Source organism: Canis lupus, chromosome 15 (genome assembly GCF_003254725.2).
Source record: "Canis lupus dingo isolate Sandy chromosome 15, ASM325472v2, whole genome shotgun sequence".
NCBI lineage: Eukaryota > Metazoa > Chordata > Mammalia > Carnivora > Canidae > Canis > Canis lupus.
The window spans coordinates 43,210,113-43,282,201 of NC_064257.1; the positions used below are offsets into that span (position 1 = coordinate 43,210,113).

The following is a 72,089-nucleotide window of genomic DNA, read 5'->3' on the forward strand; positions in this document are numbered from 1 at the left end:
AAACTCTATTTCCATTCCTGAGCTCAGGCCTGGCTTTCTCCTTTAACGCTCTGGCTCCCTGAAGAGGTGAAGCCAAAGTGATTCCCACTAGACCCACTTGACTTCAGTTCCAAGGGACTGCTCTGGGACTCTGACATGAAGCCCTGATGCTTGTGCTTGCCCACAGGAAATGACTGACAGATTTTTCAGCTGATTGTGGATATACTTATTCAATCTCCCTGACCTGGGTCACCCATCCCCATCCACACATTTAGTATGGTTATTTCCCCACTTCAGATTCTGTCCTCATCTCCTTCCTAATTTTATCAGAAAATCTGTACCCTTCAGGCTCAGTTCTAATGGACATTTAATCTCTGCTCTACAGAGATTACATCACAATAATAATAACAACAGCAATAATGACTAGCATTAATTCAGCAACTACTATGTGTTAGACACTGTGGTGATGGAATATTATTATTTTAATTATTATTATTATTTCATTCATTCCTTACTACTTCTGAAGTAAACATGACTATTAGCTCCCTTTTGTAAATGAGGAAATATAAATTTCCACAGAGTCAGGGTAATTGTGTATTGTATTAGGGTTTTTTTTTTTAACGCCAGCTAGTAGCATCTAACAATTCAAACCACCAAGTGCTACATTTAATTACCCTTTCCCATCCACCACGAAATAATTTTCCCCTTCGTATATGTAATTTTATATTAAAAGCAGATATCATCCTTTTGGGGGGGAGTCTCATTTTTGTCTTTGTTATAAATTTAGTAGTTTTAAGTTCACACACGCTGTAAAATATTGACTTTCAATACATCTATGATCAGGAACATTTAGTATATGTTAAAGTTTGAAATTTAACAAGCAAAATAGAATATAGAAATCCCTTTTCTAACATTAATATTTCATTAGGACTCCAGCCTAAACCAATGTTACTGAAGTTATTTATCCAGGTTATTGTATTATGAGAATGTCAATTACCCATAAATCCTATAAAAATGAATTTCAGGGACAAAGTACTCTAAACTAGAAACCCCTCCCTTTACCTCACATTGGGTCACCCCACTGGAGTCTTTAGGGACTCAAATGGTCTGGTGTAGTAATGGATGAAGTTTTTCAGTGAGAAAAGAAAAGAGATTACACACTTCAAATTAAACTGGAAATCAGATCTCCTCTATCTGATTTTGGCCACTATTTCTCTGTATTTTCTGCCTTTCCTGATTATGAAACCATTGTGGCAAGCAAAAGCCTAAAGGTGACTTCTGCATGTGAGCTGCCCTTCTGAATGCCAAGTAGGAGCCAAAGGAGAGATCCAAATGGAAAAAAATTGTAAGCAAGTTCCTTGAGCTTGTCCCTAACCTAGAATTTGTGCAAAAGAATCAAGGAGCCCCAACATGGTTTTTCCCAGAATGTTGTGCTAGGAGATAATGCATCTGGCATCCTTACTAATGGTGAATGAATGGATGAATGAATGAACACCAATAATGAAGTGTTGCTTTTGCCTGGACTATCTTCATGCATAAATCATTAAGAAATTCAACATACAGATAGGTAACAGCTCAGAGATTTGATAATTGGGGTCCTGGCCTTCTCTTTCCATCTTTCAGGACAGACACTGAAGGCAGTAGAGAAATCACATTGTTGGAAATGACTGATGAATGCTGATACTTTGAATACTTTTTTTTTTCCTGGGCATTGAAAGGAGGTGATGCTGTCGCTGTGAATTTCCCTGATGCTGAGAGGTGGCACATTCAATTTGCTGTAATATTATTCCTTTGGTGAACTTCCTTTTAGATGATAGTTCAGAAATTAATTAAAACCACATACTCTCATTAATGAATTCTAAACATTTTATAACTGGTGCCACTGTCGTCCTCAGTCTCTTTTATTTAGAGTCGCTGAACAAGGTTATGTTCTCCTCTCTCTTGCCTTTTTCACACTTACGCTGAAAGCTTAACCAACTCCATTCAGAACTAAAGAAAGGAACAATGTGGTTTTGTACTTCATAACAGCAATGGCTCTATTTATAAGGAACAGCTTTCGAAGGACTCTGAGGAGAAACATCCATCTCCAGCCCCCATCTCTTCTAGTGCTCGCTTTCATAAGGTTCATCTCTACGTGTTTATTGCCCCATCACGAGGAAGAGAAGGGAGGGCTTTGGTCCTAGTTAAAAAAAAAAAAAAAAAAAAGTGTCCTTGTTTTTAGTGAAAGAAGTAAGTAGGAACTAAGTAGTGGTAAAATAATGTATTCAGGCACATTGCCCAGCTCTTTCTCCATGCTTTTCATAAAAGGAACCACGTCAAGGAAAAAAAGGAAAGTTCTGGTCCGAGATTCTCCGAGTTCTGGGTTACAAAGAGTCACAAAGGTGGTGATTTAATGCTGGTTTTCCACCCACATGGAGCAGAGCCCCACAGTTCCTATCACTCTGTTAGTGCCAAGCTAATTCCTAGCTTAAAAGAGCCCGCTTAAGTTCTGTAACTTTGTGTCAATTGTATGAGTTATTTAACGTCTCAGTTTATCACTCCCAGCCAGTCCTGAAATGGTCCTAGGCCTCCCTGGAAGTGTGCTACAGGAAACTGAGGCAGTGCAGCAGACGGTCCTCCAGCAAGACTCCTCATTCTGTACAGAATCAGGGGGGAAAAAATTGAATTATGCTGTAGTCAGTCAGTAGATTAAAACGTTCTGTTTCATTACTTAATTAATAATTCTCTACCTGTACTTGATAGCTCTTAATCATGTGAAGCATTGATTCTGATTCACAGTTCTCCAACTCTTTAACATAGGAAATTAATGCATTGTCAATGAACAACTAAAGTTCTGTAGAATAGAAACTTTCCATATGAGAGGCTCTTAACAGATGTAATAAAATGATAAGGAAAATGTTGGGATTCATGTGGAGTTATTTGCTTTAAAAGATGCACTTTGTTGGAAATTGAGCTTGCAGTGTGCCATTCTTTGAGGATGAGGTGATGTAATACAGGAAGTTACTACACATTTTACCAAAGAACAATGAACTGCATACATATAATTTATTCATACATGTAATTTCTTTAGAAAAGAAAGAATGGAATTAGTCACATGTAACTTCAAATAGAGAAGTTTTAAAATTTCAGTTCAGGTTCCTAATGTATAGTTTTCAAAGGGATGCTACCATAGAACACAACTGTCATCAATAACACTTTCCCCCAAAGAAACCACTCGTATCATAACTCAAGTGTGAAATCCCCAAGAGAGAGGAGGCAAGCCACTGGGGGAGCATTTATTATGGTGGTTCAGAGCATTAACAAGTGGAGTCAGACCTACCGGGCTTCAGATCCCGCTCTGCCACTTTTATGTTGAAGGACCCTGGGCAATGAAAGTGACTTATGGAAGCCTACATGATTTTCATCTGTAAAAATACTAACATAGCATATCTCTTAGGTCATTGTAATGTAAGGATCACAGTGTATAGCAGAGTGGCTGGCACACAGCAAGCATTTAATGCATCCCCACCCATTCTATTAGTAATAATATGCTCCTCAGTGTCCCAAGCAGTGATTCAGATTAGAAAACAAGGAAACATTTCCTAGAAAAAAAAAAATGAAAAGAAGCTGAACAGCTCTTCTGAGAGACTCCTACAACATACTGATGGTTTGAAAATAAAAATCATAGCTTGTCTGTGAAAAAGCAAAGAAAAAGCAAAAGAATGAAATCTTCAACCGTGACCAGGAAAACTTCTCTTGGGAGAGCTTAAGATACTAAAGAAAAGACAGGGCGGAGAGATGCGAAAGTCTGAACATCAGGTCTGAGAGAGACCTGTCACATGTCACAGTGACAAATATTGGCTAATGGAGAGAGGAGGAGTCCAAAGGAATAATAAACCTCCCAGCCATGGCTGATGACAATATTACACCAGAAAGCTTGTAAGGCAACAAATGAAGACATAACTGTAAATCACTCCACATCAACGCGATTCACAATAACTTGTGGAAGTATTTCAGAATTGTGCGTACTAGTTTAGTAACTTACTGCCAAGGATTGCTGAAAGACTCAAACTTCACATAATAGCAGGGACAGAGCAAAAGCTATGCAAGAATGCTTTAAAAAACAAAACAGACGAACACAGGGGAAGGGAAAATAAAAAAGAGGGAGGAGGGAGACAAGCCATAAGAGACTTTTAAGAACAGGGAACAAACTGAAGGTTGCTGGCGGGGAGGTGGGTGGGGAATGGGCTAAATGGGTGACAGGCGTTAGGGAGGGCACTTGTTGGGAGCCGAATGTTGTCTGTAAGTGATGAATCACTAAATTCTACTCCAGAAATCAATATTACCATATATGTTAACTAACTAGAAGTTAAATAAAAACTTAAAAAAAAAAAAGCTGTGCAAGAACGCTAATATACTCTTCCAAGAATTGAGAGAAATTATATATATAATTTTTCTGCCCTCAATTTTGTGTTGCCAGTCATTATATTTTAAATTAAAGATCACATTTAAATTGATATTCTGGGGGGTGGTGCCTGGGTGGCTCAGTGGTTAAGCATCTGCCCTTTGGCTCAAGTCATGATCTCAGGGTCCTGGGATCAAGTTTCACATCAGGTTCTCCACAGGGAGCCTGCTTCTCTCTCTGCCTCTCTCCCTCTGTGTCTTTCATGAATAAATAAAATAAAATATTTTAAAAATACAAATTAAATAAATGGATGTTCTGATTACTTAAGAGCACACAAAGTGGCACTGAATTCAAATATATAAATAAAAATTACCCAGGCCAGAACAAGCCCAGAGCATTACAAATATATTTTCCTTAATAAACTAATAATAAGAAAGCATTCAAGTTGGTTGCATACTCACTAATCCAATAAATGTATGAAGTCAACAAAATTGCCCAATTTCATACTTGCGTAGTTTGGTCAAGCCTTCTAACCATGCAATGAAAAAAATGCAGGCAGGTCATAGTAAGGGAAGGGTCACAGGTCCACGTGGGTGGAGCTGGGACCAGTTGGGTACCACGCTGAAATGGAGCAATAGGTTAGAATAGTGGAACCAAGCATCCTGAGTTCTAATGTCAGATATTGCACTAACTTTTATTCAGAAGAGGTACTGTGCCTCCCAGTGCCAAACCTTTCTGATGTGCAAAATCAGGAGGTCAGACTAGTAATTTCTCAGGTTCCTTCCAGCCCCATCGTTTTGTGATTTTAACTGTTCCTTTTTGTTGCTTGTGTTTTTCCTTCTGTGGTATCTTTTGTCACTCGTCACTATCCTCACATCTCCGTGGACACCAGGATAGAGACAAAGATTAGGTTGGGAATGGGACATAAGGTGTTATTCGAAGTATAGATAGAGAGTAATGACAGGCTATGTTGCAAAGTTAAAGCCATGTTGTTAATATTTACCCCCTTAGAAGTTGTACTTACTTTTTATCATATGTTCAGTTCTTTGATATTTGGTAATGTAATAAATAGTAGCCTGTGCAATTGCTTGAAATTTTATCAGGTACAGGTATAATTGTGTATCTGATGGTTTTAATGGTGTATATAACAAAGGGGGTCAAAAATCCCTAATTTTTACACTTACAACATTGCACAGGCTTATACATTCTCCTAAATTGCATTGCTGCTAAAAGTTCCGTGTTTTTTGTGCTGAGCCTCATTCCACAAATTAATTCCCTTTTTCACTGCCACTGAAGTTTTACGTTGCCCTTTCTGCTTTTGTCTTGGTTGGAACAGTTACTGAAGCAATTTTACCAATCACTTTTTTATTCTAAAACAGGGCATATGGTGGCTGTATTGCATCACGGCTCCACTTCGCAAGTGAATTGACTCTCTGCTATGATTCAGTTTACACTTCCACTTGCTAGCTGAAAACCATCACTTCCTTAAGCTTATCTGTGTTTTCTCAACATCCATCTTCAGTACAAGCTCTTGGTTCTCTCTCAGGCCATTTTCTCATTAAAAATTAAGTTCTTACTAATTTATGGAAGTTAATCCATATATGGGGTCGAAACCAATACAGTCATAAATCTATATTTGTGCTACCAGTACTAACGTGATCCGTGTTACCTGCTCACATACACACTTGCAGATGCCATGATCTCACAGGTGGTGCAATTCATCCATTCTAAATTCTCTACTCTTTGATGTTTTTCACTGTTCCACAAAAACCAAGCACTAGACTAAGCATTTTATCTTGCATTTCATTAAACTCAATTCTCATAATAACTTCATGAGGTAGCAGTTGTTACCACCTCGATTTACAGATGAAGTTTAGGAAGGTTCTGGCTCTAGTTCAAGGTCACTCATCCCTGGTAACAGAGCAAAGGTTTCACTGCAGCTCTCACTCCGGAGCCTCTCTTAAATACCCCACCGGCAAAACTGGAGATCACCACTTGTCATGGAACTTAGGAATCACTCTCAAATCATTGATATTGCAAAGTTATACCCACGAGTTCCTGAATGTGCAATTCACCACCGTTCACGTTGCAACCGATGTTACAGGTGGTGGCAAGCACACAGCTGTGCCCAAAACCGATAATACATGGAAAAGTACTCCATATACTATAAGCCCAAAGAATATGTGTCTAATAAGTGGATGCCAAAATTATATGTTTTCCCTTGCTGAATTGTAACTATAATAGACTGGACTTATCTATAAATTACAAATACTAAAAATGGCTTTTAAAATTTACCCCACAGTTTCTAATTGGTTTTTTTGACCAGCATAAAGATCATCTCATTGGAAAGCTATTTCCTCATCAGCCCCTACACGTTCGTACGACTGTTAATATCCTTCATTTGGATGGTGGCTCTGAATAAAGGATCAACCATAGCATCTTATCTTGGACTTGGATAAAGATGAAGAGACCATCAAATAATGCACTAACTTTAAAGCAGTTTTCTAATTTTGGTGCCCAGGGGTATAGTTCATTTTGCTTAGAAAAAAAGTTTTGGGCCACCTGGATGGTACAGTCAGTTGAGCATCCAACTCTTGGTTTCAGCTCAGATCGTGATCTCAGGGTTGTGAGACTGAACCCCTCTCAGGCTTTGTGCTCAGCGCAGAATCCGCTTAAGTTTCTCTCCCTCTCCTTTCCCCTGCTCCCATGCTCATGCACACACGTTCTTTCTCTCTCTGTCAAATAAATAAATAAATAAATAAATAAATAAATAAATAAATAAATATTGTTTTAAAAGTTTTTCCTTTGTAGACAAGTATTAAATGTGTTTAAAAGTTATTGTGTTAAAATTTCTTGAAGTACAAAAAAGCGGTTCCATTGTAATACGTTATCCTTCACCCCTTTACCACTGGGCTTGGAAAGCAAAGTGGGGCAAAAGTAGAGTCAGGTCTCACCTCCCAAGCATTTGAGTCCAATTAACAGGTGGATAAGAAATTTATTTTTCTTAATAGAGTTCTATGTCTGGAATTTATTTAGTGGTTTGGAGGGAGACTAGAAAACAGGATTGCAAACAGGGTCGGAAAATAAGCCAGAAAAACCAAGATAATTTCCAGTTGAATTATGACCTCAAATGGATTCCTGAGAATGGAATTTCCATAATTCACAATCCTATTATTGGTTATTTCTGGAGCCTTGGGGCTGAGGGCAATAGCCTCTGTAGAATCCCGAGCCTCTTTCCTGACCTGTCAGTCTTCCGTCTCCATTCCCCATTTCACTAATTAATTGTATTTTATATGCTAACAACTTCCTAAAAGGAACTGAGGTGGCCTGTTACAAATGCCAGAGAAATGGAATCATTAACTCAAGGGGAACACAAAGGAAAAGAGCCTTGTTCTTAAAAGAAGAGATAGCCGTGCTGTGATAGTAGCTTAAGAATAATTATGACAACGGAGCAGAAATGCTAAGTTTTCACCTTCCCAGCAGTCATTGAAAGCATGTTTGTCCCCACGTAGCGAGGATAAGTAAAACAAAAAAATTTAAACAAGCTCTGGAAGAGCAAATTGCTAAGGGAAAATGGAGTCGGGTCACCCAAAGTCTGATGGAGGCGAGGAGAATCAGTGACAATACATAGTTGTCACTCAGAACAAAAGGAGGAAAAGAATCCTGTTAAAAGGAAAACAGTTCGAAAGAGAGGAGTTAACACAACTGGAAATGTATGTTCCCCATGAATAAGCCCTCCCGTCAGAGGTTTCTGGATGCAATATTAATTCCAGACTGGGGAAGGAAATAACCAAATGTCACCCAAATGATCTGGAAGCCAATGTAACCTCCTAGCATATGATTTACTTTCAAGAAAACAATTTACTCTCAGTTAGATTCTGCCTGGAAAGCCGCTTCAAAAACTGGAGAGGGAGGCAAAATATATAGGCAAGGGCAGCTTCACCGCGCAGGCCCAGCAGAGGCCCAGCAGAGGCCCAGCGGAGGCCCAGCAGAGTGGAGGCCCATCACAGGTAGAAGGAGCTCAGAAACCCGTCTGCCGCTGCTCCCTATGAGCGTGGGGGAACAGGACTGCGGAGGGGCCTGGCGCGGGGCTGGCTGGTTCGAGCCTCCTGCCCTGGCCGCCCCGGGTGCTCTCCTGGGCACAGCTGGCACGCACCGTCTGGCACCCGGCTCCGTGGAGCCTCCAGCCTCCACAGGGGACAAGGTGGCTTTTCTTAACCGTCCATTCCCTTGGCTTCTAAGCTCTTACACTGCGTCTGCAACATTGTTCTCCACTAAGTGGAGACCTGCAGACAGAATGACACATCCCCGCACAGGTCTGGTGTCCCAGACCTGCTCTGATGGCATGTGATTTCTGCACAATGAGAACACATGGGCCTTTGTGCAATGTGCATCTGGAAAACTTCCCAGATCATGCATCTGCCCTCTGATTTACACCTTGCAGAATAAGGCTGACCCACAGGAAAGCAACGGAATCTATAGGCGGTGGGTGGGCTGTACACCCTCCCCCAACCCCTGCCTCCTTCTTATTCTGAGAAACAATCGTGGGTGTTCCCACCTCCCCAAAACTCCCTCCCCTGAAAAAGAAGGGGGAAAAGCTGCTTCCTGGCTGAATAAAGTTGAAACACCTGTGTGCCAGAAACATGCAGATGTAGACAGGCACAGTGCTGCTGCTGATCCATCTGCCTCCATCTGCCCAGTGTGCTCACTCGGGTGGTTTGGGGTGGCGACCAATTAGGGTGGGAAACCCACACCACAAGGAAAGATTCCTTTGGTCCTCATTATCCCCATTCCCTTGCAATTCTTCTTCTCACATTTCTCTCTCTCCCACCAGCTCTCTACCAAAAAATGAATACACAATGCCAAAAACAACCTTTTGCTTTCGAAAGGCCTGAGAGGCAGTTATATTTCAGGTGGTATCTTCCCTCCATCATTACTCATCCTGCCTTTTTGATCCAGGCTGGAAGGACGAATGGAAAGAAAAGCAATGTAATACTCAGTGTTAACAGAGCCTTTGTTATAACAAATCTGTCCTTTATGTCATGGTTGTGACTCTTTCGTTCATGTGGAATGTGAAGTGTGTGCTGAGCTTCCCTCACTCTGAAAATATCTATTGGGCGCAACTCTGCCTTATATTGTGAGCAGCCCTGGAGCTATGACACCTGGCAAAGGACCTCATCAGATCTTGTCCACGAACACGGTAAAAACAACTGCACTGTGGCGTAAAAAACAACCTCACATCTCCTACATTCACAGTGTCGTCACTGTCATTCCAGTACTTTTATCTACAACCTGATTTCTTCTTTCCTATGGGGTGGTGTCCTCAGAGAGCCTAGAACCGCACTACCTTGCTGAGTATGGCACGACGCGTGGCACAGCCAGTTTATAACAGCTCTGCGAGGATAGTAAGACATTAAAAGTTGGGACACAGGGATACCCAGGGGACTCAATGGTTGAATGTCTGCCTTCTGCTCAGGGCGTGATCCCGGAGACCTGGGATGGAGTCCCTCATCGGGCTCTCTGCAGGGAACCTGGCTCTCCCTCTGCCTGTGTCTCTGCCTCTCTCTGTATATCTTTCATGAATGAATAAATAAAACCTTAAAAAAAAAAAGTTGGGACACAGGAGTAGGCCTTTAAACACTGGGCATTATGCAAATGAACTTTCTAGACAGCTACAGAAAATGGACTGGGTCTAGAGAGTGGATGGGTGAAGAGAAGAGATGGAGGCTACCAATCAGAGCCTAAAACAAATCAGTCTTCGGACAAAAATTGTTGCTTTATTTTTGTATACTTTTCATTTTGAGACAATATTAGGTTTACAGAAGAGATGCAGAGATGGTGCAGAGTTCCTGCAGAGCGTCTCTGTAGCTTCCCTTAATGCACGGTGCATGTATCCAAACTAAGACATTAAGTACAGCACAATGCTGTTGACTCTATGACAGACTTTATTTGATCTGAACCAGTTTTTCCACTAATAACCTCCTTCTGTTCTAAGATCTAATCCAGCATATCACATTGCATTTAGCTTTTGTTTAATTTTAACTGAGGTATTTATCTCTTCTCAGTAGGAGTTATACTGTCACCATATCACCATTTTGGGGGAGGAAGTTCTGCCTCTTTGGATCTGTAAAATGCAGAAAAGGAGATCAGAAACAATACAAAGTAGAAAGATGGGGAAAAGCTTCTTTGATTTTTCTTCTTCTTATTATTTTTTTTTAAATAAAAATGCATGCGAGGAGAACAGAGTAATTTAAGGAAGTGGTTTTCCTGACCCTTCCTATCTGCTCAGCCCCGGGAAAATGAAAGGTCAAGTACTCTGTTTTGGTAAATTTGTTAATCTCTAGGGACCTGACGGCCAGCTAGTCCGGCCAGCTAGTCCGATGCAGCCCTGGATTTCTCTTTCCATGTCATAGATGGGGAAAATGCAGCCCTGCCTTGCTACGCGACCTGTGAAACATAGAGGAAGACTAAGCCTAAGGCTTACCGGGGAACTGAAGTGTCCTGAAGTCTCAGATATTAACTCTCATTACTGGAAATGGCATTGATTTGCAAGGATACAAGCAAAGTGCTTTTACAAGGAAAAACGTGGAGCAGAAACTGCAAATGGAGTCCCTTAGCACATTGAGGGGGGTGGAGGGAGATGGGGGGCACACTCCCCTGTAGTAATGAACTCCGGCTGGCACACAGCTAAGTCTAGTAATTTCAATTGGTTTAAGCTGCAATCACAAGCAGCGAAGTAACGTGGGGCTTTCATATGTGTTATGTTTGAAAGCCAGTGACTCGGACTGGCCTGGGTGTTCTTGTGGACTTTGAAGTACAAAGTGACATCAAGAAACATTCTGAGGAGGCTCGTTGCATACTGGACCCAGGAACCTGAGCTACAGACTTCAGGGGGATTCACTTCTCAGTTTGGCACATTTGTGAACCCAGCAGAAGCAAACATGCCGGAATTGCAGCAGCAGGTAGTACAGTGACTTGACCGTAAAGATCATCCATCTTAGTCAAAATTACAAACAGGTCCCCCTGTCTCCCTCCTCCTCACTCCATCCATCCGCTTTCCTCATCGTCAAAGAATCAACATAAAGCAGAATGTGTTCATTCCTTTGCACCAATAATACTGCTGTCAGGACCCTCGCTGGATCAAAGAGGCCTCTCTAGCAGGGCAGCGCGCAGCAAGAGAACTTTCCTCTCTTCTCTGTCTCTCTCTGTCTCTCTCTCTCTCTCTCTCCCTCCCTCCCTCCCTCATGCCTGTCCTTTTTTTTCAACATTAGGCATTCTTTTATAGTTTCAAAATCACATTAAAGAACAATAACACAGTGACTTGAGGCTCTGATAAACAAACAAACAAAAACCTAGGGATACCTCCACAATAAAACTCTATAAAATGCACAAACTGGCACATTTTAAATGACTCTTTAGTACCAGAGGGGAGAAAAAAAGCATATGAGGTAAATCCTTCACCGGGTAACTCACCAGGGAGACTGGTAAAAATAAATTGCACAGCTCTAATTTTCCTAGCAGCTTCCATGCTATTCTTTGAAACTGAGTACGAACCCCTTGGCCTAATCCCAAGAGCCGATCTATAGTAAATAGTGCACACTTAATGCCTAAATTCCTTTTTAGCACCATTCAGACAGTGACTTCAGCCACAGAGCTTAGTCATAGCAGACATTTTTGTGGTGAAAGCATTAAACCCACATGCAGCTCTCTTTCTGTGGCCACTGGGGGTCATGCTCCCTTCCCATTAGCTGAATAAATCATAAAGTCGGCTCAGACCACCCAAGGAGCAAGACCAGAGAGCCACAGGCGATGCCTACAGCCGCTTATTTCTTTTCAGAATCTACAGGGGGGAAAAAAGAGCAGAAAAAGAAAAACAAGAAAAAACACTGCAAAACAGACTGGCTGTAGGAAATTATTTGATTTTTTAAAAATGTGATCTCCTTGAGAGTAACCCAGAGACTTGTTTATTTGTTTATTTATTTTGTTAAAACCAGGGAGCCTGATTTAAGAAGAAAAGTAGTGGAAAAATAAAGCCACATGCATGCCTTTTGTCGTTTGCTGGAGTTTGTTGACAAAATGGTTTTGTGATTTTTTTTTTTTTTTCCCTCTGTGGATTTTAAATGAAGGGAGGCCACCCTGTGTGGCCGGGCTCTTCAGGTGGCTCCGATAAGGCACCAGGCGGACGCGATTCCCTGGTCCACGGGGTGTAACAAGGCAGCAGACGTTGTCGCCTGATGCTCCCTGTGTCAAGTGACTCACTCGGCGGGACCAGGATGGTCGGGGAGGAAGGGCTGCGAAGTCACGTTCCCATCAATCAGTAAATAAGATAAGAAACAGGAATTTTAAGCACAACTATTAGCAGGGGCAGGGCCCAGCTCGTTGGCCTGCAGCCCCTTCGCGGGGCGCGGGGCAGACACCGGGGCTTTGCCTGCAGGTCTTAGAAGGGCGCTGGGCTTAAAACAACTCTGCCACAGCCTAATGGGCACGGAAGCTGCGACCCTTCCTCTTCTCCCCAAACTATTAGCCCTCCCCCAACTACCGTTTGGCAGAAAGGGAAATACATTCTAGGTGGATTCTCGGGAGTCCCAAAGCCTCCCCGACAGGTAGTGCTCAGGATCCTGAAGGAGGCTGAAGCTAAGTGACGGTCCCTTGTGAACTGCCTCCCTGGCATCCGCCAAACTTCAGTTTGTGATCTTGAGACTTGCTTGTTAGCTTTCATTTGTTATTTAGGATAATGAAGTTCTTAAAGCAATAAACTGTATTTAACCTTGGCCTAAAGTCAAGGGAGCGCAGGTGACTTCTCCATGAGTGCTCACATAAAACTGCCTGAAAACTCCCAGAGTCCTGGTCTGCGGGAGCTTCTCTCCCTGCTGAAGGCAAGACAGCCAGTGGGTCCACCCTGGGACCCACTGCAAGGCGATTTTGTAACACATGCCCACTAGGGAGGAGGGCAAGATCGCTTCTATCATTTGTGACCTAATATGTGAGTTTCAGGGTCTCGGTGAAGCAATCCTGTCAACAGTGCATGTCCTGGAAATCACAGCCAGAAGATCAGTAAATCCATCTATCGATGACCTATGCCCATTCAAATTAGGTAAAGTCTGCATTTGTGAGCTTACACATCGATTTCACCATATAAAAAAATAAAGCAGGAACATGGCGACAGTCACCACAGAGACCTAAAAACATAATAAATAAAACCCTTTGCTCACAAACTTTTCACTCATCCTGTGGAGTGATTTTCATTTCTCTTTTTTTCACATGCGTATTTTCCACATCATTGAGAAATAAGCTAAGCTGGGGCAGATGCTCTGAAGCTTCCTTCCTAAGTAAGAGCACTTGGAAGAATCAGGCCAACTGTTGCACAGTGTCTAGCTGGTTATCTGTGACCCACCCAGCTCCTCCTGGGAGGGTATCCCCTAGCCACATCAGACACAGCGTGAACAAAGTGGTCTGCACTTGCATCTTTGGGGTCTCTGAATTGCAGGAGAAGGTAAACAATTCCAAGGAAAATAGTCCAGAAGAAATAGAAACCCCACTGAAAAATAGAAGAAATTTTTTTAAAAACTGTGGAAACAAACTCCTTTCATTATGAATAGACATCGGTCACTTGGAAGATTAGCTCTTATGCTGTATAATTTGCAACTTTCTCGCATTTAGTTAACCTCTGCCAGAACTGATTTGCTTTGGTGGCACTAAAATTGTGCGTTTGCGTACTAGAGGTCATGTGTATAGACTATATCACTTGGATGCACACCGATTGGAAGTTTTATAGGTGGTGAGGTAAAAAATTGAGAAACTGGAACTTTGAGTCATGGCAATTAAGATAGTAGCATTGGAGTGGATCACTTTACTTCACAAACAATACTGTTTTCAACACAGTTTACCCACCCCCAGCCTAACAGTGACCACACTTCCTCAGGTAGAATCTAGGGGTGGCCACCCCTCTCTCTCTCTGTTCTTCTCCTGGCCTCTGCTCTCTTAGGCATGGCCTGCCCACGCCGTCCTCTTCCATTTTACTTTTGCCTTCTCCCCAAAGTAGACTTGTCCCTCCTCAGTACAGTTGAACTCTGGTCATGAGAAAAGCAACTACTATAACACAAGCTATACACCACAAGAAAAATCCACTTGTTACAAAATCAGCATACATTTCTTCCCCAGTCTAAAGCCTAAAATTAATGAATAATAATATCTTTTTTAACTGGAACCACCACCACCAAGCACCTATCAAGTTGAGCCATACTGTATTGCCTACATTCAAGTTTTTGGTCCACATATGATTTATCCTTATAAGGAGAAACAAACAAACAAAAATAATGATGCTTCAATTCCCAGTTTATTTATTTTTAAAAATTTATTTATTTATTATTTATTTGAGAGACACAGAGAGAGAGAGAGAGAGATGGAGGGTTGGTGACAGGCAGAGGGAAAAGCAGACTTCCGCTGAGCAGGGAGCCTGATGTGGGACTCCATCCTGGAACTCTGGGATCATGACCTGAGCTAAGAGCTGACACACAACTGAGCCACCCCATTTTAATGCAACCTATGTAACCTTGGACAAGTTTCAATCTTTTGGTGACTCAGTTGTCTTATCTATAAATTGAGAATAATAATGGTACCTCAATAATCATTAGCTATTATTATGATGTACTGGAAGCAGAAAAGTTACAAGACATGGGATCCTGCCTGCCTTTTGGAGCTTCATAGTCTTATGAGGACCTATGATGTGGTGAATGCCACGGTTGTTGCTACTTTGCATGGTGACTTTGAATTAATTAGCAAGTGACACACGCTTTGAATGGATGAACTTGCCGTCAGAGCAGTGATCTTTGGTGCTATGCACAGCCTGCCACAATCACTTGCAGCGTCCTGGCAAAGGCTGATATAGAAGTACGCACAGGGTGCTTTGACAGCACATAGATGTGAGGGTTCTCTTTGAGTAATACTGGACACTTTGGCCCCACTTCAGATTCAGAATATAAGCAAATAAAAAAACCACTAAAGGCAGATCATTGAACTTAGAAAATTGTCACCTATTTGTGTCTGTTAATTACAAATGGCTCCCCCATGAATGGTGAATGTGCTTTCCCCCCCTTTCCTATTCCCTTCTCAGCACTTGAGACCTACTACACCTTAGTATCCTCACATCCTCTCATCAAGTTTCTGATTCTTCTGGGCCTTTATTTTGACCCTGGACACTCAGGTTTAGAAGGCAGGACCTTTGGGCTCAACTAGCTGGGTCCTACAAGCAGCCCCCTAGCACCCTTCCCCTTTGCTCACCATTTCCACCTTCCTCTGAGCCACTCCTCAGCCCAGCCTCCAGCCCGAAAGCCAATACCAGGGGACCCCCTACGTGTAGGCACTCTTCCAAAGTGCTCTACAACCATTGTAACCATCTGAACATACCTTTTCTCCTGGATCTGGGCAGTCTTTTGACCTTCTTTGTCTCTGGTACACATAAAACCTCAAAAACATACATGGAATGTGAAGAAGCTGTCACCTCGTGTTCTGTTTCAGAAAGGTCTGGGGAAGAAGGGAAGTCCTACCTTGAGAGGTGATGCCTGTGGACAGGGCACAAGATGAGACACATAACCCCACCCTTGAGTAGCATGTGGCCCATTAGATAAACAAACATGGGATGCCTGGGTGGCTCAGTGGTTTAGTGCCTGCCTTCAGCCCAGGGTGTGATCCTGGAGACCCGGGATCAAGTCCCACATCTGGCTCACTGCATGGAGCCTGCTTCTCCCTCTGCTTGTGTCTCTGCCTCTCTCTCTCTCTCTCTCTGTGTGTCTCTCATGAATAAATACATAAAATCTTTAAAAAAAACAAACACATTATTCCATGATAGTGTGATGTGGGGTATAGGGAAATAATGCATACCACATAGAAACAAAATCGAGGGTGGTAGGCAGGCTAAAGATTTAGACAAGTAAAGGGATAACGAAGGAGCAAGATGTGAGAAAAATGATCGAACTAAAAGTGGAGAAATGGGTTGTGAAGTAAAGAAAATGACCACCAACCCACAAATGGGGGCAAGGGAGTAAGTGTGGCAGCAAGATTATGGATCGTGTTTAGGTAGAGGCGTTCTACCTAGAGAGTAGTTCCTGCTCAATGGCCTGGCTTGTGTTGGAAATGAAACCTCTGTCTGGGGGCTAGGAGTGGGGGGCAGATAGGACGATACAAAGAATGGACACAGTTTGTGCTATCTACTGAGAGGAACGAGATAGTTGATCAAAGAGGAGTGAGTAAAGAGATAGAAAAGTGGCACAACAATTCCAAATGAGCTGAGAAGGCAAAAGATTGCAGTGATGCCAGCCATCCTGGCTGTGCAATGTTCCTCAATAGCACTGAGCTACTGAGAAAAAGGATTCGAGGAGGCAGATTTTAATTGGATCCAAGCTTGTGATTCGAAGATGTCATAGATACTAGTAAGAGTAAATATATGATTGACTAGGAGGTCTAGTTTGGGCATAGCTCCTTATTGCTGTTGGGATAAAGTCAAAATCCTTAAACACTAACCCAACAATCCACATGATTTGGCCCTGCTATAGCTCTCTCAGCTTTTATTCTTTGGCACAGCTTCATACCCCAGACTCACTGGGATATTTTCTGTTTCTTTGTACACCTTGAAAGTGTAAATATCTCATACCTCAGAGTTTTTAAACATGTTGATCTCTCTGTGGGAATGCCTTTCTTAACTCTCTGCATGGTTAGCTTCTCATTCTTCAGTTTCTACTTCAGAGAAAGCATGTCACAGAAACATTCTTAGGTCCCCTGGCTAGGTGAGCTTCCCTTACACTTACACTCTATTCCTTAATGTTCATCACATGCGTAATTACTTGCCCACCATCTTTCTTCCCCTATATTTTGCAAGCTCATTGAGTATGTTTCTCCTATTTACTACTCCCTCCTGCATTTTTCACAGTGCTCTGCTCATAACAGATGCTCAACGAACATTTGCTGAGAGAATGACCAGATGAGTTAATAATCCTAGAAGGCCCTCACGAGGCTACAAGGGAAGACATGAGAGAGTGAGCATGGGCAGATGGAGGATGGAGTTGGAGAGATTCTCTGCAATAGCATTGCTCAAGGTGCCCAGAGAGCATTATGCAGTGAGTGGTAGCATCTGCAGTTGTAAATTTCAAGGAACTGGAACACTGGTGTGTTAGAGTCTTTATTTCCTCAAGTGACTATGGAAAGCACTCGCCATATTGGTACAACTGTGGTTGGAAAACAGCATAAAATCCTAGGGTCCAAATCCTTAGTTAAGAATGAAGAATGATGAATAAATAAAGAAGCTGTGGTCTATGTATACAATGGAATATTACTCAGCCATTAGAAATGACAAATACCCATTTGCTTTGACGTGGATGGAACTGGAGGGTATTATGCTGAGTGAAATAAGTCAATGAGAGAAGGACAAACATTATATGGTCTCATTCATTTGGGGAATATAAAAAATAGTGAAAGGGAATAAAGGGGGAAGGAGAGAAAATGAGTGATAATATCAGTGAGGGTGACAAAACATGAGAGACACCTAACTCTGGGAAATGAACAAGGGGTAGTGGAAAGGGAGATGGGTGGGGGGTTGGGGTGACTGGGTGATGGGCACTGAGAGGAGCACTTTGCAGGAAGAGCACTGGGTGTTATGCTATATGTTGGCAAATTGAGCTCCAATTAAATATATACATAAAAAAATGGGTTCATAACATAAACAAGGAGAAATGGGAGGTAAAGCTATATGGCTTGAAATTCAAGGGAGAGGGAGATGAGTGACCATCATCAAGATTTCTGGGGGAACTAGCATCATAGCACTGTGATGGCTAAGTATTTGTTGAAAGTATAGTGCATATAATTTAGAAAGGTTTTAACAAATCTTGAACTAAGTGGCATTTTCTGATTAACAAATGGGTAATCAAATAATTAAATTAGATGGAAAACTGTATTTCCAAAACCTTCTTGCTGACTTTTTTTCTCCTTAGCACTTAATACTGGTCATCAAAATAAGTGTTTTACTTATTAGCATCTGTCTCCCACTGGTAGTGGTTTGATCTGTTTTATTCATTGCTATATCCTCACTGCCTAAATTAGGGCCTGAGGCATAGTGAATGCTCAAGAAGCATTTCTTAAATGAATGAACTCTATTTGATGAAGAGTTTGTTATTTGTTGGACTAGTTCAAATAGACTTGGTGAATAAGATGTATCTGAATTTTTAAGCCATCTCTAAAGCTATTTTGGAGATAGTACTATGTCTTTAAAAGATCTGGGATTTGTTTTGTTTTGTTTCAGTAAAAGAAATAAAGCAAACCTGAGAAGCCACTACTAGATCCCAAACCCTGTAATATCTCCATGTGATACCACAAACACATCTCTGTAATGTATCTTGGTTATAAGTGATAAGCATAATGAAGCAGTTCCTACCCTCCTCCTCAACACATCTATTTAATACACTTGCATGAATTTGAGAGCTGTTTGTGAATCACTTCTCAAAGGTGTTGACTTCTTCAATGGCACTTCCAGTAATTTCCTTAGGATTCAACCCACTTTCAAAAATAAAATTTCAAGTTATGTTGCTAAATACCATGTTCCTTAATTTCCTGTGAGTTTTTCATTTGTTTTTGTCACAGCTGTTGTTTTTGTTTTAGGGTGGCTAAAATAACTTTTGAGTTGGGGAGAATCTTCATTCATTTACAAAGTAATACATAGTACCAAGCCAATTATTGTCCTAAGCAGTGCTACAGAATCTAATTTCCTTTTAGAACCATTAAAATATTGCATAAGAAAGTCTACTTTTGCGGTACCACCTGGAAACATGGCCATTCTTCTCTGCTTTCAGCTTGGAGCAGCAGTTGAGGCAGCCCTCAGAAGGTAGAGAAGCTCCTACCACTGCTCCGCTGTGTTTTTTGGTGGAGCAGCTACAGCTAGGAGAGAGGGGAATGCCCCTGCAGTGGGACCTACTGAACAATGGGCTCACTGATCTAGGACCATTGTGAAAACACTGGCATTGTAGATCTCCAATGGTACACCTGTGGTCGCTAGATATAGCAAACATACCCAGGATGGCCGGCTAAATTAAAATTTCTGGTAAACAATGAATAATATTTTGTCTCAAATGTTGCATGGGACATGTTCATATGGAAACATTATTTGTTTTTTATCTGAATTCAAACTTCACTGGGTGTCCTTTATTTAATCTGGCAGTCCTAAGTGTGCACTCGTTTTCCTGCTATAGTTCAGAGCACTGGGACTCACTCCCCTAAGATGTGGACAATGAGCCACACAAGTGCCTTGTGTGGATCTCTTTGCTTATGTTGTAAGGGATGAAAGGGAGTGGCTCCCAAAAGAGAGAGTGGGCATGTGAGCATGGCAAATCTCATTGTGAGGCTTTTTTTTTTTTTTTTTGATTCCTTCATTTAAATGAAGGTAAAAATGAGGCTTTGACAGCACAAGTAAAAAAAAGATTTTCACAGATGTAATAGGTAATGATGCAGAACACCATTAAGGAGTCAGAAAGCTGATTCTGTGGCAGCCAGCTGCCCCAGCCTCTGCCCACTTACTTCTTGTGCCTATGTATTAAGGGAAGTGGGGCAAGATTTCAGAGACTCAACTTGTAAGCATATCTCTGACAGTTTACTTTTAATAACATTGTTTGTATTGTGGAAATGAATAGAAAAAGAAATCATCAGTGGCAGTTTCAATGCTATTAAATGCCACCAGATAGCTAAACTATGCAAGAAGCTTCACTTTAAAAGCTCACTGACTCTTAAGTTTCATTTGTAAAACTGGGGAAAGAAAACAAAAAGAGTATGAAATCGAACAATCGAATGATTGGTGAATAATGAAGGCCCAACTCCTTTACACAGCAATTCCTGTAAAATACTGGCTCTGATAGCATTCACTTGGCAGATTCATAGCAAAATCTGAGTACAGAAGATCCAGATAGATATTGTTGATTATAATATTTTTATACCAATTATTTTCTTAAGTAATGTAGAGGATGAGAAATACGGTCCATATATCTAGCCTTGCCACTAACCAGTTGGATATCCCTAGACAAGGCTAGGCTTCTTAGCCTTCATCTTTAAAATGCAAATAATAACCATTCTACAGTCATCATGAAACTAGTGACCTAAGTTGTAATAATAGTCCAGTATCCTGAAAAGCATCATGAAAAGCACCAAAATTCACTCCTGCTAGTTCATGTTAATGAATGACACAAATGACTTAGATAAATTACTAAAGAGGAATCTGAATTGACGTCGGTAGGAAGTCCAACTGTTGGAACATCGAAAGAGATCGGCAAAAACATCGCTTTAGAAAAGTGCTGGTTTTTAGAGTGATGCTGACTAGAATGTGCATTGCTCTGTCTTAGGTATACGCACAAAAGGAGGAGAAGACATGGTCCCTTACACAGGAAGGTGATAATCCATTTGCAGAAGAGACAAAAAAAAAAAAAAAAGGACATGCCCACTGCTAAGTAAGAATGCAAACTAGCTTATGATTTAGTGCCCAGCGATTGGTGATAATAATAGTTTCCCTTACAGGAGTCTGGATAGCTCAATCGGTTAAGACTCTACCTCTTGGTTTCAGCTCAGGTCATGATCTCAGGATCGTGGGATGGAGCCTAGTGTTAGGCTCCAGGCTCAGCAGGGAGTCTGCTTGTCCCTCTCCCTCTGCTCCTTCTCTCTTTCTCTCTCAAATAAATAAATCTTTTAAAAAATAATAGTTTCCCTTAGGGATCACAGCAGGATGTGGTCCCCATAAGGGAATGATTTTATATGGTTTTCAGGATGGCTAGAAAGGAGCTTGCAGAAATGAAGAGAAGAAGAAAAGGTATTCTAGCCAGAGGCATACATTAGAAAAGATGGTAGGGGACTTTGAAGACAGTAAGGAGGCTAGTTTGGTTGCATGAAAAATCTTTTTAAGATTTTTCTTAAAAAATCATTACATTACATTAAGATTAATGTGTACAAGATGAGCACCCAAAATAAAGTAATCATGCATAAAAGATAAAGCTGAATAGATAGATTGATCCAAGAGGACAACAGGTCTGGAACACCAGAATTGAGAGTTTGGACTTCTGAGCGACACATCTACTGACAAACAAATACAAATAAACTATATATGTGTACATTCTCCATATTTAACATAAAACAATTGATGTTTCCTCTGAATATGACTTAAGGATTGCTACTTGAAGAGTCCTCTCCATAGGCTGACTGGTATTTTGAAATCGTAGTTAACAACAGCAAAAGCTATCACAGCGAGTGGCTCTTTTATTTAATTTTACAGGGCTCATGGCTTTTGCGGTAATAATTTCCTGATTGCTGTGTTCCCTATTATTGGCTTATCTGCTGCTCCAAGTTGAAATTCTGTTGCAGAATATTTTAGTTTCTTCCACTTCTAAGCTGTTTTGGTGTGGTTTGCTGCACAGACAATGGCCACTGTGGTTTCTGCTGTCATCCCTTCTGTACATATGTCTCACCCAGGGAATAATCTCCATTTCAACGCTGTTAGATTGGCTGCATTACAGGCTTTTATTAATTCACTCCTGCTAGTTAATATTAACTAATAGCATAAGTGATTTTGATGAATTACTAAAAAGCCTTAATCAATTCCTGTAGCAGGTCCAAGTCTTGGAGCAGCAAAAGAGATTGGCCTGAATACTGCTTTGGAAAAAGCTTTGGGTTTTGAGAGTGATGCTTGATCGAGTTGTGTCTCATTCCGTCCACCAGACTCCTGAAAGACATCCTGGCCTTATGGATTTAATTTTATGCATCTTGGTCAATCAGCACACTGTTAGATACAGTTCTGCCAAGGAAAGAAAATTCAGTGATGATTTTTAGCCATGTTGCCAATGAAAATCTTACATTGACTAAGTCTAACTTCCTTTGTTGAGTCTTTGAACTATGGCTGTGGAATATGGATTTAATAAAAATTGACCTATTACACAACTCTGTTTTAGTCCATTGGTAATGAGGAATGGATTGGCTGTGATGATGTCAATGGTGACACAATTGAACAAACCTTCATTAAGTAGCTTGGAGATCTTCATGAGCACTAGTCAAGAAGCCAAGCTTTTTAGAGGTTGCCAAGGTCTATGGGAACAAAGCTTCATAAACTTTGAAACCAGTACTGGCATTCTCTGCACTTCTGTGTCAACCAAGATTACATCTATATTGCATTGAGGTCAAATCTGCCTTGTGCTTTTTGAAATTGTACAGCAGGTTTCAGATCAGGATGCCACCAGTAGTAATCAAGCAGCTGCCATCAGAAACCATGTGTCATTGTCTCGTTCTCATGGATTGTGGAAAAGCTTCTGCAGACATTTATGTAAATCCTCCATGTGTGCTTCTGAATTTCATGCCATGCTGCAGGTCTTTGGGATATTTATTTTGCCTTGATGGTGAGATACTTTAAGATTCTCAAATTTGTGTTTTCCTATTATTAATCAACTTTTTTCCTTTCACTTTGTATTACTTGAAACCATCTTAAGTTTCTGTGGCAGAAGCCTCAATAGTGGATATACCTAATATTCATTCTACTTCGATGAAAGCCATGTAACCAGATACAAGTGTTCATTTTTCAGCTTCCTTCACAGAGGGAAAGACAATGGCATATAAGAGGAAATTGATGAGCAGAGCTTCCAGAAAAGTTCTTCAGTCTTTGGGCTCCTTCTTTTCATTTCTTCCCTAGAACATCGATGTGATAGCTGGAGTGATGGGGACCACCTTCCGATTACGAGGTGACCTCAAAAATGGTCACAAAGGAAGATACAATAGAAACATAGAAGGACCCTAGAAGGCTGATGATATTGGAGAACCTCTAAACTATCCATGAGCTGCCTACTCCCAGACTTGATTTTATATGTGGGAGAAATAAGCCCTTGCATTTGTTTAGGCCCCCTTTCCCTGTATCTTAACAACTAAGGGCCTACAGTAATTCCTAACTGACACTGTGTCCAATCTTTTTGCCTACTGGCATGTTTCAGAGTGGTATTTCCCCCTAAAGGTTTTGGCTCTACCTGAGGCTATAAATTCTTCAAAAGGCAGGAACTGGTTTTATGCCATTTTTAAAATCTTTCTTTGGTACTTAACAAGCATCATATGCAACTAGAAGGCTGTTAATAAATTATCTTTTTGCTATTAAAACCATCTGAAACCTTAAAGATTGGCGTTTCCTGATCAGTGGCTGGATATATATGACACCTATCCATGTATATAGATATACAACCACATATGTACATTTATTTATTTGTTTCCTTGTTTATTTATTTATGTATTTATTTTATAAAGTTTTAATTTATTTATTCATGAGAGACACAGACAGAGGCAGAGACATAGAGGGAGAAAGCAGGCTCTCACAGAGAGCCCTATGCAGGATTCGATCCCCGGACCTGGAATCATGCCCTGACCTGAAGGCATGATCTATTCCCTTTGAACTTAAAGCTATATCTAAGCATGAAAAAGACTAGACATTTCCCACGTGCTCTGAACAAAGCCTTTATTCGATTCATATATCTAACAACAGTAGTCAGAGAGAGAAACATATAAAGATTTTGCCGAAGGGCCACTATACAGAAGACTCTTCCTTGACTTGCCAGTTCTCATTTCTTTCACAACTCATTCAAGAATGGTTTTCCCAGGGGCAGCTCTGGTGGCCCAGCGGTTTAGCGCTGCCTTCAGCCTGAGGTGTGATCCTGGAGACCCAGGATCGAGTCCCATGTCGGGCTCCTTGCATGGAGCCTGCTTCTCCCTCCGCCTGTGTCTCTGCCTCTCTCTCTCTCTTTCTCTCTCTCTCTCTGCTGTCATGAATAAATAAAATATTTAAAAAAGAATGGTTTTCCCAGTAAGATACAACCATACCTCACCTCCCGAAAGAATTGTAAATGCCAACATGGATTCTCATATATTCTAGACATTAATGGCTTTCAAATTTATTTCAAGTTCCCAATAAACACATTTGCCTCATAATATCTAAGTTCTCTTTGTTTGGTTTTGAGTAGGCCCAGAAACAAATAACCTTTTCTCCTAGAGCATCTTTTTCTTCACCAGGTTTCTCAAGGAAGAGAGAAAATAAGGACAAAATAAGGCAGATGCAGATTAAAATGCCACCTTTTTTTAAATTGATAAGGTCTAGGTTGAAGCTTAGTTTTTACATACTGAATCCCAAAATTAAACTGATCAATCTGCTAGGCACAGGCGCCACAGTACCCAACACCACTTCCCATGGAGGCCCAGTTCCTCTTACAGGGCAACCTGGTGGAGTATTCTTAGAACATGCTCTGAGTTCTGCAAGCAGTTAGCTCATAAGTAGAGAAGAGGAATGGATTCATCAAGAGGCTCCTCTGATTCAGAGGAAATCTAAGTGCTCTTAGAGCATCAACCACATCAGGAGACTAAAATTGATGTCATTGGTGTGTTTAACTACTAGTGGAAAATGGGCCCAAGTCATTTTGCTAAATCAGAGGGCTTCCCCTCAGCACTGCCTTAGAAAGATCAGGAAAACCAGGAGGGCAGAAATAGAATTCCAGCCCAAGCTGACCTCATTGGTTAGGAGATATTTCAATGTTGGATTAAAGTTTCATGTTCCCCCCAGCTGACCGAATTCAACACACAAATGTTTACTTTATGTCTCTAATCATTAGGTAGGTATACCTACACTTATATTTAAGCATATATTTAAACAAGGTGTTATAGACACCTTGACTTTGTCTTTCTGATGGTAGGTTTAACTTTGAGAACCAAGAAACTAATACATTTCTATTGATTAAAAAAAACAAAAAACAAAACACCTAAGAAACTATATCTTTTTATCTAAACAAGCTATCAAGAAGATCTCACTTTATAGTTTTTTGGGTTAAATCTACCTAACTCATTCTTTCAACACTTTTAACTCCATCACAGAGATTTCTTGGTAATATATGGTTTTTGATCTTATCTGAATTGCTGTTCCTCAACTACAACTCTCCATTTAAAATCACTTTCCTGAGAGTAATGTACATTTTGGGCATCTGAGTATATTTGTAGAACTAGTAGTTGTGGTAACAAGACTAAGTTTACATGTCTGTCCACATCAGCACCATGTACTCAAGATGGATTTCAGCTGCCAAAAAGGTCACTCCAAACTGCTTGCACAAACCTGTCTTTATGCCCCTGTTTATTATGCTCCCATGTAGTAGATGTCTTAGGCACTGAAACAGCACAGCCATATATCAACAGCTCTCGGGTGGTTCCGAATGTTCTAAACAAGAGCAAGGGTGCGCTGAACCTCCCATGTAAACTTTATACAACAGATTCAGCAGAACTGTAATTATTTACAAAATGATGGCATGAGAAATCTCTGGATTTATATCTTACGTTAAAGTAACTTAGATGGTGTCCACATAATTCTTGAATTCGTGGTAGGTTTGCAATTTATTTTGTTTTATTTTGGTTGCACTTGATACAGCTCTAAGGCTATTTTCATTGAAATTTCAAAAAGAAAACATCTAAGATTGGACAGGTTTCTGAAATGTATGTGACAAGTAAGCCTGGTGTATACATGGTACCATGGCAACTTAAACTTATTTTTGCATTGGCATAAAGTATTGTACATTGGATATAGAATGTAAAATCCATTTTGGTTTTTTACTTTTATAACAAAAACAAAATAATTAAGAAAAAATATAGCATTTTGGAGACATATCTGTAGACACTAGTCCAACTAAATCAGGTGGAATTTAGAACTTCATGTCCCTTTTAAATTTTTTTTTTCAAATTTGTTTCTTGTCCAAAGTAGTGAATCTAAGCACAAAGCTCCCTTTGAGGTCAAGGGGACTCCCTGTTTGTACTGCCATTACAGGGTGGAGATGAAAAAAAGGAATAAAGCCTCTAAGAACATGGAAAAATCCGGTTTCAATGAAGATCACAGTCCCAAAGTTAGAGGATACAATGACATTAAATATCATATCTACTTGGAGTTGGATCTACACCAATTTGTAAATTATATTGATAAGAGACATAAAATTGTTTTGTCACTTACTCAATACTTACACCTAAGTCTTAGCAGCACTGACAATCTGAATGAGGAAAAAGATCTACCCGTCTTATGCCATATTTACAAAAATCAATGAGTTTAATTATTCTTTCTCTTCTCTTTTGCAGCTAAGAAGTTAAAATTTCTTCAGGAGAAAAAAAAAGATAATATAATCGTCGGAATCCTTTGCTCACACACCAAAATGATTTTGAGTATGTCCTATTGAGATATTTCAGTGGGTATTTAGCCATAAGAGCATGAATAATCTGCTATGAAATGTTATCTTATTACTGTCAACATACTTTTCAAACTTTAACTAAATATTGCTCCTAACACCACTGTAGGAAAGAAAAAGATTATTATCATATCTTCTCACAGCAGGAAAACTGAAAAAAGAGCAGTTACTTAAGCGTTTTACTCAAGGCAAGAGAAAGTATTAGGGTTAGAAGTCAGATTAGACACTAGCCCAATGCCCTGATCTGCAGCCAGGACTAAGTTATGAACTACCTACTGATTTAGGAGGATGAGGAGAGGAGTCCAGGACATTGCCATTATTTTCCCCATATCATTAACTGGGAATGAATTAGGTCAGTTCTTCCAGAGAACATTCATTTTTTCAGAACTTGAAGAAGTCATTATTTATACTGTGTCAGGTCAAATGTACTATACTATACCATGTCAAATATTTCATCTAATACTGGAGAATATTTTACAAAGCTAGAAATTTGTCAAAACTCCTCATGAAGCATGGTAAAAAAATTAATCAATTCTGAAAATCACAGACTTAATATTTTCCAAATGAATTAGTTAATAAATAGTTTCCCTCTATGGAAATGACTTATTCCCCAGGAAAATATTATTTGATATGACGCCAAACCCAGAACCAGAAATTATGGGACAAATATGTAGAGGGTTGGGAGTTTTGAGGTTTGTCTTGCCTAAAGTGAATGCATTTTGAAAACATTGGAATTCACATTATAGTTCTGTATCTTATTTATTTATTTATTTATTTATTTATTTATTTATTTAGATTTTATTTATTTATTCATGAGAGACACAGAGAGAGAGAGAGAGAGGTAGAGACACAGGCAGAGGGAGAAGGAGGCTCCATGCAGGGAGCCCAATGTGGGACTCGATCCCGGGACTCCAGGATCATGCCTGAGCCAAAGGCAGATGCTCAACCACTGAAACACCCAGGCGTCCTATGTATCTCATTTTAAACATAAAATGGGAGTGATTACAATGGAGCTTAATTGGAAAAACTAGGAGAAAGGTAGTAAAATGGTATTTACATTCTTTAGACCAATTTTCTCCAGGATCTTGAAATTGTCATATTTTATCATTTTGCAGTTGATTTTACATAAATGAAATTTCACTTGGTATAAATTTATTTTGAAGATTAGAGTTATATATAGAGATAAGTATACTTTAATGTCTTTTTAAGTGGAGATTCTGTTTTTTAAAAGATAATGTTATGGCATATCCTGAAGTTATTAAAGATGCCTCAAATCTTCTCTAAACAAGTGTCAAAAATCCAGGCTGGTCTTCAATATTTTGCATAAACTTTATTTAATTGCTTTTTAAAAATGAAGTTCATAAATAATGGGAAATAGGAATAGCCTTTTTGCATAAAAAATAATACAAGGAAAATAGGACAATTAGAATTAAGCTCTTTAAAAAAAGTAAACCAGTGGCACATCCATTAGAAGCAATAATTGCCTTTCAAGTACAAGAAATCTGCTGAGATTCACTAAAGGTTTTTAAATCTGCTGAACCAATACAAACCTCAGTGAAAATAATCTCAGATTTGTTCAAAGCTAGACTCAAGGAAGGAAGTGAAGCTCTCATGTGTCCAAAGAGCTGTCAGTTATCCAGTCTAAGGGGCTGCACAAAATCATGACAATCCAAAGGATAAAGGGAAATAATTTTTACAAAAGCATCAATTCTTTTCTCCTCTCTGTACTCTATCCATCTTTTCCCACCTCTTCCAGCTCCTTTTAGCAAATTGTGGGGTGTAGTTCATTGCATCAGAGATGGTTAGGAGAGAGTAAAAAGCAGAAGGAGAATACTACTGATGTTCCTGGCTTTGGTTTCCCAAACTTACATCCATGAAGACTGTTGCCGCTGTCTCTTACACCTGGCAAATCTCAGGCCGGGGACAGTTCCTCAAAGCTAGGGTTTTGGTGTTGCTATTTCTCTGAAATTTCCCTTGAGCCTGGGAGAGAACCTTGGAGACACAGATGGATTTCAAAAACCCTCTTCCTGGGGCACCTGGGTGGCTCAGCAGTTGAGCATCTGCATTTGGCTCAGAGGGTAACCCCGGGGTCCTGGGACCGAGTCCCACATTGGGCTCCCCACGGGAGCCTGCTTCTCCCTCTGCCTATGTCTCTGCCTCTCTCTGAGTGTGTCTCTCATCAATCAATCAATAAAATCTTAAAAAAAATAAGCCACCTCTTCCTGCTTCCTGGCAGCCTATCAGAGGCACAGTGAGAGTGAAATTGAAAGGACAGGTGAATGGGAAGGCAGGACTGCTTCACAGAGCCCTGGCACAGGGCACTCTGTGGTGTTGGGTGATACACACTCCTACCACAATGATTTTTTTGGAGGATTTTAAAAGCATGGAATTCGACTTTCAAGTTTTTATGTAGGAGAACACTTGATGTTCAAGTCACTTCAAACTAAATAGCAGGCCAGATTCACAATGAAGAGAAACTTCAGCAAAGGCAGGGAGCTGCTGAGAGTCTTCACTTGCTTTCTCTGTACAACACCTTCCAGAAATCGACTGAATTCCACCGTAGATTGATGAAAATCACTTTCTCTCAGAACTTTCCCAAAAGCCAAGATACAATTAAGCATTCTGGTTTCACAGGACATCACTTCCAACCACTTGCCATGGAAATGGATGAAAACTGTCCAAACCCCAAAGCAAGATTTGCTGAATGTCATTCAAATACTAATCATCCAGAGACTACTTGACATTTAAGTTCAACTCTGGAACAGAAATGAATAAATGTTAAGAGGGAAATGACTGAATTTAAATGTAAAATCCTGTAATCCCCACACTTCTAAGTCTGCAGGTGAACCTGACTTGCTCACTCATCACAGACTTCTCTGCATGGTCTGTCACCCTGTACATGCCCTGGTTCATCAGACCTAAGAGCACAAACTGACTGTACTCTACCCATAAATATTTGTTATTTTTCTTTTGTGTGTTATTCTGATTAATTACAAATACTTTGACTTGAAATGAGCCTGAGGAAGAGTTGTTTGTTTGTTTTAAGATTTTTATATATTTATTTATTCAAGAGAGTAAGAGATAACATGGAGGTCAGAGCAGAGGGAGAGGGACAAGCAGACTCTGCGCTGAGCACAGAGACTGACGCAGGGCTCAATCTCAAGACCCTGAGATCATGACCTGAGTTGAAACCAAGAGTCAGACGCTGAACAGACTGTGCCACCTAGGCGCCCCAGTTTTTTTATTTTAAAAAGGTTTTCTTCTCAGCCTCATGACCACTGATGAGATGATTCCTGCCAGCATCACCCCTCCTCCCCCCTACCCCCCACTGCTTGGTGCCAGTGGTGGTCTGTTTCAAACTGGTGATTCTCTGTTGTGAACATTCTAAGATATGGCGGACAACACAATATCAAACAGTATAGAGCTTCAAGCTCGCTCTTTAAAAATTGAACCCAAAAGTGACTGTAACTTTCCACTGGAGAGTTTAACATCCTACAATCATCAGTGTCTACAAGTGCTGTTAACCAGCTCTACTGATGCAAACATTTCTTTGTAAGCATTTACTGAGATATTATAAATTACTTAACTACAGCAGTGTACTTTCTCTCCCTTAATCTTGATCTGATCCCTGAGGGGCTATTTATTACAGATATATACAACTTGTCATTATAAGTGAAGTTAATGTAATATGACACAAGTAGCACACATTGTTTAAATGTGTTCCAGAAAGCTAGCAAATTTAGTTCAGGGAATACTTCTATGCTCTTCTGCCTGAAAAGCAGCAAGAAAGGAGCCAGGCCGGAGCGGGGGTGGGTAGGAGCAAAATATTAAACACTGCTCACTGTAGGTGGCCAATTAATACCCTGTATCCAAGCTGAAACAAATCCTTCCACTATATACATAAAGCATATAATCTCTTATCTGCTTAGGCATTATCAAATATTTTAGCAAATCCTAGTAACTTCAAACACAGGTTTAATGGAATGCAGTGCTAAAACATGCAAAGTCAAGAATCAAGTTTTTTAAGAACATAATCTGTTTTAGAAGGTTTCAAGAGAACTACTTTGCAATCCCATTATAATCTCATCCCGTGAGGAAAGATGACTGATTTGGCAAAACAACATTACATGTGTTAAAGCAAAATGCACAGTTGATTTTGCCTTCTCAAAAAATCAAAGCCATAGGCAGAAAAATCATTTTAATTCCCTAGAAGCTGAAGGAGTACAGAGCCATGGTTCGAGTTCTCCACATTTGGTCCTAAGATAATATTAATTTGAGAGGGAATTCTACTAGTGGTCACATGATATTAACAGTATCATCTAGCTGGGAAATGTGCCAGTATTAATTCAACGTTGTGGTTTTTATCTCATCATCAAGTTAAAAGTAATACAATTCATTATACCACAAGCATGCAAAAATCACAAAACAAAGCCCAAACACCAACATATCCAATAATAAAGCTCCGATAAAATTTCAGTTTTCACTCATTTGTACATATACTTTAAAAAGGATCCATTTCTCCATATATGTCCCTTTCTCCTGGATAACTGGAATATATTTTAAAGGGTTTTTTTTATTCTTCATCATTTCCATCTTCATCTGGGATTGTGTTCATGCACTCAGGGTGGTTTAGATGAAAGCTCAGAAAGTAGGTAAAGTGAGAGAAATCTCCCTTGCAGAATCAGGCAACCACAGCATGAAGCCAGAGAGAAAAGTGAAGAAGTGGACAGAGAGACACAGACAAAACTATATGTAGGAAACGGATCTTTCCATGTATTTTAAAGCAAAAGCTGAGTGATATACTTGATTTATAAGTGTAACATTTTATACCTTTTATATAAACCAGAATATAGAGATCCAAAAGATAGTTCCTAGCTAAACATGGTGGGGAGGTAGGTGGGTGGGGAACCATTTAATTTTTTTTTTAAAGGAATGATTTCTCAGTAGGGTTTGCATAGCTTAAGGAATCTAGTGCTTGTGAGTGATGCAAGATAACACTTTCTTGTAATTTTATATAGTAAGCAAAGATTTAGAATATTTACAGACCACCCTGAGTAAGAACGTCACTGGATTCTAGGAGCATGCTCATACCAGAACATTCATCTTAAAAAAAAAAAAAAAGTGTCCAATGGCCGTCGGGCCATATATGGCTGTAGGGGAAGGTATGTCTTTGACTTCCTAGTGCCTGCAGAAGTAGAGCACAAAGTCATGACAGCCTGCTGAAGGATTTTCTTTCTTTAATTTGTTATAATGACTGAGTTTTTATCAGATCTGGCCATCGACTGTACTAAAACACTAAGGTTCCCCACATTATAATCTCTGACAGAAAAAAGATTGTAAAGACACTCGTGCTGCTTTGAGTGACAGTCTGCTAGGGTGAATGATTCAGTGCAAAACAAAGTTCCTCAATCATTTGCATGCCCGCAAACTGCCATGTGTTGGTATCTGGGTGCTGCTAGCTCGCTCTCTGGTCCCGGGCTGACACAGAGAAGAGGTCTGGGTATGATATTCTAGACTGTACATGGCCAGACTGGTATAAGCTCCTTTTTCTGATTTATGGGTCGGTCTTGAAACAGTCACAATTTCTCCTTATTAAAATGGATGCAGGAGCGTTCCAAACTTTGAGTCAGACAAAATTCCTTTCATTTTTATTCACTCCACTGTAATTGTAATGAATTACAGTATTCTACTATTTATATCCTCAACATACATTTTCACAGAAGTTCCCTGTCACTCTACATTAGTCAACAGATGCTACAATGTCTGATCTTAAAGATTTCGTGGCCCCTGTGGATTTTTCCCATTACTCAGGCAGCGAGGTTTTCCCCATTGGTTATTTCCTCTATGGTAATAAAGTCACTTTTGGATAAGCATTAACTCTTTCATGGCTCCTCTAGCTGTAGCATGATATAGCAGTAAACAAAACAAATAACACTACATTTGTCTGAGGGAGGGCTCATTTCTACTTACACATGAATTTAATGGTTATTAAGTTATTCAGTTACCTTTTTCTGAAATGCTAAAAATAGTCTTAAAAAATCATTTACAGTAATTGCTTTCCTACCAAGCAACTGTTTACAGTGGGTGATTCCAGGCAACTGATACAGCAATGCTTTCTATCAACAAGGACGTATAACCAACATTCTTAACACTGCATGTTTACCTGCAAGTCATAATCTACTTGGGGTGTAGGTTGCCAAATACTTTGTTTTAGGGTAACAGTTCAATTTTTTTTTTAATTTTTAATTTTATTTATTTATGGTAGTCACACAGAGAGAGAGAGAGAGAGAGAGGCAGAGACACAGGCAGAGGGAGGAGCAGGCTCCATGCCCGGGAGCCCGACGTGGGATTCGATCCCGGGTCTCCAGGATCGCGCCCTGGGCCTAAGGCAGGCGCCAAACCGCTGCACCACCCAGGGATCCCTCAATTTGTTTTTAATTAAATGGAACATCCTGGGTTTTCTTCCTTCCTGAAATCCTGAAGGATGTAATATAAGTCTTCAGTCTAACATTACTGTTCTAGAAAACATAGACTTATGCAAAACTCTCCTCGTCATTTAAGTTGTGCAACCATTAAGTCTGAACTATTTTAACAGAGTATCAGAGAACCTCAGATTTGGCGGTAATTCACAATATATAAGTATTTATTTTAAGAGTAGGCAAATATGACTTGCCTTCCTAAATTCAGGAGATCGGCATTTCCAAACCACAATTATCTGTATGGATTTCTTGACTTGGATCAAAAAAAAAGTAGATGCTATTTCATCTATATATTTAACCAAAGGGCCTATATGCTTTACTTTATGCACGTTAATCCATTTATTGATTTAAAAAAATATTTTTAGTAGTCCTTGTACTAAATTACAGAGGTTCATGAGATTCATAAAGATCACTTCCTAATGTCTAGGAGATCTGGAGTTCTGGTAGGCATCTTGCTAAAAATGTGGTACCAACACAGATTGTGTCTTTACCCAGTATGCCTGTGAGAAAAATTAACTTAAGTCAAATTCTCTTTCGTTGGACATCAAAAAGTAGATCATAAGATACCGTTCAAGTGTGGGATTGCCTACTGTCTTTCAGAAATGACTCACTATTACCTTCTCTCACCTGACTCTGGAGGGCTGAAGGGACAGCAGCATCTGCAAATGTTGACAGGAGGAAAACTTGACTGACCTAAACCCTTCTCATTCCTGGAGCTCACACATTTTAGGGATTTGCATCCAGAGGCACACACAAGACTTGAAGACACATATAATACTTGCTGAGAGTATTTTAAAAGATATTCTTTGAATCTCAGCTAGTGGGAAATACATTTGTTATCTTCCACTGAAAAGCTTTTTGATTGCAGAAGATTTATTTCTCAGAACTGTTTATAAGGAATCAGAAAAAGCAAACAAAAACAATAATCCTGAGAATATTCAAATTTTGCAATTTTCAAAAACCCTTTGGATTGTATGATTTAGGTTACATTTTCAAAACTCACAATACTCAATGAGCAACCTATGGCTTACTCAAAATCAGGGGCTTCCCCACAGTGTCCCTGGGAGGCTCAGTAGGAAAGGAGCTCAAAGGGAGGTGGGAGGGATCCCTGGGTGGCGCAGTGGTTAGGTGCCTGCCTTTGGCCCAGGGCGCGATCCTGGGGACCTGGGATCGAATCCCACGTAGGGCTCCCGGTGCGTGGAGCCTGCTTCTCCCTCTGCCTATGTCTCTGCCTCTCTCTCTCACTGTGTGCCTATCATAAATAAAAAATAAAAAATTAAAATAAAAAAAAAGGGAGGTGGGAGAAAGGCCCAGAGAGAAAACTGCCCTTTCAGCCACATGACCGTACATTTGGCTGTTGTGTACATAGAAGGTCATCATAAGATTCCATTTGGGAAAAGATTCTGCCACTCAGAGAAAGAAAGAAATGTCACAAAATACATACTCTAAATTAATTGTTACCAGAGGGATTGCAGAAATCCAGAATGGCTGTTTTTTAGCAAGAAGACTCTGTTTTTTTTCCCCTCAAATAAGAATTTATGTAGACTATTAGAATTGTCTTGAAATTTGAATAAACATTCAGTATTCAATATGGAAATGTAAATCAGTTATTAACCTACAGAAAAAAGTAAGAAAAGATTTTATAAGGAAACAACTAAGGAGAGGAGTGTGTTAATATAAAAATAATTATTCTTTGGGCTATAAACATAATACGTTTCCATTGTCAAAAAATTTGGACATGTAGAAAGGAATTTTTAAAGTGAGATCAAATCAAATGTAGGCCCATTATCAGCTATTCCGTGGATGTGTGGATGCAGAAACATCGCCACTATCATAATGAATATACTTCTGTAGCCTACGTATTTAATTTAACATTGTCTTGTGTGGTTACTTATGCATTAAAAAAAAAACACATTTCTCTTAAGGAGGAAATTGAAAAGACAGAATGAAGAACGTTGTCATTGGTATAAAATTTTAAGAAGCATGAAACAGGAACCTTAGGTCTTTTCAAACATCTCCACCTTTTCCATTTGGACAATCCCAGGTAATAAGGATTTGCCTTGAAGCTATTTTCTTGGAGGTAGGAACCTTAGTGTTCTGGGTCTCTAGAAATTCCCTTTTATCTATCTGAGGGATATCATCCCCACTGGTCTACACTTCACTTTCCTAGTTTCTTTTTCCATTATCTCATAAAGAAAATAGCCATAAAATAAATAAAAAGCAATTTCTACTGTGAGAAGAAAAGCCAAATAATCAGTTCAAAAATAATTGTCTTAATGAACTGCTAAGTCTAAATTAGACCTCCTGATATAAACTAAAATAAAATGCCCACAGCTTGTGATAAATTAATGATTATTGCACATGTTAAGCAAAAAATTATCTAGACTGCGAGCTAAAAAAAGGCAAGATTTCCCAACCAAAGGTCAGAGGAAATGGGTTTGGGGGATGGAGAGATTCACCCAATGCTAAGTGTGAAGGTCTACTAGGATTTTCTCCAAATGCATTTTAGATTAAGTACCATAGAATTGGTGATCTACTTAAAGTTCACAGCTACTACAACTATTTAACCACATTGGGATAAGTGTTAATCCCACTACAGAAAAACTGAAACAGTCAGCCTAGTGGTAATCGTAATCTAGAAATAGGTTAAAGGCCTCTCTAGCTTCTTTGAGCCTCTCTCTATAACCTGCCCCTGCAACGAAGTTAGCATGGTTAACTTTTAATTATCATGTTAGTTTAGTTATAGGCTTCACATCCTCCCTAACTTTGCCTGAAACCAGCCCTGGGTTGCCTACCCTCCCATTGACTCAGAAGGCAGCCTATAAATCCTCTACCATAACAACCGCTTTTCTACCTGTCTCTCTGCTCGCATCATTTTCCCCAATATCCAAGGAAGTCCTAGTCATTGGGTGTTCAACAACATCCATTACATAAATGAACAAACAAGTGACGACAAACACATTACTTAATTAAAATAAAAATGAAATTAAAGGAATAAATGTATAGGAAGGGAAATAAAATTTTACCTGAGATGTTGCCATTATAGTGTCAGCACGGCACTTTTGCCATTTGTTTTTGTGCATGCACCTAGGACATTAAACTCCACAATACCAGGTGAATTCCACTTGCCAGCTGTAACCATTAAAACATCACCTGCTGTCAAACATACCTTTCAGTCCCTGAGTGTTATTTAAGAGAACTAAGGACCTCAGCCTATAGCATTTCTTTTGAATAAAAAATCATTAAGGGTTAATGACCCAATGCCTTGCTCTAGGCCCAAAACTATTTCTAATCAGTCATTAGTCTCCCCCTACATGGCCTGAAACTCCATGATTATTGCTTAATTTAAGCACAAACTACTATGCGGGCAGAACATTGCCTATCTCTCTCCTTTAAACATAATGAGCACAGATTTCCATGAATTTAATCAGTTGTTTACATGTGACTTGGTTCTTGGCAATAACAAAAATTGTGTCCTTCACTTTTATAAAATTTTAAACATACTATCCTGAGAGTTCAGGTCATATTGTTATTTCTTCCATGGATCAAATCATGATATTTAAGATTTGATATTTTAAAAGTTACAAATTGTATAACATTTTATTTCAATGTCCTATGTAACTCTCTATTCACCTTTTCTCTTTTAGCACAAATTTGATTCATTTCTTGAAATCTATAATAGCATTATCTAACGACAAAGTGACCCATGTTTCTTCAGGCAATTTGATAATCATATGATTTCAGAAATACCTTGGATTTCTTAAATTAGTAACAGAAAATGTATCATGGATTTTTCCAACGTTTTGCTTTACAAATATTTACTGCCACACCAAACTTTGTTTTAGTTCTTCCGTCTACTTGATAATCCCCTGATTAGACCATCCCATGCTCGGAGGAGCCAAAGAAAAATTGTGGAGCCTGCCAAAGACAAATAGACTGTGTATTTCTTTCAAAATTCTATTTTTTTTCAATAGCTTGTGCTTTTTTTCTGATAAAATAAACGATTCAGACTAACAAGCCACTCATTGATCTTTGACCTTTTCAGCCACATCAAAAGCATCTTAAAAGCCAATTAGTGGAAATACAGAGAAAAGGTCATTTTGTTACAGCGCTCAACATCGGAACCATAATATTTTACATAGATTCAAGTTATCCATGGCTTTCATTACAAAAGTAGAAAGATAAATACTTTAATCATAAAGCAGGTAGGTATTTTGTGCATGCACAAATGATTTTTGTTTTCCTCATGTTGAGTACAGTCATTTCCTTAGCACAGCCAATGCACAGGGTCTCTAGTAAATGCTTTCTTGATGATCTCTTTTGATGTAGAACAGGGACAACACTGATAAATGATGGCTATTGATAATCCCCAAACCTCATTTTAACCTCTGCTTTAATTGCTTTCTCAAAACAGCCCTTTACCAGACTATTTCAGAAAAAAAGAAATACACATAAGATTAAACATTGGCTTTTTTTTCTCTTTCTCCCTTTTCTGCCCTGATAGTACTGATTTTAGGTAGCATAACAGAAAACACAGAGAAAATCCAGGACTTAGATGACTGCAGAACTGAATAGAAGCCCTCAGAAATTAAAATAATGATTTTATAAAGATTATTATTCAATATATTTGTAGTTAAATGTCTAAAGATCAATTGTTTTGGGGACTCATTTATTAATTTTTTAAATTTTTTTTTGAAGATCGACAATTTTCAGGGCCCTAGGCTAGATATACTTTGACATACATAATAATACAAAAGACATGATTACTGTCCTAAGAAAATTGTATTTACTAGAGGATGATATAATCTGGTAAATCCCTCCTATGTTGTGCTGCATGTGATGTCTTTCTGCCAGTTTAATACAAAACAATAGAAATCATTTTGATTTTGGTAGCAAGCATTTTCCTGTGGGACAGAGAATCAATTCATCTTATTTTTAAATGAGAGTATCTGATTTTTTCTCTAAGCAAGACATTATTTTGTATATATGGCAGAAAAGTAAACAAGTATATATATTTAAAGAAAAACCTAGAACAAAAATCTAAATATATCCTGAAATGAAGCATAATGCTATAATGCTATAATCTAAAAAATATGTGGAACTTGTAGAATAAAGTCTCCAAGGTCACTTGTAACATACAAGTATCAGGTATTGAAAAACTGTATTAGACTTTGATTTTCTGAGCAGGAATTTCCAGTCTTTTCCTAAATGCTTTTCCTTTAAAGTACAAGCAGACCACATTCATCAAAACCAGATGCTAATGTCTCTCTGCTCAGCTTCAGTTATCAATATCAAGCTTGAAAGATCCAAAACATTTTTGTAAAAAATTGACTGTGCGTGTGATCAGGTCATATTCACCAGGGTTGACATGAGCCAAGGACCATAAATGCCTTTGAAATGAAAAAAAAAAAAAAAAAAAAAATCAAGGTCCTTCAGACCATGTTTTTCCCTTTAATTTTTTTAAGTTAAAAAATTATTTGTTCAAGAAATGTTACATACATGTGCAGTATGCATGCATGTACACACACACACACACACACACACACAGAGTTTTGTTAAGGTCTGCTAAATATTAGGCCAAGAGAAAAACCAAACTTCCTCATTTGGTCCTTTGAAAATTGCTGACGTTGAATGGATCAGCCCTTCAAAATCTGCACTGCTCTGTTGGCCACAGTGTACAGATTATGATGGAGGTGTACAGTCAGCAATCAAGGGCACCAGCCTTGCCACTCCCACAGTCTTGAGTGAATGGAGCAAACCACAAGCTATAGCTTCACAGCTAGTACTAATATGTTGGTAGAGATGGGGCTACATTTTATGCTAATATCCTTAAGAGAGTAAAGAAATCCTTAAGTTCCTTTGATACTCTTCCCTTGGGCATCCAAAATTCTAACCATATATCACTTTTCTCCAGCTATATTTAAATAGTCTACATAAAGATCTTTCCTTTCCTTTTAGAGGACAATACTAATGGCAATGATATATTAAACAAAAACATACCAGTTTTTAAAACACATTTACATCCTTGATTTAAACTTTTAAAATTCACTGCAGCAACAGAAGTTCAAAGAAATAAGTAATCAAATTTTTTAAAAAACAACTTGACTTCATGAATTCACTAATTGCCATAGAATTGATTAGAAGTACCAACTTAATGTTAATATTGTAGTATAATATATGACAGCAGGTAGCATAATTTAATGCTACCTCTGTATTAAATGTAAGCAACTATATTAAATATGATCTAAACACTATTTAGAATTTTAATCTCAAAGATAGTTAAATGCTGTGTTAGGCATTAAATGTTCAATGATAAAGCAATCAGAAGCTCTGCCCTCATAAGACTTATAATCATACAATAAACACACTCATGAACACCTAAACCAACAAGTAAATAAATGAAATGGTAATATGTACAATGAAGAAAACAAACAATACAGTAAGACTTATTTAATTTTGTCATTCATAGATAGTGTGATGATTAATATTATGGGTCTAGTGGTCCATGGGTGCCTAGATATTTAATTAAACATTTTTCTGGGTATGTCTGCGAGGATGTTTCTCTTTTATTTTCCTTTTTTTAAAAAAATTATTTATTTGAGAGACAGAGAAAGAGAGCACAAGAAGGAGGAACAACAGAAGGCAAGGGAGAAGCAGGTTACCCACTGAGCAGGGAGTTCGATGTAGGGCTTGATCCCAGGACCCTGAGATTATGACCTAAACCAAGGCAGATGCTTAACCGCTTAACCAACTGAGCCACTCAGGCACCCTTGTGAGATTAACGTTTGAACTGATAGTCTAAATAGAAAAAAGTAGATTGCTCTCTCCAACATGAGTGGGCTTCATCCAATCAGTTGGATCCCTGAATAGAACAAAAAGTTGGAGTACAGGATAACTCCTCCTGTCTAGGACATCCTATCTTCTGATTCAAACTGAAATGTTAGCTCTTCCTGGGTCTCCAGCCTACCAACCTTTGTACCAGAACTACACCATTGGCTCTCCTGGGTCTCCAGATTGCCAACTGCCAGTCTTGGAAAATGTTAACCTGTTAACAGTTTAACAGGTTAAAAACTGTTAAAAGCTGAAACTGTTTTTAAAAGTTGGATCACTACAAGTCGTGATTGGAGAGAACAAATTAAAGATGCTGAATGGGTTGAAAGCAACATAAGACAGAAAGAAGAGTGGTGGTAAAGACGGAAAGGAGAAAACACGGTTTTGAAGGTAAAGTCACCTAAACTAGCTCATGGCTGAGAAAGATGAAGAAGAAGGTGGTAATGTGAAGGACGATTCTTATGGTGATGGCTTGAGCAGGTGAGTTGAAACAATTGGACGAGAAATAGATGTGTAAAGGGATAACAATAGTAAAATATGGGGCATATTTACTTTCTAAACATTGTAGTCCAAATGGTGATTTCCAAAAAAAAGAAAATAAAAAAAAATGCATGTAAGAATCTGAAGAGGGATCCCTGGGTGGCTCAGTGGTTTAGTGCCTGCCTTTGGCCCAGGGCGTGATCCTGGAGTCCCAGGATGGAGTCCCACGTCGGGCTCCTGGTATGGAACCTGCTTCTCCCTCTGCCTGTGTCTCTGCCTCTCTCTCTCTCTCTCTCTCTCTCTCTCTCTCTCTCTGTCTATCATGAATAAATAAACAAAATCTTAAAAAAAAAAAAAAGAAGAGTGTCTTTAAAAGAAGAGCTCTTCTTAAAAAAAAAAAAAAGAATCTGAAGAAACAGATTCAGGAAGGAAAGAAGTCATAATTGAAGAGTTATCTTTGGGACCTATAGACTTATAAATAGTATTAAAGGTGTGGCAATGACTGAGATCACTTAGACAATGAACACAGACTCAGAAGAAAAGACCACATAGGGCTGACTCCTGAGTAACAATTTAAAGTTTGGGAAGACAATGAGCCCACAGAAAATACTAAATGATCAGTAAGCAACATCAGGAGACTATGGTGTCTCAGAAGTCATATGAAGAAGTGTCATGAAGAATGGTGGAAGCAAGAGTGTTAATAAGAGTGTTAGCAGTTCATGAGAACTGTTAAGAGGAGACTATTAAAATTTGGCAAATGGAAATGACTGAGAGATGAGGGGGAAAACCCATAAAGAAGTAAGTATCACCATATCTTGTAGAGTGAAAGATCACCTTAGTAAAAGATTCTTTCAAAACTAAGAAGTTCGTATCATAACCAACATAACAGATTTGAGGAAAATCTGAAAATAGAAGAATTCTATACATAATCTCAAGAATTGCCAGCTTTTCTAAAATGGTGTGTCAATTCAATATACACCATTGCACTGAGGGCATTATTATGTCAGAAATATATTTTAATAGGTAGTTTTTCTATAAAGTTAAATTATTATTGTGCAAAGAAAAAACTGTGCCAAAATTCCTAAGAAGTTCCATTGAAAATCTAACTCAAAGATCTTATCATGCTAGAGAACTAGGCCTGGTGTTGTCCCCTTGCCATAAACAGCTATAAAACTGGAAAGAATATGAGTAACAATTATTCACAGACATTGAGATAGCACAAAATATAGCACTATAATCCCTGAAAGAAAGGAAACAAGGCAAGTCCCCCATGCTGCCCTGGCTCTCTGCTTAGAGATATGCCTGACTTGTGGTATAAAAAGAAGGATCTCAAGCAGAGCACAGGTGTATTACTAGTTTGAGGAGACAGAGACAATGGGAATTTAAGGAGCAGAGTATTGGAAAGAAGGGAGAAATCCATGGAAGAACTCAAGATCTCTCCTTAAGGGTCCCCTTAAGCCTTTGGCCGAATACTAAGGCATATATACTTAGTATAAAGCTCAGTGGGTCTGAGCAAAGAATGACCAAAGATCTGAATCATTCTCAGACATTATTCATGAGATATTTATGTACAAATTTCCATAGTGCAAAAATTTCTTCAACATTTGAGAAATTTGGTAAAGATCTCAGAAAGGTCATTCTTAAGTAGGAAATCTAAACTGCATTGGAGTAGTCCTCATTGAGCTTTAAAAACAGGACTTGAAAAGATCAAGATGACATGTAAGTAATGAACTGCCTGCCAGAATAAATCCAGCACTCGTAAAAAGAAGACAACACAAACCTTATAGTCACCAATGTAGCATTGATGATGTCTACAATCTAATGAAAAGATTTCTAGATTGGTGATAGGGATAAATTAATAGGAAAATATAATCCACATCCAGGAGAAAAATCAGTAGAAAGTAATAGACTCAAGAATGACAGAGACAATAGAATTAGCAGATGAGGACTTTAAAAATATAACATCTGAAATGAAAATTTAACTGAAAGGGATTAACAATAGAATAGACACTCAGAAGAAAATATCAGTGAGCTTGAATACACAGAAGATACTTTTCAAAGTAAAGCACAAACTAAAACATGAAAATGAAATTAACAGAGCCTCAGTAACCTGTGGGAAAATATCAAGGAATCTAATATCCGTGTAATGCTAATCTTGAAAAGTGGGGCAGAGGAGAAGAGAGAAATATTTGAAGACTAATTGAAAATTTTTCAAATAAAAACTACAAACCTATGGTTTATAAATCCATAACAATTCTAAAAAGCCCAATAAACCTTATGCAGAATAAAAAGAAAACTATAAGTCTAGGCATATCATAATTAAACTGCTGAAAAAAATTCAGAGAAAAACAAGCACATCTTGTGGAAAGGAACAAAGATAAGAATGACTACAGACATCTTGAATTAAACTGTGCAAGCCAGAAGATCTTTAAAGTGCTGAAAGAATGAGGGGAAAAAAAATGTCATTCTGGAAATAACCTTCTAAAATGCAAGAAAAATCAGGCCAACAAAAAACTATGAAACTGTAGCTAGCAGTTTCCTCCTCTACAGGAAATGTTAAAGGGAGTTCTTTCAGTAAAAGGAAATGATAACAGATGGAAACTTATGTCTATTTCAAAGAATGAAAAGAGCCAAAATAGTAAGTATGTGATTAAATATTAAGAATTTTTATCTTTCCTAATTTAAAATATATATACATATTTGACTAATTAAAACAATGAAGGTATTTATGATGTTTATAACCTGTAGAAAATGAAATATATGACAAAAATAAAACAAAGTTCAAGAAAGAAAACGGAAATACACTGTTTTAAGGATACTACCATATATTAGGTGGTATAGTATTATATGAAGGTAGAATATGATACATTAATGATCATATTCTGAACTCCAGAGCAACTACTAAAATATTAAATAACTTTAGCTTAAAATTGAAGAGTAAAAATGACATGATTGCTAAAATATAGATAATTATCCAAAAGAAGGCAGGGAATGAGAAAACAAAGAATAATTAGAAAACAAGTAGATGCTAGATTTAAAGGAAATCCTGTCAATAATTACATTGGATGTAAATGATATAAACCATACAAGTGACAGCAGGGATTATTTTTCTGGATTTTTTTAAAAAGAGCAAGACTTAACTATATTGTCTTTACAGAAATACACTTTAAATATACAGACACTGGTCACAAGTAAAATGATTGAAAATATATATCATGCTCACAATAACCTAAAGGAAGTTGGGGTAGCTATATTAATAGCAAACAAAGTAAATTTCAGAACAAAAATTACCATAAGGGAAGAATATTTTGTAATGATAAAGAAGATATAACAATTTCAAATGTGCATACACCAAACAAGAGAAGTTCAAAATAGATGAAGGAAAAGCAAAAATCCTCTCTGAGTAATTGATAGCATAAGTAGACAAAATCAGCAGGATTTAGCAGGCATGTATACACTATCAACCAATTTGACCTAATTATCATTTATTGAGCATTCTCCTCGACATCAGCAGAATGCACACATCACTATCAAAGGCACATGGACATTTACAAGCTACATGTTGGTCAATCAAACAAGTGTCAATAGATCTAAAAGGATAATAATCATCTAGAATATGTTAACAACAATGGAATTAAATCACAAGTCAACAATGAAATGTATTCTTAAATTCCCAAATATTTGAAAATAAACAAATTTCTATTTTTGATTTTTTTTATTTATTTATGATAGTCACACACACAGAGAGAGAGAGAGAGAGAGAGAGGCAGAGACATAGGCAGAGGGAGAAGCAGATTCCATGCACCGGGAGCTGGATGTGGGATTCAATCCTGGGTCTCCAGGATCGCGCCCTGGGCCAAAGGCAGGCGCCAAACCGCTGCGCCACCCAGGGATCCCAATAAACACATTCCTAAATAACCCAAGGGTCAAAGAAGATATCACAGGGGATATTAGAAAATATTTTTAACTGAGTTGAGATGAAATCACAGCACATTAAAATGTGTGAGTTAAAGCTAAAACAATGCTGACTAAAACTAAAAAAAATGCTTATATCAGAAAATCATAAATGTCTAAATCAATGATCCTTATATTTTCCACCTTAAACTAGAAAAAACAGTGCAAATTACACTCAGGAGAAGAAAGGAAATAATGGAATGTAAACCAATGAAATAGATGTAAACAATTACAAAATAAAACCAAAACCTGGTTGTTTGAAGAGTAATAAAATTCATAAGGCTAAAGATAGATTAATGGGGAAAAAAGATGGAGAGAAAAGACACAAAAACTAATATTGAGTGAAAGGGGAACATCTCTACAAAACCTATAGATAGTAAATTATAATAAGGAATTATTAGAACAAATATATGCCCATAATTTGTAAGCTTAGATAAAAAATTAACACATTCCTTGAAATAGAAAAATTTCCCAGACTGACCAAACAGGAAATTAAAATTTGAATAGCCCTATGGTTATTAAAACTATAATGAAAAACCTCTTCTCATCCAATTTTAAAATAAATAAGTCTTAGAGATGTAACTTACAGACAGCATGGTGACTATAGTTAATAATACTGTATTTCATATTTGAAGTTGCTGAGAGAAAAGATCCTAAAAGTTCTTTTTTTTTTAAGATTTTTTTTAAGATTTTTTTTTTTTTTTAATGATAGACATAAGGAGAGAGGCGGGGGAGACACAGGAGGAGGGAGAAGCTGGCTCCATGCTGGGAGCCTGACTTGGGACTTGATCCTGGGACTCCAGGATTATGCCCAGGGCCAAAGGCAGGTGCCAAACCTCTGAGCCACCCAGGGATCCCCTAGATCCTAAAAGTTCTCATCACAAGAAAAAAATTCTGTAGCAATGTATGTTAACTAGACTTATTGTGGTGATCATTTCCAATACATTCAAATGCCAAATTATTATATCATACATGTGAACCAATGTAATGTATGTCTATTATACCTCAATTAAAATTTTTTAAAATTTCCCTTAAAGAGTAATAAAAGCTCAGATAGCTTCACCCGAAAATTATATCAAATATTTATTGAATAAATAATGCCAATCTTATGCAAATTTTTTTAGAAAGTAGAGGAGGGAAGGCACATTTCTTAATTTATTTGATCAAAATTGGTACCTCCAAAAAGTTGATACCACCACCACCAGACAGAGTTTAAAGAAAATTGCAGACTAATACCCCTTGTGAAATTAGATGCAGAAACGCATTAGAAAATATCGGCAAATCAAATCTAATAATACGCAAAAAGATACATCATTTTTTCAATTTTACTTGTTATGTTTGGGTTCAAAGCTGTCTGTGAAAGAACAAAGTCCCTGGGAGCCTCAGGTTGGAACTGCTTTCAATCGACCAAAATCTAACGTCAGGTCTCTGGTAAAATGCAAAAAATAAAAAATAAAAAAAGACAACAAATTATTTTTATTCATGAAGGCATGCTCCTTTGCAATGTTACTTTACAATTTCATCCCATCAAGAGGAATACTCTATGCCTCCATCCTTGGAATCTGTCCTCATTCGCCGCTTTGGCCAATAGAAAACAGCAGAGGTGAATTCAGTTGGTTCAAGCTTAGAACTCAAGAGACCTTGTTTCCATTCTTGCTTTTGGAAGCCTGCCACAACACAAGAACAAGCCTGAGCTGTCCTGCTGGATGATAAGCGACCACTGGGAAGAGAGCCAATGTTCCCTAACTTACAGCTACCATGGAGCAGATCCCAGACACCTGAGATGAGTTGAGTCCAACCTATGGCAGCAAACTGTCAGCAGAACCTAGACCAAACGGCTGACCTGAAAATCATTTCCAACTTTCAACTTCTCTCACAACTTTGCCCTGCTAAGTGATCGGCAGAGAGGAGAGGGATCAAACTAAAATGAGGGACCGGAGTGACTTTAAAGAATTATTTAATTAGAAATACAAACAGTTCCCTTGACCTTGATCTTCAACTTTATTTATACATTTGACTTGTTTTTGATGCAGTGTATTATGGCTATCAATATATAAAGAAGACACATAAATAGTTAAATAATTGATATATTTTTTCATTTTAGTGTATGTTTCCAAGGAAAATAAAATTAAAAAATAATCTTCATTAGAATAGTTCGGTCATTATGGATTAATTTATATGAGCCTTATTTGGAATCATGTCTCCTGCCAGAAGTTGTTAATGCCAGATGTTTGTGTGAAATCTCCAATATGTAGCTCATTAATTTATACACTCAGCAAACATTTCTTCATTATCTACTATGTGCTAGGCCCGATACTAGACTAATATTACAACAATGGAGAAGACAAAGACCCTCTTGCAGCTTCTCAAAGCCCTGGTTTTTAGAGATCATCACTGGAGTGAATTGCACTTTAGTTAGTAGAGCCCTAAAGCTTTTAAATTATATTGTTTTAAGGATCTCTGTATTAGAAATGCACCCTCTGTCATTTACATTTTTTCTGTACTATTTTAAGTAGAAGAGAAAGGGATGAGGCTGTAGTCCCTGGATCTAATTCTAGATGTACCCATGAAATGTTACACATGTGAAGGGCATCTGTTATGTATTTTTGCCACAGAAATACAATCAAGTACTGCTGTGGGAGAGGGCACATATATGACTAAGCCGTTGTGAACAGGAGGGCAGAGTACAGGATCATCTAGGTGAGAAGGCCATAGTGAAGGCTTTATATCCAAGTTAACTCTTGATGTGGGAGGTAAATGGGTGCTTGTACTTGGACAAGATGTCAAAGAAAGAGAGCATATTGCAGGTATAGGGAACAATATTACCAAAGATGTAAAATGAAGGAAATGGTGCTTGGCATGGATATTAATATGGCATGGGGCATGAAGCAGGGAGAGGAAGGAGCGGGATTAGCAGCAAAACAGGTAAGAGGTGAAAGAGACTATCTGAGGCTGGATCATGGAGAGCTCAGCATGCCACACCATGCTGAGTTCTTACTTGTCTCTGTAGATGAGAGGGAAATTACTGAAGCATTCTGAGCAAGTGAGCAGTGAGAATTAGACTTATATTTTAGAAAGATTTCTCTGGAGGTATTTTGGACAGTAAATGGATGCATGGAGACAAGTGAGTCATAGTTAAAAACAGCAGCAACAACAACAACAACTATTACAATAAAACAGTGAGAGAAAGCAAAAGCCTAAGCGATAGGCTACCTCAGTGGTAGTGAAAGAGGGGAATGTCTGTTGATCATTAGGACTTGATCCTGTTGGAATGTGATTGGGGACAGAAGAGGAAGAGGCCAAGATGACTCATCTTTTGGATCTGGGGCATCTACTATGTGAAGAGTAGACTCATGAAGCACACTAGGAAACAAGCCAACACATTTCTGGGGATTTCAAAAGATTGATGATGTTAGCAGACTGTGGTACCTGCTTGTCCTTGAAATAGAGTCTGGAAGAGGTGATTTTCTGGGATGTCCAAGGGGAGTGTTTCACAGGTATCTGCTTCCTCAGTTCTGCCCACTGGCTGAGAAAGGATCTCATACACACTTATGCTAATGCTGAAGGATAATGGACTAATAATCTTCTTTCTCTTTCAGATGAAAAAGGATTGACACTATGAACCAGAAGTCAGTGCAGAGTCTACCCCAAAGAATCAAAAAGTTCTTTTGCATTTACATTGTTCTGGAATTAATGACCATGTGCTCTTAAGCCAGTCTCTGGACCTCATTTTTCTGAGTATGCTGAACTACATGGTTCCTACATTCTCCATCTGGCTCCTTTTACAACAAAATCTGTACTGTGTTGGACAACAACAAGCCAACGACCTCATTATTGAATGAGTCCTAAAAGGGTGAGTTGGCATGCTTATTAGAATGGAATGGGTATGCCATTTCATCAAAAAAATTTCCAGAGCTTCGTCAGCTGGAGGCTTTCCTTTTAGGATAGCACCTCCATTCTCTAAGTATTTTGACACTAAGATATCTTTTTCTTTCAGGAACTATGACTCTCAGAGTGCCAAATATGATAAGATATTCTGAAGCAGAAGTCAAATAACAAAGGGTACCTATTTACTATTCCTTTTTTCTATACAATAAAAATTAAACATTTTTTCCTCTCCTAAATTTAATATTCAGCCTGTCAAAGGACTCAAAAATAACCTTTTTCTTATGAAAAAGACCAAGGCAAAACCCTGAGGACATTTTTGAACATTTAGTAATAGTGTTCTTGACTGGTTTAAGGTTATCTTCACAAAAGCAATGTAAATTTAAAGGAAAGTAGTGGAACTGAATTTTTTCAGTTTTTCATATGAATGCTCAAGAGAATGAGTTTGACATTACTGCCTCTATGACCATCAGGATATCATTTCCCTTCCTCTGCCCATACAGTTGTATATTCAAGAAAACCAGAAACTCATTTATTGGTTTTGCTTCTTCTCCCCATGGGACTTGCCAGTGTTCTCAATTTAAATCTAAGGCATAAGTGCAATGGGCTGACTTTAGCTTAATGATAAAGTCACAAAATCACAAATATATAAGAAATATGTTGCATGGATTCAAATATCCCACAAACTATTCAGTTTCAGTTGATAGTTCTGCTTTATTCAAATATACTGCATGTTTTAAATTCTTATTTTTGCATGTTTATGAATGGGAACTGAAGAATTTGTGACAATATTAAGCATATGGAAGATCTGGGTAGCTCCCAATTAGTCTTTTTTGGTGTTATTAGCCTTATTTGGTGTTATTCTCATGCAGATGAGTTAGGTCTGCTATTGATATAAAATCCTGAACACTGGGGGCACCTGGGTGGTTCAGTGGTTGAGCGTCTACCTTTCGCTCACATCATGATCTCAGGCTCCTGGGATCCGAGTCCCTGAGGGGAGCCTGCTTCTCCCTCTGCCTATGTCTCTGCCTTTCTCTGTGTCTTTCATGAATAAATAAATAAAATAAAAAATCTTGTTAAAAAATCCTGAACACTGAATTCAGTGATGGACTTGTAAATAATGAAATTGCGACTTACTTTCGTTCTCAGCTCAAGAAGGTGGTTAGGGGACTATGTTTCTGTAGGGGTCTGGTCTTCCAAATATGTTGGCAGTTCTTGGCTTCCCCTCAGGTTCTGGTTGGTATGGAATCTGTTTTTCTTTGAAGGCTATTCCAAGACTTGAGTAGAATGATTTGTATCTGGGTCTGTTTTGCTTCTCAGGTGGTATCATACTCCCTTGCAGAGACCTTGCCAGGAATAACCTCTGTTGGAAGGAAAGGGAAAGGAGGGAGGCAGAGAGGGATAAGGAAGAAACAGAGCATATCAGATGGACTTTATATTTCAGAGTTTTGAGAAAGAAAGCAGGACTTACTGTGGAATTCATTTAAATAAATATTCTATTACCTAGATAATCATACTCGAGTGTTTTGGTACAAGATAGGAAAGATATAGCTTGATGGTTATTCACAGATGGCTGCAAGTACAATATTAACCCACAGTGTGATTTGATGCATGAAAAAAAAAAAAAAAGACCTTATTAGGCTGCACTGTCGGAATCATGGTGCCTGAATCATAGAATGCAGAAGTCCCTCTGGATGCTGCTGCCTTCACATTGCTTTGAAAGATTGCAGTGAATCCAACTATCACAATCTAAAGAGGATGGTAACAAATTAGAACTTACCTAAATTGGCCACCAAGTAACCCTAGCACAAAAGACAAGATATTTGTGGAAGAATAAAAGAGAGTCAACATATTTATCTCAGACTCAACAAGGAGTATGTTGCATTTCTGAAAGTGTGTTTGACTGACCCCTGAGTCAGAATCACTTTTTTTTTTTTTTAAATGCAGATTTCTTGGCTGCACCTGTAAATTACGGAATCAGAATCCTGAGGGCCAGCTGGGGAGTGATGCACTTCTTAAAGAAGCTTCTCAGGTGACGTTCCTGCACACAAGCATTTGAGAACCGCTGGAATGGAGAGCCTGAGTGCAATCTTCCAGAAATCAATGGGCCATCATAACGTAGACAGAGGAGGGGATGCATGTGATATTGATCCATAGATGGAACTCAACCACAGGGAGGCAGATTTCAGTAAAACTAACTCTTGAAATCAGAAGCATTTTTTTCATCAGAGACCGTTTTATTTTCTTCTGCATACCTTCATTTCTCAACAAAGTACATTCGTTTTATGGTGCCAAGTAAATAGTTGTAGAATGGGCGAGTGAGTAACTCTCTAATCAGAATGATCATATATTCTGGTTATTCGGTTTCATAGGGCGGTTCTTGCTTTACACCTCTTAAGGCAATAGCTTTTCCAGTTTAGCATTTTCTCCTGGATTTCTCTTTTGATTTTAATTCTAGCATGGGTAACATGCAGTGCTACATTAGTTCCAGGTGCACAGTTATTTAATACAGTGATTTAATAATTCCATACATCACACATCACTCAGTGCTAGATTTCTCATTTTTTTAAAAGAAAAGTGTTATTATTATCACTAGGTGCATTAAAACAAGACAGGGTAGTTAAGCCTACTTCCACTTTGTATTTCCAGCTTCTGCCATGGTCTCACCCACTACTTGTGCGGTATACGTAGGTAAACAGAATTCTCACTTTTAACATGTGGTTAAATCTGAAAGGTGGCCAGCAATGATTCTTCCTCTGTTTCCTGCATCCATTCCCAACACCGCCCTTTATAAGAGAACATGCAGAAAGCTGGCAGGTAAATAAGTACCTTAGGATCCCAACAACCGAGGGCAGCTAACTTGGTCCAGCCATAGTGCAGAGATAAGCAGTCTATGTTGCTATTGCTGTGGGCCACTTGGTGGCCCAATCTACCATGCCTTTGCTCATACTTGGCTTGCAAGGTACACAAAGCAACCATGCACCAGTCAGCAAGGGCAGAGAAGAATGTAGAAAATGACAAAGTAGGTGTTCATAGCCATATGCAGGAAACAAAGGCCAAGACAGAACATGAAACAAATAATTGGAACAAACAGTGTTGGATCTTCAATTTTTTAGTTATTTTACTATTTAATTCTATTTTTATTTTTTCAACAAACCCTGTTAGCAACAGCATGCTGGAAAAAAATGAAACTATATGAGTAATTAAAATTTAAGTTCTGAATTTCTAGTTCACAAAATTTATTGACAATTCCCTGTCATACAAATCCAGAAAACACTAATCTGCTAACAACGCATTAGTGTTTCATTAGGTTGAACTATATAAAATTGCTATTTTGTAGATCCAATGCAAAGAGTTTCAGTAATATCATACAATTCAATTAAAATACTTCCTGTTATTAGTTATGTTATGATGATAATTTATCATGACACTAACAGAAAGTGAATTTATGTATTATTTTTGAAACCTAACTTTCCATTTAATCAAATGACTACTTTCATACACAAATTTCACTCATTTTCCATTATAGGAGTTGTGGGATTTTATTTTGTATGCATTACCAAAAGTTGACTTTGTTAGCAATAAAAGAACTTGCAAACATTTAAATGATACCAGTTTCATATCAGGAAATATCAGATGCTTCAACTGAGAAATCAGCTAAGTAGATTATAACTGGAAATTCACAAGTGGCAAAGTACCTTGGTAATATGAATACAAATTTTGGAGGAGCAAATAACTTTAGTGAAATAAATTTTCTTTCCAAATTAAGAAACCTGTGAAACAGAAATACACTTAGAATTGGATTTGCCGGGATGCCTGGGTGGCTCAGCGTTTGAGCAGCTGCCTTTGGCTCAGGGGGTGATCCCAGGATCTGGGATTGAGTCCCACACGGGGTTCCTGGTGAGGAGCCTGCTTCTCCTTCTGCTTGTGTCTCTGCCTCTCTCTCTCTCTCTCTCTCTGTCTCTCATGAATAAATAATAAAATCTTTAAAAAAAAAAAAAGAATTGGTTTTGCCATACAAATAATTCGTGATTGCATCCCACAATAGGATGATCTCGAGTTGTTAAAATTTATACTTTCACATACACATAAAGCAATAATGCTCTGAATTGTGATGAAACCTATGTTAAATAAGAGAAATTCATTTAACAGGGTAATATACACTTTTTTTCTTTCCCGTCCATCATCAGTTCAGCACTAGAAATGACAAGCTTCTAAAGAACTTCTTTGTAAATTGTCTACATATCCTAAATAGCAGGGAACTTTTTGTATGTAACTCCTCTAGATTTTGGTTACAGCTTTTTTAATCAATAAAAATATTTAATCAAAGTATTCAACAAATTTTCTTTTTTTTTATTGTTTCAAGTTTTTATTTAAATTCTAGCTAGTTAACATATAGTGTAATACTGGTTTCAGAAACAGAAATTAGTGATTCATCACTTACATATACCACCCAGTGTGCATCACAAATAAACATTTTCTTTTTTTTTTAAATTTTTTTATTTATTTATGATAGTCACAGAGAGAGAGAGAGAGAGGCAGAGACACAGGCAGAGGGAGAAGCAGGCTCCATGCACTGGGAGCCCGATGTGGGATTCGATCCTGGGTCTCCAGGATCGCGCCCTGGGCCAAAGGCAGGTGCCAAACCGCTGCGCCACCCAGGGATCCCACAAATAAACATTTTCAAAAAGCAGGTGAAGTTTTAAGAAAATTGCAATAATTGAAAGCAAAGTTTACAGACCAGAGCACATTGAAATTGCTCCCCTTAGAAGCAAGGGAATAACTGAGCAAACACAGCCAGGAGAGCTCAAATTCTGTACCAGATTTCATTTTTAAATCCTAGAATTGCCTTTTGAAATATTTTGAGTTGTGGCAAGAATCATTTGATCAAGTTCCTACTTTTATTGGATATATGTATCTTCTAAATAAGAATTAAATGAGGGCAGCCCTGGTGGCTCAGCGGTTTAGCGCCGTTTTTGGACAAGGGCCTGATCCTGGAGACCTGGGATCGAGTCCCCCGTCGGGCTCCCTGCATGGAGCCTGCTTCTCGCCCTGCCTGTGTCTCTGCCCCCCCCGCCCCGTCTCTCATAGATAAACAAAATCTTAAAAAAAAAAAAAAAGAATGAAATTGAAAAGGCATAATTTTACAGCATTTAAATTTGGTGAAATGTCTAAAAGAATTATAAATAGATCTTATTTATAGCAAAGAAAAATACCCTGCATCAAGGCAAAAACATAGCACCTGTGAAAATATCTATGCATTTCAATGTAGAAAAAAAATTAGAATTCAAAGTTTCCTTTAGTAGAATTTGCTTTGAGCTTACCAGTCACCTCAGCATGTGCATAAATTAATTTCTCAATTATAAATATCATGGTATAGAGAAGGATCAATTGATGATGTCAATAATTTCATATGCATGCATCATAAAATATCATTTTGAAGGGGATTGAAAACAATTTTATGAAAAAATTAAAATATTAAGACTACATTGAATTAATATGTTCCTTGGCAAAATGCCAATGACATGTTTTTAGAGATATACATAGCTAAGAAATTAACCAATACAGGAATGTGTACAAGAAAGAATACAGGAATGTGTACAAGAAAGAACTATTTCAACTATGTGATTTTTTTAAATGTTGAGATCAATTTGAGGAATCATTTTAAATGTTTTAATTTATATAGATGTTTTGAAATAGTTTTCAAATACAACTATTTTATAGGTCCACCAATTTACTAAGATCAATTTGTCAATCAATAAACATTTCAAAAATTAAATAACTGACTTAGTTTTAATATCCATCCTCTTGGTTTTAAATGTATCACAGTTTTGACAAATTGTGTGGTCGTCCTTCCTTCAGTGGCCAATGAGAGCTAGATTAGGCATCACAGGAAGACAGTAGTGGATGTCATGTCCTCCAGAATTTTGAGAACAGGATAAAATGAGCCTGGTAAAGGATGCTGAAGATGGCACATCCGAATCAGGAGAGAAGTTAGACTAAATCACTGGATTTCAATCTTTCACATCTGGTCGTTATAATCACTTTTTAATATTAGATGACGTCTGTGCAGAAGAGAGAAGTAAAGCCATCATTTTTTAATTGTTGTCCATCAAGTAAGAAAAAGGAAGGAAAGAGGAAGAGAGGGAAGGAGGGGAGGAAAGGAAGGAGAAAGAGAGGATGGAAAGGAGAGAGAGAAAGGCAGCAGAAGGGCCAGGAGGATCTAACAACCAAGATGCCCTTCCCCTGTAAGGACATTATGCTGAAGGATTACTTTCTTCTTGAACCATACCTAAGTGTCCGTGAGTGATCTCCTTTACAGTCTTCTTAAGGCAATGATCCTTATGCCAGGAAATGGCCAAGGGCCTAGCACAACACCTGCAGAACGTAGTCGAGACAGATGCTGGTGGGGAGGAAGAAAGGAAGACTAGGAGAAGCACTCATGGCCCTGTTTGCTGCACCCAAGTAAGCATGGATCTGTGGACAGGCACAACCAGCTGGAGCTCGAATGTCACACGGGGGGGCAGCACACGGAGTGAAGGTGAAGTTTTCTTGGTAGCTATCAGGAAAACTGCAGACCAGACTATGTCAGCATCTCACTGGGAACAGTAGCACCTCTGGTGAGTCAGTGAGCTGTGAAGGCCTCATGATGCTGCCCTAGCTACTGCAGTGTGATCGTTCAGGTCACAGCACGGGGAACCCCCCACTTTGAATCAAGGCATGGCTGGCTCCACACCTCATAGCCTAGATGATCCTGAGCAGTGTCCTGAACATATCTAAGCCTGTGTCTTCATTTGTAAAGTGAAGATAATATTTTTTTTACATCATTCTGCTTTGGGGAGGATTAAGTAGAAGAATGTATAACCAATGCTTTGTTTATTGCCTGATAATATTGGGTAAGCACTCATTAAATCACAGCTGTTATTACTTATTACCAACATTATTGTTATTAACGTGATTATTATTATTTTATGACTAGGTAGCTTTCTGGTTTTCTGCTGTGCCCTTCAGAACTTCAGTATTATGATTATTGCTTCATTCTTTCAACAAACGTTTATCATTTATTTTTTAAGATTTTATTTATTTGAGAGAAATAGGGAGAGAGAGCAAGCATGAGCAGGAGGGGAGAGGCAGAGGGAGAAGGAAAGGGAGAAGCAGACTCCCCACTGAGCAGGGAGCCCGACATGGGGCTCGATTCCAGGACCCCAAGATTACGACCTGAGCCGAAGGCAGATGCTTAACTAACTGAGCCACCCAGGTGCCCCTCAACAAATGTTTATTAAATTCCTACCAAATGCAGGATACTGAAATTATCGGCATTGAAAGGTGAATAGACATGTTGCAAGATCTCATGTCTAGCTGAGGAAACTAGACTTTTTTGCCTCTTTGGGAACAGTCTATTAAAAAGTGGTATAACTGAATCTCTATTGCTTTGTCATATGACCTAAGTCAAGGAAGAGTCGTGTTGTGCTCCTTGGGACAGTTTGCTATCTGTGTATTCTTTGTTGAGCATCAGTTGGACCTTACTATGGATTAGAGAGACAAATCAGTGTTGCCAAAATTATCTTAAGTGGCAGTACGGTGGCAATGGTAGTGTGTGGTTTGTGGCAAATGGGGCTTAGCTGCTGACTTTGCCATACCTCAACTGTCTTCCCTCTGAGCTGCCTGCAGGCTCCTGAGAAGGCGGGGCTATTTGTGCCTCCATACAGAAGATTTCATAAGTTGCTCCCTTTGTTCCAACCATCCATCCCCGACCGGCTGCAGAGCAGCCTAATCTCCCAACTTGGCCTGTATGTCATCTCCTCTAGGAAACCCTACTCACAAACTGGCCCCAAGGCCGATCACTCTATAAACTTCTGTAATTACACAGGAAATACTTTTTGTTCTTCAATGATACATGTTTCTATCTTTGCACTAGTGATAAATCTCTTAGAGATAGAAACTATTTCTTACCGATCTTCTATCTCTGGCACAACAATACCTAAGACATAAGCGGAAATCTAAAAAGAACTTTGCAGAATAGGCGGGTGAATGACTGAATTAGTGTAATGATTATAGTAGTACAGATATGTAGGATTAATTATTCTACCCTGAAACTTTTCCTGCATCATCAACAGTCTGTGGAAGTGATCTAATTTTTTTTTTTATTTCACGATCTTGATTCTCTTACTCTAGCCAAACTGACAGAACTATCCCCTACCTACTTCTACTAACCAATCTCTGAACATCCAACTAAATGTTTCAGAACCTAAATACCATCCTCCCCAGATACTTCGGACAACTGCTGCCAGACATTCTCACTCACCTACAAACCATCTAGATTTGTCATCACTTTTATTTTCCTATAAGCCCCAACATTCTTTCTGCATTACTTCCAAACCTGATGGCAATCCTAATTCTCTTCCTTCTCCCAACCCTCCAACCTTCCACCTGTCTTGACCCAATATCTCCTCAGTTGATAACCCTGGCCTCAAGCTTGCTCCTCTTCTACTCTTCATTAATCTATTTCTCCTTCAGCATCTTTCTCAGTTTTGTTCAAGAGAGTTGGCTTTTATTTTTCAAAAACAGTCATCACTGAATTTCAGCTGCCCCTTCACCCAATACATGTTCTTTTGTTATTAATCTCTTATCCCTGTCCTCCTCCCGAGGCTCTTTTCAGGCCACATTTGGATGTGCACAGGTCTTGCTTATCCTCGCAAAGTTATCACGATATTCCACATGTTAATCCAACTGCCACTCGAGATTCTCCTACTGTTCATCATGTCTAAATCCATGGGGAAATTCCTTATTCCCTTCCAATTTGAGACTTAATTGCAGTAGTAACAAGTAATTAACAAGTCAGTTTCAGAGTCAAAGCCAAAGTCAACTGCTTCTTCTCAAGATTTTGACTTTTGGTCCTGCCCACTCTCTGTCTTCAGCACTGCAGATATTGACCACTTTTGTGTTTGTTCACTTCCCGTCTCTAATCAGTCATGGATTCAACACCATCTTTCTGGTTCCATTATAACCAAACAACACTCAACCTGTATTGTAAGCACTGAGAAATATTCAATTTGATATGAAAGCTCTTAGGCAACTAGTGCAATGTGTGGCACATAATAGTTCCTTAAATATCAACTCTTTATGTTTCCTCTTCTCTTTGTCCATAGCAACACCATGAGATTTTATTTCACAGGCAGAAACTGAGTACCAAAAGATTGATTAAATTTTCCTAGCTTTTAGGGCTAATCACTGACTGTATAAGAACCAGGAACCAGCGGTTCCATCTCCAGGTACAGGTGTACTAGTTGTCCATTTTACTTTTCTGCTGCTAAAGTATACTTTATACCATGAAATTTCATTTCTGCAAACTCCAGGGAGACTTCCAGATTTAGCAATTATTTGAAACACAGGGAGTTCTAACCATACGATTGGTAAATATGCCCCAGTTTAAAACAAACTAAGAGATGCAAAGACAACACGAATTTGAAAAACAGAAAAGAGCACTGGGTGTTATTCTGTATGTTGGCAAATTGAACACCAATAAAAAATAAATTTATTATTAAAAAAAAAGAAAAAAGAAAAACAGAAAAGAATGCATTACTTACATTGCAAAAAGATACTTATTTACCAAGGGGGACCTCCTGATAGAAGTACCGCTAAAAAGTGCAGTAGATTGTTACTTAAAATCTGATGTAAATTATACAATTTGTATAATTAACATTTTTTTTTAATTTATTTATTTACGATAGTCACACTCAGAGAGAGAGAGAGAGAGAGGCAGAGACACAGGCAGAGAGAGAAGCAGGCTCCATGCACCGGGAGCCTGACGTGGGATTCGATCCCGGGTCTCCAGGATCGCGCCCTGAGCCAAAGGCAGGCAAACCGCTGCGCCACCCAGGGATCCCCAATTTGTATAATTAAATACACATATTGTTGTATAAATATTCTGTCATTTAAAAAAGCATTTAATTGGGCAGCCCAGGTGGCTCAGTGGTTTAGCACCACTTCAGCCCAGCACCTGATCCTGGAGACCCGGGATCGAGTCCCACGTCAGGCTCCCTGCATGGAGCCTGCTTCCCCCTCTGCCTGTGTCTCTGCCTTTCTCTCTCTCTGTGTGTCTCTCATGAATAAATAAATAAAATCTTTTAAAAAAAAAGCATTTAATCTTCAGAGTTTGATTTACATAAAAACTTTTCAAAACCATCATGTGAACCATGAGGTATGTGGTGACACCCTACAAGTAGGTGCCACAGCTGGGTGCTCAGCGAGGGGTGCATGCACCAATAAGATGACATGATGCTGACTTTGTGAATCTTATTACAGTGCTCTCTGATAGCTTCACCACTGACTAGCTTGGCAACCCTGGGAAAATTATCTCACCTCTACTAAACTATGGTTGATGCATTTATAAAATGGTGATAATGCCCTAGAATGAAAAATAATGTTTATCTAGTGCCTGATGTAATGCTTGGCACAATATAAAGCTGTTTTCCTTTATTTCTCCTCTGCTAGCCTCTTCATGAGAGTTTCTGAAAGCGATCTCCCTCTAGTCCGTAAAGTTAACACTCCCACTACAAACCCTAAAGCATTTCTTCAGAAATCACACCTCTGTTCTTTCACATGTTTGTAATAGGAAAAAAATAAAAGGCAATATCCTCAATGCCCAGCTATAAGGAGTTGGTTAAACATACTTTGAAACACCCATTTATGTGAAATGGTCCATTCTACATGAAATGTTAATGTGGATTTTTTTATTTGTTAGTATCAAGAGCAATTCATGATATATTAATTGAAAATGACAGGTGCAAAATAATACATACAATATGATACTAGGCACATATATATATGCATATAGGCACATATATATTTACACATAACAACATATATCATAACTGAATTCTATATAGTTGGACATTGAGGATGTTTCTTTTTGTTTTTTCCTATTATAAGCAAGCTAAAGAACATAAATTCAATTTCCTAAAAAAAAAAAAAAAGTTTCACACAGTATGGAGATTGTACTTTAAAATTTCAACTAAAAATTGTTATCTCAATGTAGAGGCTCTGGGTGGCTCAGTGGTTGAGCATCTGCCTTTCACTCAGGTCTTGATCCCGGGGTCCTCCCACAAGGAGCCTGCTTCTCCCTCTGCCTGTCTCCACCTCTCTCTCTGTCTCTCATGAATAAATAATTTTTAAAGAATTTTTAAAGAATTTTTATCTCAGCATAATGGGATTCTGCTTGATTTAAAGATTTTTTAAAGTCTATATTACTTAACTTTTCAAAAAATAAATATATATTACTTGCTTAATTTTAAAAAATTATAAAAGTGGACAAAAACAAGCAAACCCTATGTTCATTGTACTACATCATATACTCTGGCAGGTCAACATACCACACATATATCTCTCATGCACAGGTGACATGCTGAAAGTCTAAATGGCAAAATACAGCAATTCCCTTTTTAGACTCATACAAGTATCTGTTATCAATGTTAATTTATTAATTGCCTTTGTGTTTATGCAAATTCTAAATGTGACTAATAGTTTAAATACCATTACTAAATCATCACTACAGTCAATATACAAGTATTGATGTAGCTTGTATTCGTAGAGGGGAAGAAAGCATACAGATTCAAACAAACTTGGAAAATCCAAACAGAGTCTTTTATTAGTGGCTCCTAATGACCCACAATGAAGGCTAAACATCTTGGCTAAACAATTATCTTTGAGAATTGAAATGTAAACAGAAAAAAAATTCACTGTTTTCCCTTACCCTGTGTGGCTATTCCTCTCAGGCAATAACAAATCCACATACATTCCATCAATTTTTTAAAGTTTCTGTTGCAACTTTAAAAGTTGTCACTTTCTTATTTAGAAAACAAAATTATGTAATTATATATCTGTGTACCCAAACAAATGGCCTTTCCTCTAAACAAAATCCAGTATGAAACTATGTAAGAAACCATCAACTTTGTTCCTAGAACCAGGCATATAAAATGCCTCTGAGTGTTATTTCTTATTTTGCTCCTTCTACGCATGGTTGCTTCTCAAACTTTATCATGCCGCTTGGCAAAATTTGGGCATATTTATCTGCATGCCAGTCTGTAGAATTGTGTCCCAAGAGCTGTTCAATGGTAGAAGTTCTGGTGCTGATTAAAAGCCCTAGAAATAAACTGTAAAATGTGTGGAGGTCTCTCTGTGTGTTTAGAAGAAAGGGGCTTCCCCAAAAATCAATTTCTGCCTTAACACTGGGCCCTAAGGAAATGAGATGAGTACAAACCGAAGAAATCGATCTGGTGCCTTTATAAGCCCCAAGCTGCTAGATGAAAGTCAATGAGGATACCATTTGTTAAAACTCAGAACATTATAGTCTCATAGACTTTAACTTTGATGGACATGATTTTTAGACTAATTTCCTACAACTATCATGAATAAGGAACCATTTCAGAATCCTCCCTTTAAGAGTTACAAACTCTTTATTATAGAGATAGAACTAAAATAAATTTCTTTCATTTTATTTTTCTAGAAAAATCAACCTGTGCAAAGATAGAGACAAACAACATTGCCAAAAGCAAATATAACTTCCAGCTGCTGGTATTAACAGTGTATCAACTTTATTGCCTTGCCTTGGGACTCTTGTTGCCTACTTACTAAAGAAATGACACTTCTTAAAAAGTGCAAATGTTCTAACATGGCACTCATAATAAATGGAGAGAAAAGCACAATAAAAAAGGAAATAATAAATAATTATATTAAACCCTGTAGCCCTTTACTTGGCCATCTGTCTTCAATTTCAGGCATGTTGATTTTGAGTAGTATCCCATTGTAACCAAATATAATAGGATAGGCAAGCTAGCTAATGGACTACAACACATCCCATCTTTAATGTGATGTATCACTAAGGCAAAGCCACCCAAGATGCAAGGCAGCTACTGTTTTTCTGTGTAGCTACTAGTTTTTAGTACAGGACCCTGGGGAAAATAGTAGCATCATTTATCCCTGTGTCTGTTGTAAATTCTCAGACTGCTGCCCTACCCGTTTTCTCCCTTCTTGACCTTAATCTTCAAAAAAAATGAAAGATGTGGGGAAGCTACAAAAAAGATGTAGGCAAAGGAGAGAGAGGTAAGATTTGGATTCCTCTGAAAGAAAAATATATGTTTATTATTTTCATCACCAGTCAGGATTTCTCAGTAAATTGTAAAATCAATTTTCCCAACATGGAAACAGTCATTGGCCAATGTAATTAGTGATCAACTGTGTCTTTCTGTTTTCCTCTCCAGAAACTAAATCTTTTCTTCAGAAAATACCTATTTGGCTTATGTTTTTAAAGTTTATTTAGAATATGTATAAAACAGGGGGATCCCTGGGTGGCTCAACAGTTCAGCGCCTGCCTGTGGCCCAGGGCATGATCCTGGTAGTCCTGGGATCAAGTCCCGCATTGGGCTTCCTGCATGGAGCCTGCTTCTCCCTTTGCCTGTGTCTCTGCCTCTCTCTCTCTGTCTCTCATGAGTAAATAAATAAAATCTTAAAAAAAAAAAAAAAGAATACGTATAAAACACTATTCCCTGAAGTGCTGCATTTAATTTCTCACTTGTGAAAAATATTGAAAATATTATTAGAAATGAAATACAGTGTGTTACAAACTAGGGAACTTAAGAGGTTGCACTGGAGAGCAAGAGTCTCCTTAATCCATTTCCATTTGTGTAAAGAACAGATTGAGTGATTCTGACTTAACAGGATAGTTGATTATAAAGCTCATTAATGTAAGAGATTAAGGATCTCTTCCTGAATTCATTTCCTTCTCTAACTGACTTTACCTTTTCCATCTATTCCACTTTAACTATTCAGATGAAAAAGCATCCTCCCTATTCATTTGAGCTGCTTTAGAACAGAAAGTGGATTCCTCATTCACAAGAGCTAAGAAGAAGTATGAACTGCTTCAGGCTAGAATTCTCCTTTTTCTAGGGGCGGGGGGTTCTTACTTGTGCACATCATTCTTATGCAGAGTGTGGTAGGCAGAATTCTGAAAGTCCTCCCTACAGTGTGCACACACTGCAGACTCCCTCTCCTTGAGTGTGAATGAGATTGTGAATATGATGGATTTCACTACTGTCATCCGATCACATTATAGTAAATGTGACAAGTTTTTGCAGGTGTAATTAATGTTCCAAATCAAATGACTTTTAGTAAGAAAAGGGGAAATGCTGAATAGCTGTGGCCTAATCAAGTGAACCCTGAGAAGGGATGAGTCCATCTTCAAAGAAGAGATTCAAAGTGCAAGGGCTTCTCCTGCTGGCCCTAAAGGAGCAAACTGCTTCCTTATAGAGATGGCCAGATACAGGAAATGGTGAATGGCATGTAGGAGTGGAGAGTGACCCCTATCTGATGGCCTGTAAGAAAATGGGAACCTGAGTCCTATAGCTGCAAGAAACTAAAGTCTTCCAAAACCTGAATGAGTTTGGAAGACCCTGAGTCTGAGATGAAATCAGAGCCGAGACTGATACCTTGACTTTAACCTAGTGACATGATGAGCAGAGGACCCAGGGAACTTGTGTCTGGACTCCTGACCTATGAAAACTTATGAGATAATGTTCTATTTTGTTTTAAGTCACTATACTTGTGGTCCTTTGTTATAGACAACTAATACACACAGCACGTGAATCCATTCAAGGGCATTGTAAGGTGTTTGGTAATTAATTTCCCCCAATCAGCAGCTTTACATTCATTTCTCTGAACTGTCACTATTTGAGACAACTCATGATAGATACATAATAGCAGAGACAAACTCATTTCATCTTTGGAATATTTAAGCTGAAACCTAGACCCCTCCTATTTTATAGATGAGAAAACAGGTTCAGAATAATTGACTAGTAAATGGTTACCAGTAGAAAGTCAAAATTAGAAAAAAAAAATTGATATCTATTCCAAAGTCCTTTCCACAATGGTTGACAACTAAGTCTTTCCACAATGGTTGAGAACTAGGTTAAGATTTTCAACTGTTTAGTTATAATGAAATTAATCCCTCCCACTTCTGTATTGTGTTAGCACTGTTCTGTGTGGTTGATCTTTGTATTTTCTGTAGCACCCAATATGATCTTTTAGAGTTGTAAACTCTAAAAAAAGAAACTCTTTTAGAGTTTCTCACAGTGTATCATATCAGCAGAGTACCTTGTAACTGTCAAGTATTTAATGAATATTTTGTGAATTAGTGAATGACTTTAATGAGGCTGTATAGAAGGGAGAGATAAGTAGAAACATTAGTCTGTCTATAAATTATAATTGAGTGGAAGAATAGGGGCAGGCAGTTATGAAAGCACAAAGGCTTTACAACCAAATGCCTTAAAAAATTAAGGTTTAGAGACATATTTACAATACATACTGATGAAATACTTAAAACACTAATATAGTCAAACAAAATCACCAATTAGAATCATCATAATGAAACAGAATTCCAGGGCTATGATTTCACCTAAAGCTTCAGCAGTATAATCATCTTTCCTTCTTGCCTCACGTGTCACTCTTTCTATGAAGACTGCTATCTCAAAAATTAGATCAATGTGAAAAAATGCCTTCACCAATCTCAGGTCATGCTAACATCTCTTTCAGGGGAACTTCAACAGTATTCTAGATGGGAAATACATAGAACCCCAGATTAGCCTCTGAATTCCTCAGCTCTTGCTTTAATGAGGGATGTTCATTGATTGAACTCTACAGTTTTCTGAAGGTTCTCATTATGTAATTGGAAGGAACATCAGGAAACTTGAGATTACTTGAGGGAAATTACTAGTTTTCCAATTCTTATCCTCAGGGTCTAATGTGAGGTTTCTGTATGAAATGGGAGTAAATGATGTAATTCACTCCCAGTGATTCCCCAGTTGTCAAATGCTCAGACCTCAATGAGGTTGGCGTTAGCATCTTATGGGAGATCCAGGCATTCGGGGGCAGCAGTACTGAAGGCAGACTAGCTCGTGGAATATGGCTGTGTGAAACATAACCAATTTAAGAAGTCACTGTTTCTTGCTGAGGATCTTGAAGATTTTCTGTCTTTCTCAAGTCTAATATCCTCTTGAATAAACGACATAAAAATGTATGCTTCTTAGAGCAAATTTTTATTTTGCATCCACCAAGGTTTTTATGTAAGGGGAAAATGCTGACATTTGCATTTGATTTATTCTTAATTTCAGAAAAACATGACCAATAAAAATGCTATTGAAGTGTGAGTACAGTAATTGAAGGACAAAATAAGGAAAAGGACCAAATGTCATCCAAAACAAACTATTCTGGAATGGTATTTACTCCAGTGTTGGACTTCGACATAAGTGAGCCACAAACTGAAGGTCCAATCTGGAGTAGATAGATTACCCTGGCCCCAAGGCCCAAAGGTCACTCTTAGGGCAGCAATCCAGGAAAAGAATGCTCAATAAAGGCTCTATGTCAGAGACATGCAGACCCTGTTTGTTAGTTTTTTAGTCCTGGTTTTTAGTCTTGAACTCCTAGAAGGAACCATTATTCGTTGATATCATATGGATACGCTTTATCCATAAAGCAATCATTTGCCAAGAGCAGTAGAAGTGTTGGCTAACATGGTAATCATATTGCAATACATAAATGTATCAAATTGACAGGCTCTACATCTTAAACTTACACGTAGATATATATCAATTAGATTTCAATTTTCTCTAAAGGAGCACATTAGTGGCATGAAAGAGCAAAAACTATTTACAAAGATATTTACATTATCACAATTATATAAGTAACACATGGCAAGGATCTGGTAAGTTTATCAAAAACTTCAAAATAAGGTTGATAGAGGGATCCCTGGGTGGCGCAGAGGTTTGGCACCTGCCTTTGGCCCAGGGCGATCCTGGAGACCTGGGATCGAATCCCACATTGGGCTCCTGGTGCATGGAGCCTGCTTCTCCCTCTGCCTGTGTCTCTGCCTCTCTCTCTCTCTCTCTCTCTCTCTCACTGCGTGCCTATCATAAATAAATTAAAAAAAAATTTAAGGTTGGTAGATAAAATACAGGATGCCAGGTCACATTTAAATTTAAGATAAATGACAAATAATTTTTTAGCTTGGAAATACTGAATTAAATATTATTCACTGTTTATCCGAAATCCAGTTTTAACTGGGCATCCTGAATTTTAATTTGCTAAATCTGACAACTCTCCCAAAGATATTAGATGAAATCACTCTGGATTTCCCAGACTCAATATTTTACCCTTTAAGTAATTAGCTTACATATTACTTGAAAAGAAAACAAACAAACAAACAGTAGCATCAATAGTCATTTCCTAATTCCTTTCTCCACTGCTCTGGACAGAAGGTAAAGGTCCAGTAACAATTATCTTAACAAGTGCAGCTAAAATACTAGAACAGCATCTGGTAGCTATCTCAACCTAACTCTTAATCACCTTTAATCAAACACTTTTAGGTGGACATTAAGGATGTATTTATGAAGTACATAGTATAATCTAACACTCTTCCATGCTGTGTCAGCAGAAAATCAAGATGCAGTCTTTTGGTGTAAGGAGCTTAACTAAATTCATGTTAAGGAGTGGGGTCCATTCAGAAAATAATAAAGGACTGCAACTTATCCGGTGTTAAGTGTGTGCTATACAGACTCATTTATTTATTTATGGATCAGTAAGAGCCATTGTCAGGCCTTGTTGAGAAAAGCATGAATAAATCAAAGTCTCTTGTCTTATGGTACTTCCATTCTAGTTGAGAGTAGATAGAATAGAAAAATGAATTCACAAGGAAATGTCTACTAGTAATAGTTTTTATGATGACTATAAGAAGGGAGGTAGTGGGTAAACATAGATTTGGGGCAAGCAAGGTTTTCCCATGCAAGAAGAAGGAAAAACCTATAAGATTGTGGAGAATCAGTCTTTCAGCAGAGAATGGAGGTAGTATGAAGACCCTAAGGTAGAAGTGGCCACAGCAAGAACAAGCTTATAGAGGAATAGAGAGAGGGCCTGAGTGGCTGAGTCAGCAAGGGGGAGGGGGAGACAGGGCCATTTAGGTCAGGATTTTGTTCTAAGTATCACCTAAAGACAGTGAAAGATTTTAAGCAAGAGACAGTATCAAGAGCTGTTTTAAAAGAAATCATTCTTGCTGCTGCAAAGATATGGAATTGTCTGCACACAATAACCAAGAAAAAGTGGAAACAGAAGCAGTGATGGATAGACTATGACCCAAAGCAGAAAAGGCAATAGTGGTTCATCTCAAGTTGGAATGAAGATGGGGATAGAGGTTATGTGTGAGACATATTCTCAAGGCAAAGTCAATAGGACTTGTTGATGAAAAGGTCGAAATCAAGAGTTCTTCCTAGGATTTTGGCTAGAGCACCTGGATAAATAACAATATCACTTATTGAGAGGGAAAAATCAGGTAATCAAAATTCTAAAAGTTTGAGATGACTTGAGTTAGCCAAGCAGATACATTAAGTTGGAGAGAGTTCTTCCCCTCCAGGAAGAACTTGTGAGTGAATGAAGATTTGCCCTTGAAAAAGGATTGGATTGAAACGGTTAAGGGAGGAATGTTCTGAATTTCCAGCAGAAGGAATAAAATTAGAAGAGAAAATGAGCACAAAATGTGGTTGGAGGTGGAAGAATAGGAAATTTATGTTGGGGAAAGGTCAGAGGTAAAATCAGAACTGTCAGGTAGGATTAGTTTATGGGGACCTTCAACAGGAAGAGTTTAAATTCTTCCTCTAAAAAACCATGGAACCATTGCCAATTATAGAGTAAGCTGGAATAAATCTCAGTTCTGTCTTGTTCTCTATTATGTCCCCAGTTCTTAATACAGAGTTTGGTACATGACAAGTGGTCAGTTTATTAAATGAATGAATGGAAAATGAATGAATGATTGTAGAGCTAAGTGTATTTGCACAGAGTGATGGGTGGAGAAATTAATGAAAGGGTTGGCTCCCTATTTCAAACATCTAGATTTTCATATGAGGAGATAAAACCTTTGTATACTACAGAGGCGAAGAGCAGAAAATGGAGGTGTCTTATTATACGGCCCAACATGGTAAAATGACAAAGGTAGGCAGGAAATTCAAGCTTAGTCTATTCAGAAAGTACAAAACATTTAAAATAGCACAAGAGGGATCCCTGGGTGGCGCAGCGGTTTGGCGCCTGCCTTTGGCCCAGGGCGCGATCCTGGAGACCCGGGATCGAATCCCACATCGGGCTCCCGGTGCATGGAGCCTGCTTCTCCCTCTGCCTGTGTCTCTGTGCCTCTCTCTCTCTCTGTGACTATCATAAATAAATAAAAATTAAAAAAAAAATTAAAAAAAAAAATAAAATAGCACAAGAGATTTCTTTGTTTTTTATTAGTTTAAGGTAGAATTTAGTTATTCATCAGTTGCATACAACACCCAGTGTTCATCACATCACAGGCACTCCTCAATGGCCATCACCCAGTTACCCCATCCCTCGACCCGCCTTCCCTCCCACAACCCTCAGTTTGTTCCCTAGAGTTAAGAGTTTCTTATGGTTTGCCTCCCTCTCTATTCTCATCTTATTTTATTAAATAGCACAAGAGATTTATATTAGAACGATGAACTTGACAGAGAATGTAGTTGGTTAATGAAATTAAGAAAAATTTGGATAAGATTTTAAAATTTTTCTAAAAATCAAGAAGCACAAACTTTCTCTCAGCTATCCTGTGTCATGCCGTTCAATACTTAGATAATTTTATAACAAAAATCACATATAACAAAGTTTATGTGACTTTTTTTTCAGTGATTTGTAATGGTTCTTCTGGAATTGAAAATGGATTATTTTCTAGGGCACAATATTTATATCCATAGTGGAACAATGAGTCAAGATCTCACTTTCTTTGTTATCTGTCATTGTTCCAGATAGTGACTATTTTCTACAAAAGTTTGTAATTGTCATACATTTGTATTTATATGGGCAGATACACACGTATGTTATAGTTTTGTGATAGTAGAGATGGTTATGTTGCATTGCTTAATGGAGAATCAAAACTAAAAGTCACTGCTCAGAACACAAAGAGGGAAACAGAAGATGGAAAATCCTCCAGTAAAGTCAGTAAGCTATGTTGGCACTCACTTGCTGTTGGCCTCAAAGCTCTCAGATTATACACTCCTTTTATTGGATTATTACTTTAATGGGACTTTTTAAAGGGCATTTTAATAGCCTCCTTGTTTCAACAGATATACATTGAAAGGCATTTGGAATACTTCCCAGTTGCAACATTTTTGATCTTCACATTTCTTAGAATTCTGACAACCTACCAGGTAACAGTTAGTATGATATTATGCTGACACATTCCAAAACTGGCAGTTGTTAGATTTGCCAGTGCAGATTGTTATCCAAATCCCATGGGCCTGAGATTTATTGCCTTTTCCTCTTACCCACCTCTCTGTAGACCCTTCCCCTTCCCTCTTTTTTTTTTTTAACTCCTTGACTAAATACACTATGGTTGTGTTTTAGGCACATCATAACTATCCGTAGTAAATGTGTAACCCCATAAAAAAAAAAAAGCAGTAGCCACAGAAGTCCTTACAGCATGAATTTGCACTATTCTGTGCAATTTGGGGAATCAGAGCCAGCTCACTTAGAGCAAAGATGTTTGTTTTCTTCACCCAAAGTACCATTCTGAGAGCTCTCCCAAATCACAGATCATTTATAGGTGATGATCTGTAAACCTTCCAAAAAGCTAAATCCAGTAACTGCTGCGGCCACTTACCCAGACTTCTCCTTTCCCAAGTGAAAACTTCAAGTATGGAAAGAAACAGGGAGGGAAGGAATCAGAAAATGATTATAAAGAAGCTTCAAAGGCTGTCTTTGGACAGCTAATGACAACAAGGGCCAGACAAGTGTAAACTCTCCTGGTATGGAGTTGGCTTCAAAATCCAGTTGGAATCCATAAAGGAAGCAAAGAAGAGTTAGGCCACAGGATGAGACAGTGTCCTCTCTTATAGTGGAGCTCCCTGACCTCTGCTCAATGTCAGGTTTTTCAAGGTTCATATAAGGAGCAAGAAGGGTGTGGAAACTGGCATGTCTACTAGGCCAAGTCTCTAGTATACTCCAGTGTAGCACTTGGTCCCATGCATTCTTTCCTTCTTTCATTATTCAACAAAGATTTATTGGGGCACTACTATGGGCCAGGCATAGAGCTAGGAACTCAAAATATAAAGACACAAATAGGGACACCTGGGTGGCTCAGTGGTTGAGCATCTGCTGTTGGCTCAGTGCATGATCCTGGTCTGGGGATTGAGTCCCACATTGCGATCCCTTTGAGGAGCCTGCTTCTCCCTCTGCCTATGTCTCTGCCTCTCTATCTGTATCTCTCAAGAATAAATAAATAAAATCTTTAAAAAAATAAAGACACAAATAAGGCCTGGCCTCAAGATAGGCCACATCTTAAGAGAGGGATAGGCGTATTAGTAGATAAATAGAGTCCAATAGTAAAAATAAAATAGATCTATGTACTAGCAATTACGAAAATTGGGAGAAAGGGCCCCTAATCCAGCTGCAGTGACCCTGGGGGAAGGATTTCTGAATTGAATGGCCAATATGAGGAGTTGATATAGAGGCGAGCTTGGAGCATGGAAGGCTATGAGGACCAAGTTGACATAGCAGCAGATACACCAAGTTGACAACTCATGTGACGCATTTGGAGAACTCCACGCAGTGCAGCTTTTCTGTTTTGTAGAGTGTGAGGTGTGAACAAAGAGAAATGGTGCTGAAGAAATCAGGCAGTCATCAATATGGAGGGCCTGAAGTTTCTGATATGGACATGTGCTTCCCATAATCTCTACCTCTAGTCACATGTGACTGTTTACATGTAAATTAAATAATATTTCAAAAAATAAAAATTTAGTCCTTCAGTTGTACTAGTCACATTTTATGTGCTCAATCAAACCTCACATGAGGTTTGCAGCCAGCATAAAGAGTGCAGATTGTAGGACATTTTCATCAACACAAAGAGTCCTAGTGGGGCAGTGCTGGTTTGGGCAGTCCTGAACCAGCAAAGTGTTTCACATAGAGAAGTCAGATTTAGGTCTTAGATTAATAGCAGAGCCTGTAGAGGACAAATTCCAGGAGACAAGATGAAGACATAAGATCATTTAGAAAGACTGTTTCATAGTCCATGAAGCTCCCATTCCAATGGGGGAACACAAAAGGCAATAAATAATAGTAAAATATGTTGCATGTCAGAGAGTGACAAGTCTTAGAGACAAAAACAAAGAAAAGAAGGACAATGGAAGTGGCTGATTGTGGGTCATCATTGTAAGTAAAGTGTTTAGGGAATGTCTCACTGAGAAAGTGACACTAGACCAGAGACAGGAAGGAGGTGAAAGTATGATGTAGGCATCTGGGAAAGAGCACAGCAGGTGCATGTATCTCCTGGCTTCCCGAGGACACATATGAGTCATGATTTAAGATTTTTGTATTCTTCATCTCAGCATATCAGTCAGGGTTCTCCAGAAAAATAGAACCCAATATTATATGTGTGTATGTATATAAATATATGTGTATGTATCAAACTGTGTTTTTAAGGAATAGCCTCATGCAATTATACCACTGCAGAGGCTAGAAAGTCCAAAATCTGTAGAGCAGGCTGGAAATTCAGGCAGGAGTTAATGTTTCAGTCTTGAGGCAGAATTCATTCTTCTCCAGGAAACTTCAATTGTTGCTCTTAAGGTCTTCAACTGATTAAATGATGCCCATCCACATTATTAAGGATAACTACCTTTACATAATCACCTGATTGGATATGCTAACCACATCTGCAAAATACCTTCCCAGCAGCATCTGGACTCATCATCACACTTATCAACTCCCCATGTTTCAGATAAGGGAATCAAGGTTTATAAAGACTAAGAAACTTGAACAAACTCACTCAAGGTGAAGAATAAATAAGCTTAACACCTATCTAAGTGCCCTGACACCAAATCTCTAGTGCTCTTTTTGTTGCCCAGTGTAGGTAAACCAGACAGAGAAGCCTGTATTAGACCACATAGATTTAGAGAGGATATTCGGACATCCATATATTTTATGAACATCACAACTGAACTCTATTTTCAAATGGAATAGAAAGTGCAGTGTGAAGATTTTTTTTCATCCTTGCACTATTTTGCTTTGTAAATGGTTGCGCTAAAAATCAGAGTTAATTTACTCATAAATTCAAAGGATAAGAATATCAAATGAGTCCATTAGAGTGCTTTTAAAGAAGAAAAAAATATTTTTTTCTTTGAAATCAACTAGACATCAGTCTTGTAGAGAGAAGAAAGCTGGGTTAACTTTGTCATTCAGTCTGTCTTTGTAAGAAATAGTTAAGCATCATGGAGATCATGGATATATTTGGTATTTGGGTAATGCATTTATATTGCTTCTGAAGATATTTTATGATATTTTTTCTTGATAATTCAGAAGGTTTCCATTTTCCTTCTAATTGTTACTTTTGTAACTAAAACTTTTGATTTGTACTTCATTTCCATAGTACCTTGACTCTCTACTATTAGCATTGATAAAGGTAGCTCTTTCCCCTTTGATCTCCTCTTCTCTCACCTTCATCTCTTGATTACATTATAGCCATGTTTATATTTATCTGTATACTTCTGTATTAATCATATCTTTTCCTGTTCTTTATACTTTTAAATATACTCGACAGCTCTACTGCTTCAATGATCAGTTTTAAACAATTTCTTTTACTTCCAACTACAAAAGGAAAATAAATCAGTGTAACTATACCATTTCATTTTCTCCTTCCCCTCCTAGTATTACTTAAATTATTTCTATATCTTAAAGAGGTATAACACATCATGTTCTATAAGCATAATCTGCATATTTGCTTTAATTAGCTTATATATATAAACTCGG

General features: G+C 38.3%; 1 long non-coding RNA gene across 1 annotated transcript; it reads left to right on the forward strand.

Annotated features, from left to right (window-relative positions):
- The first annotated feature begins 24,689 nt into the window (after positions 1 to 24,689).
- Positions 24,690 to 51,607, forward strand: LOC112654592 (uncharacterized). The gene is made up of 5 exons (XR_003133137.3): positions 24,690 to 25,011; positions 26,510 to 26,593; positions 47,960 to 48,213; positions 48,358 to 48,422; positions 50,193 to 51,607. It is a non-coding gene; the product is annotated as an uncharacterized LOC112654592 (long non-coding RNA).
- Positions 51,608 to 72,089: the final 20,482 nt, after the last annotated feature.